The following is a 72089-nucleotide window of genomic DNA, read 5'->3' as shown; positions in this document are numbered from 1 at the left end:
TTTCCCTCTGTAATTGTCACTAATTTCTTTGCATACGTCACTATTTCTGTCGCTATGTACATCACGACGCACAAATGGTCACTATCTGCGTTGCTATTAGCGTTGCAAATAGCAACGCAGATAGTGACATAGATAGCAACAGTTTCTATGATAATTTTGTAGAGATGTTTATACCGACATGTTTTGCAATGGTGGGGGTAAATTTTTTAATGAACATTTGCATCGCTTTGAACATCGATATGAGGCTTGTATCTTATAATAAAGTATGGTAGATGAACACCATTCACTTGGTTTTTCCTAGAAGCATAACAGGTGGGAGAGGGTGCACCTTAGATGTACCCCACCAAGTACAGACACTACAAGGATATGAACCTATAGCGACGAGCGTTAGCGATGATAAATAACAGTGTCGCTATTTGGGTCGCTATTTGCATCGCAAATGCAACGCAAATAGCGACAGTACCCAGAGCAAAAAAATGTGGGCCAAAACCCGAGCACGTCATTTTTCGTGCATTCACGAAACAGAGAGCTCGAGGGAGAGTGAGATGGAGAGCGACCATCTTGGTGAGACGGAGAGAAAGAAAGCTTCTCACCACCGCCGCCGTTCGTGAAGAAAAGGAGTAGGTGTACGGAGGGCGAAGAGGAGCCGCCAAACCCTTCTTCGAGTCTTTACGGTGAGTGCATTGTCCATTCTTGCTTTGCTTTTGTATTTTCTCTCTCTCTCTCTTACTTGTTTTCTGTATATTTTGTGTATATTGAGAGAGAGAGAGAGAGAGAGAGAGAGAGAGAGAGAGAGAGAGAGAGAGAGAGAGAGAGAGAGAGAGAGAGAGAGAGAGAGAGAGAAAGAGAGAAAGAGAGAGAGGAAATGAGAGAGAAAGAGAGGAAGAGGAAGAGGGAGGGAGAGGAAATGAGAGAGGGAGAGGGAGAGGGAGAGGAAGAGGGAGAGGGAGGAAATGGGAGAGGGAGGGAGAGAGAAAGAGAGGGAGAGGGAGAGGGGGATGTCAAGATTGTGGGAGAGAAGGAAGGAGTCTCACTTGTAGCTTTCTTGCTTGCATAATGGGGGAATACACACAAGGGTGGAGGCTGAAAACAGTTTTCCTCTTCTTAGTTGTGTAAGCCACTGTAGTCTTCACATATGGGAGAATGCCCAAAGGCTTGATTCTACTCTAATCCGCCAGTCTGATGAGCCATTGGGTGGGTTGCACACCTTGTAAGCCTAGATCCTTCATTGTAACATCTGTCATAATGTTCACTGATGAACCACCATCAATCAGTGCATTTGAAATAAAGCAACCTTCTATCCATACGCCAGTCTCTGGAGTACCCGGATCTAGGAAAGCGTTAGCCACATCCACTTCTTTTACAGGCTCTGGAGTCTTGTTGGACTTTGTCACTATTGAGGGAGCAATCCTTAAACCACGTCTTTTTGTCAGTATACTTTTGAATCTTTTTCGACAACTGGGAGACAACATCAATAATTGTCGGAATGTGAGGTTTGGTTTAAAAGTATCTAGATCTCCGACTAGATCGTATTCCTTAATAGGATTGATTGGCTTCTCTAACCGATTAGGAAATGGGGCAACACCCATTTTCATTTTCCCTCTTTCTTCCAACAGAGGAATTACAGGAACTTCTTCTGCCACCTCTGGCACTTCCTCTTCTTCTGTATCCTGGACCTCTGATCCTGTCTCTGTAACTCTCTGTGGCACTGTAGGGCTCTGTACGACACTGTTAGGCTCTATTCTGTTATGTTTTTCTGGTGGAAGATTGAACTTCATTGTTCTGGCTAGAGGGTTATTTTCTTTCTGGATAGGTGGTTCCTTCTGCTTTGCACGCATGTTGGCAGCAACTTCCAATTCCACTAAATTGGAGGTAGGCTCTTGGGCCTTGGACGGACTATCAGTAGCACTGTTTTTCACTGGGGCTGGGCTTGGACAGTCCTTTGTAGTGTGGCCTTCTCCTTTGCATCGACTATATAAGGGCTTGTAATCCACTGACCTTCGAGGATTTGGACAATTTGGTGAGATATGTCCCTTTTCTCCGCATCTGTAACATTCCACTTCTGATCTCTGACCACCGCCAGACTGTCTTCCTCTGTAACTTTGGGAAGGAAATCTTCTGGGTCCGAAATTAGGACCAAACTCTCTAGGCTTGGGTCCAATATCTTGTGTTGTCATTTTGGATTCCAGCAAGTTGAATCTTGCATCTTCTTCCTTCCTTCTCCTATCATGCATCTCCTTCAGAGAGCAAATGTCCTCTGTATGGTTCTTCCGCAAACAATAGGAACAGAAGGCTCCAGGAATGGTTGGTTTTCGTGTACATTCAGTGGTTAAATGGCTTGCTTGATGACACTTACCACACCAAGTATTTGACCGCATCACATCTCTTCCTACTCCTGCAACATTGGATAGGCTAGGGGTATTCACTTTCAACGTCTGTAGTTGTTCTGTAATCACATCCATCAACTCCTTTTTGATATTTGCAACTGAGTTGGATAAGTAATCCTTCAAGCTTTCTCCTCCGGAGGTACTAGTAGGAGGGTTTTGAGGAGTCTTTGCAATCACTGCATAAAGGGTTGGGCTGGTACAAAGGGGTCTCTGTTCTGGTTCTGATTCAGAGCTCCTGTTTGAACTATTGGGTGTTGGCTCCAGTTGGTAGGATTCCACTGTTGCTGCTGATTTGGCATTGAGGAAATTGGTTGGAACCATTGTTGTTGTGGTTGAACCACCATTTGAGGCATGGATTGAGGCCACTGTGGATTTGGTGCACTGTACTGTGATATCGAGGGCATCTGTTGGTAGGGATAGGGAACAGTCCCTGGAACTGCATTGGGTGGATACATCATTCCTGGCATCAGAGGAGGTAGGACTCCTCTTCCTGAATTCATCGCTAATCTAGCTTCCACTTCATCATACAATCTTGCACCTTCTGTTGCAGCTTGTAGTGTGGCTGGTCTTTGCAGCTCCACAAACTTACGGACTTCTGGTTGTAATCCTCTGAGAAACACCCCCTTTTGAATGCCATCATCTAGATTATGGTTAGTCCATCTCTTCAGGATGGATTCCATTCGTGAGACATAAGCTTCCACTCTTTCTCTAGAGGATTGACTTAGGTTCATAAATTCCTCTCGCATCCGCTCTTCAAAACCTTCACGCCTGAATTTAGTGAGGAAGGCCAACTTCAGGTCGTCCCATGTGCCAAAAGTTCCTGCTGCTTGTTTCTCATACCACTGAAATGCCGCGCCCTTGAAAGTGGCGGGGAATATTGCTAACCAATGCTCAGGGGTTCTGGCATTGTTAGCCACACATGCTACCATAAACTCTGCTACATGAAGATCGGGGTCTTCATTGTACTCTCCCTTAAAAACTTGCAATGGGACTACATTCGCTGGCCTGTCATCAATATTTCCAGGACGGATCTGGCTTGGAAGTGGACCTCCAGCAGGAGGAGGAAGGGCTTGATGTGCCATTGGGACTTCTGTAAAGAGTTTCGCAAGGGCGTCAAAGGCGGCTTCTGCTGCGAGCTCGCTCTCGGCTCTGATTTTTTATTTCTCTCTTCTCACGTACCTCTGGACTCGTTCTAACGCTTGCCTTTTTTTTGCGTCATTCATCAGGGGGTTGGCTCCACTATGTTGTTAGTGCTCCACAGAGGGTTAACAGAAGACTTCAGTCTCTGGAGGACTCTCTTGCCAACATTTCTTCTACTTCTTTCTTTTCAATGTCCCTGAATTCTGCTTTCATGCCACTGCACAGAGGAAGATATTTGGTTCTGAAGGTGTCAAAATGCATACGTCTGAGCATTGTGGTGGTGCCATCATCATAGTAATGCCAGCTTCTGATGGTTTCAACAGTGTATGTTGTGAAAAACACTCTGTCCACCAACTTCCAGTGGGTTGCTAATTGAACAAATAGAAGATTATCAGTACACCAAGCATCCCATGTATCTTGCTGTTGAGCATCCACGAACAAATTCCAACTCTTTTCCTTCTTGTCTTTGTGAACCTCTACAGACCAAGACTCCTGAAGCCTCTTCACAATCTCCCACTTGATGTTGTCTGGAAACTTCTCAATGAATGCCAAATATTCCATGGATGGTCATTCTCTCTGTTTCTGCTCTTCAGTTTGTTCCCAAACATTTTGCTACTAAGATGCAAGTTTCTGCTGCTTCAACAGGGAGAGGAAACTGTCCACCACATAGAGCATGCATCATGATGGTGATGTGTTTCCGCCATTGTGGGATGAACTTCCTGTGGAAAGTGGCTTTGATTATGAGTAATTCCAACTCTTCAGTGGAAGAAGGAACTTTACAAACATCCACTAAATTCTTCTCTTCTTGGCAATGCCATTTCCTCCATTTTCAGCCTCTTCTGGTGCTTGTTGATGGCAAGTTTCCCCGACTGCGCACCAAAAACATGGAGCCCCAAGAGGAACACCAAGGAAAAGGAATTCTCTTGCAATAAAATCTATCTTGTAACATCAACAAGCTTGTTTATCATGTTTCATATGATCACAATGAAGAAAAGAACACCAGGCACAACAAATCTTCATACAGCATCATGTAGATCTCCCGCGGATTTGATAGAATCAACCATATTCTTCAATATCTTCACAAAATCCATCTATAGAACAAAGAAAGCAAAGGAATACACCATCTTTGAATGGAAATACATCACATAGTATTCATCTTCAATATATTCATAGTCTTCTCTCTCAATCTCTCATATACAATCACTTTGTTTCAGTAGAATTGGCTATCTCTGACTCGTTCTCTCTCTCTCCATCAATAATACATCATATCCTCACTAAAATCTCTCAAAATCACTCTCCATAATCCTTCTTAGGTCGTGGATACCCCTCCCAAGAGGTATGTCTGATATGAAAAGTCACCAGAGCCACTACAGTGTCTTTTCATAACTCACTACTGTCACTTCACTCTAGTCTTCACTTGAGTCTTCAGCAGCTACTTCTTCCACTTCTTTCAGCTCTTTTGCACTTGTATTCACCTCTTTACAAGGCTAGAAAACTTTCCCAAGCTACGCTCTCATCCATCAGAACACATACAGAAGCATACAGAACAGTCACAGAACAGTACCAGAACAGAACAGAACAGAACAGAACAGAAACAGAAGCAGAGGCTCTACAGAAGACCTACAGAAGGTTACAGAAGATCATCAAAACCACATAACTCATTCTCAAACCATTCCAAACTCTCACAAACCATTCAATAAGCTTTCTCAATATCTCAATCTTCATCAATCAATACTCCATCCCTCCTTACAGAAGACAATCAGAACAAAATAGACCAAAACAGAACAAAACAAAAGGTATACAGAACCAATCAGAACCTATCAGAACATCACAGAACCACCAATAAACATCATGAACTTCCAAAACCCAATCATTATCATCCAAAACACTCTCAAACCACTTCCAAATCAATCAATAATCTCATAAAATCAACCATTCAGCTCTCAAAAACAACAAAAATTAGCCAAAAAACAAGTCATTTCAACACTCAACAGAATGGCAGAAGCATCCAAGCTTACATGACAAAGATTAAAACCATAGTGCATCTACTTGCCACTATTAGATCACATGTATGTGAGGATGATATGATTGTTGTCACTCTGAATGGACTTGGCAATGAATATAAAGCATTTGATACATCTACTTCTCTTAGATCTCAACCCCTTGATTGGGATGAGTTGGTTGCTTTGCTGTTACATGAAGAAGTGAAGCTTGGGTTGAACACAAGTTCTAGCTCATCTCAAATCAGAGACACTATCCTTTATTCTAGCTAGCATGGCAGAAGCAGTAGAGGCCTAGGAGACACTTGAAAGACCTATGGATAGCAACAATAGAGTAATTGGCATGGCACGAATACAGAAGGTCAACATGGATGTGGCAGCTTTAGAGGTGGGGAGATCATGCTGAGGCAGAGATGGTGGATCCTAGCAGTTGAATGATCAGTCCAACAGGGACAAGGACTATCATTATTGCGGTAGATATGGGCACATTGCAAATGATTATCATAAGAAGCAAACATATATGAATGTTAAGAGTAAAAAACATGGAAACTATGCATCTTCTAGCAGTACTCATGATGAGCAGGGTGAAAGGGTGTTTGCCATGCAGTATGTGTCCAAGAATGCACCTAGACAGAATAGAGATGAGAGATGGTACATTGACTCTAGGGCTTCTAACCATATGAGACCCCATGGAGAGTGGTTTGATGAGTTGGCTGCAGGTTTACATGGTTACATTTGTACTGATGACACTCAACATGATATTCATCACACATAAGTTTTTTTGTTGATGATGCTCGACAGCAATAAAAAGAGCCTCCATGATGTATTGCATGTACCATCAATAATTAAGAATCTCTTGTTAGTGGGACAGATAGCATAACAAAATCTATAAGTTAGATTCATTAAAGATGGTTTCTTTATTGAAGAATATGGTAATGGCTGCAAATTAATTGCCAAAGGCAGAAGGGATGGCATGATGTTTACCTTGGACGCATCTATTCTAGAACTTAAGGTAGACATGTTTGCACATGATGAGGGTGCTATACAGGATGTTGAGATTTGGCATAAGAGGATTGGCCATATTAATGTTTAAATGCTGAAATCTACGCATAAGAAGGAAGTAGTACTTGGATTGCCCAAATTCAAGTATAATGACATTGGCCATGTATGCCTTGCATGTCAGTTTGGAAAGCAAGCACGATTTCCATTCATGAGACATGTGAAGAATAGCTCGACACCCTTGCAATTGATACACTCTGATGTTTGGGGTCCGTCTCATAATGCTTTGTTCGGAGATGCTCGTTATTATGTATCCTTCATTGATGATTTCAGCAGCAGGTACACTTGGCTGTACATATTGAAAGATAAAGATGAAGTGTTTAATGCATTTAGAGATTTCAAGAAGCATGTTGAATATGAGTTGGACTGCTATATCTCTTGTCTTAGGTCAAATGGAGGTGGAGAATGTCTTTAAAGAAATAGATATCTTGCAAAGTACAAGATAAGAAGACAACTTACTTGCAACTATACACCACAGCAAAACGGTGTAGTAGAGAGAAAAAATAGGGTATTGATGGAGTCAGCTAGAGCCATGATGAATGAAAAGTGTTTGCCTAATGCTTATTGGACTGAAGCAATGGTGGCTACTATATATGTGCTGAATAGAACTCCTACAGTAGGGATTCATGATATAACACCTTATGAGAGGTTGTATGGTCATAAGCCTAACATTACACACTTAAAGGTATTTGGCTGCATCGCATACATGCATATTCCGGATGAAAAGAGGAAGAAATTGGATCCTAAAGCTGTCAAGAGTGTGTTTTTGGGTTATGCACAGGAAAGAAAATCTTATTAATGCTATGTGTCATCTACTCATGAGACGTTGATAAAAGCAGAGATGCTCTCTTTGACAAACTAGCTTCTTAGTATGGAAATCCAGTTGTAGTGGCTACTGATGGATCAGCCAGCACAAGTAATGTTGAAAATACCCATGTAGTTACTACATATATGAGTGGTCTGATAGGTGATGTGTCATCTATAGTGAGTCCTTCATCAGGACCGTTTCAGAATCACACTCCTACGTCCACTAACACGAACATGTTAGTGAGAGGGAGATTGGAAAAGGGAAAAGAAAAAATGTTTGAGGATGTAATAGGTCCACTTATTGCAGGTTATGATTCATTTAGTAGTGATAGCTTAGACAGTGAGTTGGGGATTCCTTCTGCTATGATGCTTGGTGCAAGGTAGAATCGGTATGTACCACCTCATCAAAGGCAAGCTCAGAGTGAGCCATAGTTGGGGAGATCTGAGAGGGTTAGAAGAACATTTGACAGAATTACATACACTAGATATTCAACCTGTCATTATGCCTATATGACTAAGGTGACACGTTTCAAAGAACCCACTAAATTTAATGAGGCAATTGTAGATGAGAACTGGTGTGCTGCCATGGATGAAGAGTATTCAGCTTTGGTTGAACATAGAATATGGGATTTGGTTCAATTGCATGAAGGAAAAGTCCCCATTGGCTACAAATGGGTGTACAAGGTTAAATGCAAGTCAGATGGGTCATTAGAACTCTATAAGGCTAGGCTCATCGCAAAAGGGTATGCATAGTAGTATGGCCTTGACTATGAGGAGACTTTTAGCCTTGTAGCTAAAATGGCAATAGTCAGAACAATCATTGCATTGGCAATAGCTAAAGGTTGGAAGTTATGGCAAACAAAAGTAAAAAATGCATTTCTGAACGGTGACTTATAGGAAGAAGTTTATATGGAACAGCTTGAAGGCTATGTGCATCCGAATTTTTGGACACATGTATGCAAGCTGAAAAAGGCATTATATGGGCTAAAATAGGCACCCAAAGCTTGGAATGCTCAAATTAGCAGTTGTTTGCAGTAGCATGGATCTAGATTGGGTGATGTAGATCATCGTTTATTTGTGAAGAAGACAGATCATGGCTATGTGATTCTAGTTGTCTATATCGATGATTTAATCATTACTGGAGATGATGAGAGTGGGATCACTTAAATAAAGTCATTGTTGTAGGCTCATATAGTTGTACATGTGTGTGACATTGAATAAGTCTGTATAGACTTGATCTAACCATAGGTACATGATGGTTAGTGTAAAAACTATTCTAGGTCTCACTTTTAGTTAGGAGACTACGTGATGGAATACTAGAATTGTGAAGAAGAAGAAGAAGATGAGCTGATGCTCATGGGTTTTGCTCCACTCTCTGTCTCTTCTTCTCTTCCAGTAATCCATAAACATTATGAATATGGATTTGTTGGAGAGGCTAGGTTTACCAATTCAAAAGGATGTCACGATGGTTTTAAAAATGGATGATGATAGCCTAAGATAACCTAAAGCAATGGTAACACAAGTGCATGTGATGGTTGTTAATATTGAGTGTGTCCTTGATTTCCATGTCATCCAATTTGTTGGAAGCCCAAGTTATCAGTTGGTTGCTTGGATGTCCATGGATATTAGAATCTTATTTTTTGGTGAATATCCTAGCTAGTTGACTAATTTCTGGGCATGGGTTAAAGAGAATAATTCTGGATGCATACCCTGAGCGCCCATTGGATGAAAGGGCATTACCTCTCATCACTATAGAATCGGTATTACCTCTCACTATAGAATGGGACCCTCAAGTTCCAACAATTTTGAAAAGGGTTCTACAAGAATGATTGAGGAGGTTTACCAAGTGTATTTAAATGAGCCAATAGAGGCAAAGGACAAGATCCGTGATGCTAATGTGATACAACTTGATCTTGGGACTCCTAATGATCCTCACCCCATTAAACTTGGCACTATGTTGTCTGCCAATGAGAGTACAGATTATATGGGACTCCTACAGGAGTTTGGGGATATATTTGCATGTAGTTATCTCACCCTCTTTGCTAGTATACAATACTATTGAAGGAAGGTAGTAAGCCAGTCAGGCAAAAGGTTAGATGTATGCCTTTTGAGCTGAGAGAACCTCTTTTTGAGGACCTTATGTGTTTAAGGAAGGTTGGTCTGATATTTCCCATTGAACATACAGAATGGTGCTCACTTTTAGTAATAAGAAAGAGAAAGAATAAGCAAATCCTCTTGTGTGTTGATTTTATGAAATTGAACAAGCAGACGATGAAGGACTATTACCCTTCCCCCTTTATCGATCATATTTTAGATCCACCTAGAAGGGCAAGAGATGTACTCTTTTATGGACTCTTTTGTGAGTTAAAGACTATATTCATTAAAAGTTTTGGTACTTTTGCATACCATGTGATGGCTTTTGGCCTATGTAATTCTTCTAGGTCTTGGCAAAGAATGGTTGCAAGATGTTTGCCAGTATATCCAGTGAGGAGCTAAAGTTTCTCATAGATGATTTGGGGGCAGTTACCATGCCTCATCATAGACAGTTGATTGTTCTAAACACATTTTTTAAGTGATATTATGAGTATTGCATATAGGAATGAATCCTTGAAAGTGTGTATTTGGGGTGCCTCATGGTTTTCTATTAGGTCATGTTGTGAGTGCGATTGGCATTGCCACAGACCTTGAAAAGGTGATTGTTATTGTGGCCTTAAGCCTACCCACTTGCCCTAGGAAAGTTCACAATTTCATCACATCTATGGGATATTATCATCAAACCATTAATTCATTGGCTAAACATTCATTACCCTTGATGAATCCTTTATCTCATAACCTTGTTTTTAAATGGACAGAAGCATACAAAGTTGCATACAAAGATGTTAAAATAGAATTATCGAAAGCTTTGGTTTTGAAAGCTCAAAAAAGGGGTGAGGTTTTCCATATGTTCATGGCTACGACAAGGCATAGTATTAGTTGTTGTCTATCCCAAATTTGGGAGGCAAAGCTTTATCATCCTATTGCATTTGCAAGCTAGAAGTTGCGAGTTTCAGAACTTGGTTACAAGTATTTGGAGAAGGTTTGCTTGGCTATGGTATTTGCCACCAAGAAGTTGAGACATTATACTCTTTATAAGAAGGTGGTTTTTAACCAAGGTAGAGGGATCACATTTATTACTAAACAAGCTTCAACCTTGTAATCGCCTAGCTAGGTGGTTGATTTTTTTGCACGAGTTTGATTATGAGATTAGAGTATAGCCACCAAAGCTATATGGTATTTTAGAGTGTCTAGTAGATTTTAGTGAGCCTAAGGAAGAGTGGGTTAATATTAAAGACTACAAGGACTTATGCAAAATTGAGGCAGCCTCTACTACATCATGGTATACATCCATTATGCATTATATATCAATAAACAACCTAGAAAAATCTATTTCTAAATTTGAGAAGAGTAAGATTAAGCAACAAGCACTTCACTTTTCAATATCAGGTCTTTTATATAGCAAAGTGTGGATGAGATTTATCATCATTGTGTGGTACTTGATAAGATATCCTTTGTTCTAGAAGAATATAATGATTCAGCATGTGGAGGCCATTTTGTTGGATGGCTCACCACTTAGAAATATTTACGTGTTGGCTATTGGTGGTTGATGGTTTTCCAAGATGCTTTTGCATATATTCAGTATTGTGATATCTCTCAGAGACACAATGCTAGGGAAAATTGTAAGCGGCCACTTAATTCTATTGTAGTGAATTTGCCCTTTGAGAAGTAGGGCATTGATTTTGTTCAACCTGTACATTCTTCATCTACTATGTAGAAGCATTATGTAACGTGCCTGCCTAACGATTGTCCAAGCACATTTGTTAGTGGTCCATCGAGAATCAAATCTAAGCGTCGCTATCTCGTACTCCCATGGAATGTTCCAAGGTTTGTCGCCTAGGGTTTCCCAAGTCTGCCTTGCAACAAAATGTTCGCAGTTGAACCCACTAGGATTGACCTGAAATCTAGGTTCCTAGTGGCTAAGGTCTCCTAACAGCATTCCAACGTCAGATCGTGGACATCCTACTTTATATAGAGATACCCAAGCCGAAGTACATCCATATTGCACTTGGTTCAAAGAGAATGGGAAATGAGAGGGATGCACCGCTCAACCTCTCTGCCTATAGGGCATAGTCCCATTTTGGTCCCGTAAAATGGCATGAATCGGGTTCTAATCTAATATTACCTAAAGGTCCTACATCTATAGAACCTTGTGAGAAGCCTCCCAGCTCTCTGGGACCACCTTTCCGTAGGATAGACCTATCAGGGGTTCCACCCACCCACTTCCCTCAATGGGCGTTCTTTAGTTATCTAACTAGGTTCTATCGCATTTATATGTGGCATTTCAAATCAAATTCCTTCATTAATCATTTTAGGGAACACGATTCGTTCACGTAACTTATGGTACTGACATGAAACCAGATCAAACAAGTTCCTTGGAAGCAAACTTTAACATCTGAACTGAGATATAGATCTTGCCCAAATAGAAAGAATTCTGCAATCCATGAGGATGTGTCTTATTTCCTCCAAGTTTCTGCCCTTGTACTAGTAACAGGGCCTCGAGAATCTATATTGAGTCACGTAGATCGTTTGAGTAGGACCCACGGGCACGGAATTTACAGGTAGAACCCCTTGGCATCCAAGCATCCTCCTACATTCAAACTAACCCATGGAGAGACCTCTTGTGGCGGGTTTGGTTCACGTTCCCATCATGGTTATTTGGAACCCCATTGACTAAGGTTTGCTGCTACCTCAAGGGGTAGCTTGGTGTGCCCTCCATGAATTCAACCTGACTCATTATTCAAGTTTCTTTTATGAGCTTGGGTCATACATTCCTTTCACAGACATTGAATCTAGATTTACAAGCACAAACAACAATGAAAGTGAGTGCTTAGGACATTTGCTAAGGTGGAGTTCCCATCTTTAAACGCTTAGCGATACCCCTCTTGGGACTTCCTTGCCTTGGGGTCAATTTCCATTATCTTTTGAGAGATGGAGAATACCCTCTTTTCAACCTCACTCCTATGTAATAGGAGTGAGTAATTACACTATTAAATTTATATCCGATTGTAACTTTCCTAAGTTGCTAATCTTTGGTTCTTATCTTAAGGTCCAGGTCCTACATGTTTCAAACTAGGATTTCAATTGGTCAGTTAGTAACCATTTTTTCACCTTAGAACTTTATCAGGGTTCTAAATTTACCTTAGGGTTTTCTTCTCTCAGGATAGTAGTAACTTTTGTTCATTCCTCTCGCAAGTCAAGCAATAACCTAAGCCCATTTACCATCCTTAAATAGTTGCAAGCATCGAATGCAATGTGGCAAATAGTCATTCCTCTTGTGGATATGCCATTCGAGTTTTCTTGTGTTAGCTTCGAGATATATCATATTTTGGAAATGATTTTCCCAAGAACGTTTTGGACCCTTCGCAGTTGGTTATTGGGATAGAGACCAAAGAGCATGTTGACTCTAAGATAAAATATGGGCGTAAAGACAACTTGACCTATTTGCGACTAAAGTCCTAGTTGATTCAAACTAAATCTTGGCTTCACTTATCATGCAGGATTTCGTTTACCAAACAGACCCTTGAAATTAAGCTTAACATTTCACATGTGCATCTTAAATCTACCATTTTAGATGCATCCCTATTATGTGGTGCAACTGAGGCTATCCATGATGTCATGCAAATCTAGATGCAAGTCTACAATGCGGGATCCCCATTCATAAAAATTCATTTTAGTACATGAGTTTGTTGTAAATGCGAGTTAATTCGCTACAATGATCTACATGATGCAATTGACCTATATGGATTATTTATGTACACCGGCAATCTATGATTCATTTGCAAAAATTCAAACCTAGTACTTGACTTAATTACTACAACAACCTAAAGATGCTTAATCTATTCATTACAACTCATGGTTATTAAGCCCTTTCAACTACCTTTCAAGTTATTCAAGTTACGTGATGCAAGGTATGACCTCTTCCTAATGATGTCCATGCTTAAATATTCGAATTGTAGTACTAGACACAGTAGTGGTACCTAGTTTTGGAGTGTCGAATTAGTGTTTACGATAACCCATTCATGTTGGTGGTGGCATCTTTGCTTGATCCTCCTTCCGTAGTCGCAGCTTTCCCAATTACTTGAGATGAGAGTTTATGCTTTAGGGCCATTTTGGATCTTGGGATACATCCTTCCCTCCTCTCGGAGGACTCCTTGGTACCGAAATTCCCTATGCCTTGTCTTGTCTTTCACAATCTCGTTGTCAACTAGAGGAAATTGATGGAGAGGTTACGGGACACATGATGGGGAGAGATAGTACTCAAGCCTTCACCCATGAAAGGATTTTTTCTTGAGTCTCTTCTCTCTCTCTCCCTTTCTCTCTATGTTTTCCCTTCCCTCTCCCTCTCTCTCTCTCTCTCTCTCTCTCTCTCTCTCTCTCTCTCTCTCTCTCTCTCTCTCTCTCTCTCTCTCTCTCTCTCTCTCTCTCTCTCTCTCTACTACCTCTCCCTCTCCTTCTCTTCTTCACAAGATGGTAGCAAAGGGGGGGGGGGGGGGGAAGAATAATAGTGTGTTAGTGGTAAGGAAGGGGGATATTTACAAAGGAAGAAGGGGTCCCCCTCCCTCTGCCTTTGCCACCCCAGCGGCCAGACTCGCCCTCCCACCATGCGAACTATGACTCCTAGAAGGAGAAGGAGGGATAGTGGGAGTTGGAGGTGGCATACATGTGCTCCTCCCCCATCAAGATCTCTATCGCCCTTATGATCTTCAATAGTTATTTCTCCAACCACATTGACTCCTTTCCACCATCATGATCTCCTCCTCTGTTGTCGTCTTCTTCGCCTACCTGGACACTAAGTTCAACCCCCCCCCCCTTTGCTAATCAATGGCATTGACAAGGGGGGAGACGATTTTATTTTATTTTTATTTTTACTTGATTAAAAAGAGGGGAATCCTCATAATGGTGACGGGTTATTACATCCTTCCCCCCCTTAAGGAATTGAGATGTCCTCATCTCAAAAGGAATTAGGGGTGTTGTTGGTTGAGAGTACTCTCGTCAATCCATGTTGCATGCTCCTCTAGATAGTCCTTCCACTAGATGAGATTGAGGGTTCCACTCCTCAATCTCTTTTCCTGAGTGTCTAGGATTCTATCTCGCCCGAGCTCAAGGACTCCTTGGCTTGGTATTGCAACTTATTGATCATCGAGTACATGTCTAGGATCAGATACATATTTCTTTATTAGGTTAACATGGAATACATTGTGAACCTTTACATTCTCAAGGATTCGGAGTTTGTAGACACTAGGCCCTAGGCACTTGAGGATCTTGTAGAGTCCGCAATACCTTGGACTCAATTTCCTAAATTCTCCCAATGATAAGGAGCTCTTCTTGGGTCGTACCCGAATAAAAACCATATCCCCTTCTTTGAAGATTCACTCTTGTATATTTTTATCTGCATAGGCTTTCTGCCTATCCTTGGCAGGTGTAATGTCTTATCTGATGGCGTTGACCTGCTTATCCATCTCCTCAAGCATTTTCTTGGAAGCTTCTACCCTCAAGGTAGGATCTCAAGAGTTCAATGGAGTACGGAAATCATGCCCATACAATGCTTGAAAAGGTGTCATTTGAATACTTTGTTGGTAGGAAGCATTATAAGCAAACTCTACCAATGGTAGATATTGGATCCATCTCGTGGGTTCGCGACAACAATATGCCCTAACAATGTCTTCAATAACTTGGTTGACTCTCTTCGTTTGGCCATTAGTTTGAGGGTGATAGGCTGTATTGACATAGAGTTGAGTTCCAATGGCCTCGAATATCCCTCTCTAGAAATGAGATGTGAAGAGGGAATCACAATCACTAATGATCCTTCTAGGCAACCCATGGAGTCTAAATATCTCCTTGATGAATAGTTTGGAAATATCTAAAGCTTATAGTTTTTCTTGATTGGAATGAGGTGTGTCACCTTGGTGAGCATGTCTACTATAACCACAATTGAGTTGTATCCTCCTTGGACCAAAGGTAATCCAAAAATAAAGTCCATGCTGATAAATTCCCACTTCATCTGGGGAGTGTCAAGAGGTTGCAACTTCCCAAGCATCTTGACATGTTCTTCCTTAATGCACTAGCAAGACAAATATTCCGTGACATATTTGAGAATGTCTCCCTTAAGTTTTTCCCAATGGTAGCTACCATGTTGAGGGTTTTGACATATCTAGGATGGCCTGAAAAGGGGGAGTCATGTGCTTCCCAAAGTATTCTCTGTTTGAGTTTCTTGCTTGAGGGTATGCAAAAATCTTGTCCTGAAATAGGAAAGTCCCTCATTGACTAAAAACTCTTGATCCTTGACCTTAAGTTTAGGGTCTTTCTCCGTTTTCAAAATCTCATTGATCATCTTCAAGTATTCTAGGTCATGGCTAGCTTCCTCCTTTGCTAATTCAAGGACAGGGTTTCTAGGCATTGACACCATGGTTGCCAATGATTCTGCCATCAACGGTTCCTCCATAATAAGAGAGTTGAGGAACACTTTGCAACTTAAGGCATCGGTGACTACATTCTCTTTGCCATGCTGATACTTGATCTCAAAGTCACATTCTTGTAGAACCTCAATCCAATGACGTTGTCTCATATTGAGGTCAATCTGGGTGAAGATCCATTTAAGGCTCTTATGGTCCGTGACCAAAGAGAACTTGTTGCCAAGAAAATAGTGTTGCCAAAGCTTGAGAGCATGAATAACTGGCAGTAGCTCTAGGTCATGGGTAGCATAATTCCTTTCATGGGTTTTTAGCTTCCTCTAGGAATAGGTTATAGGATGACCTTCTTGCATTAGTACACAACCTAGTGCAAGTGAACTAGCATCCCTGGCAACTTCAAATTCCTTGCCCAAGTTGGGAAATTTTAAAATTAATACTATCACTAAGCTATGCTTGAGTTGATCAAAACTTGACTGTTGAGTGGGCATCCACACTATGGCAACCTGCTTTTTCAGCAAATTTGTGAGGGGTGCTCTGATTAAGGCATAGTCCTTTATGAAGATCATGTACCAACCTATTGATCCAAGAAAGCTACACACTTATTTAACAATAGTTGGTGGAGGCCACTCTTTGACATCATTGACCTTTGTAGGATCTATAGAAATTCCTTCATTTGACACAATAAATCCAAGGTATTTAATTTTCCTCTTGAGGAAGGCACACTTTTTCCTCTTAGAATAGAGCTTATGAGCCCTCATGGTCTCAAGGACGATGCAGAATTAGGATTCGTGGTCCCCCTCTTTCTTGGAATAAACCAAGATATCATCAAAGAAGACAAGCACAAAATCATCAAGATATGGGCTAAAAATGTATTGCATTTGCTTGTTAAAGGTGGGAGGGGCATTGGTCAATCCAAAAGACATTATTGTGAATTCCAAATGACCATATCTTGTGTTGAATGCCATTTTAGGAATATCCTCTTCTTTGACGCGCATCTGGTAGTATCCTGACCGCAAATCAATCTTGGAAAATATTTTTTCTCCTTGCAATCAATCAAGTAACTCGTCTATCTTTGGGATAGGATATTTATTCTTGATGGTTACTTGGTTTAGGCCTCTATAATCAATGCAAAGGTGAAGTGTACCATCTTTCTTCTTTTGGAACAAGACTGGAGGCCCCCAAGGAGAACTTGTAGGGTGTATGTACCCTTGTTCCAATAGCTATTTGAGTTGTTCATTTAACTCAATAGCTTTAGGAATGGACATCTTGTAGGGCCTTTTTGCAACTGGTCTAGCTCTTGGTATTAGCTTGATCTCATGATCCACTTCCCTAGGAGGTGGTAATTTAATCAATTCTTTTGGAAACACATTCGTATACTCTTTTAGCCATGATGGTTCTTCATTGGTGACCTCTACCTATTCTAGTTTTTTTAGCTTGATCAAGTGGATGGGGCAATCCTTTCCTTATTCCTTGAACTATTCACATTGCCTTATCTAGCTAGATCTTTGGTTTACCCGCTTTCCTTGTGTTATCACCTGCTCACCTTAAGGATTATGAAAGGAGACTTGTCCTTTCCCACAATGAATGTAAGCATCGTTGGGGACTAGCCAATCCATCCCTAGTAGGCATTCATGGATCCCTAGATTCACTATCCTAAATTTAACAGACATGGTCTTGTTTCCTAGTAGAAATTCCACCTTAGCAATTTGTTTAGTGCAAGTAATTTCTCACCCATTTGCTAGTTTGAAAAGAAAAGTATGTGCATCTAAAGTGGCTATCCCTAACCTTCTTGCACAAGCCAGTGAAATGAAAGAATGAGTATTGCCACAGTGAATCAGGGTTTTGATGGTGTTTGGATCATCAAGAATTGGCGATTCGGGCCCTTTTCATGGAGAGCAGCATGAATAGATGCCCTCTCAATCTCAACTTCCATGGATGGGTCTTCTTCTTTGTTGATTCCCTTAGTGGAGATTTAGTGGAGATTTTGGAAGTTTTCGCCCTTCCCATTGTTGCACGTTTGTGGTGTCAAGATTGTGGGAGAGAAGGAAGGAGTCTCGCTTGAAGCTTTCTTGCTTGCACAATGGGGGAAGACACACAAGGGTGGAGGCTGAAAACAGTTTTCCTCTTCTTAGTTGTGTAAGCCAAAAGAACTCTAGTACAAAGAAATAGAAGAACCCTATATATGGGTCTCAAACCAAACTCAACTAACTAAGGTGGCATACTAACTGAGCCACGAACTAGAGTAGATAAGGATAGCTATCATGTAGCTATTATTCATGGGCGGTGTACCAACCGCGTCTGCAACTGACAAGTCGGTGACATAAATATACAACGGTCACCCTGGCGTATCACGAGTGGAGCTCGATATCTCAACACTCCCCCTCGAGCTCAATCCCAATTCCTGCACACCAAGCAGGTCTCTGAACTTGCGCAGCTTCTCTGCGCCCAATGCCTTCGTGAATATGTCAGCTACCTGATCCTCTGTGCTGACATAAACTAGATCAATAAGACCTAGTAAAACCCTCTCTCGCACATAGTGATAATGCACCTCAATGTGCTTTGTTCTAGCATGATAGACTGGGTTATTTGCCAAGTGTATACTACTCATGTTGTCATAATAAATGACAACTGGCCCATCTGTAGACTGATGCATATCATAAAGTAGCTTATGCAACCAAGCTACCTCACATGCAGCCATTGCTGCACCCCTGTACTCAGCCTCTGTGCTCGACAAGGCAACTGTAGGCTGTTTCTTGCTGCTCCAAGTGACTGCAGCACTCCCAAAAGAGAATACATATCCACTGGTAGATCGTCTATCAGAAATACTACCAGCCCAATCAGCATCAGTGTATCCATGCAACTGTATCTGAACCCCAGTCTCATAAAATAGTCCATACTGCAATGTGGACTTCACATACCTAAGTATGCGTCTAGCCGCATCCAAATGTGGTTTCCTTGGAGCCTGCATAAACTGACTTACCAATCCAACAGCATAGCTCAAATCTGGCCTGGTAATAGTCATATAAATCAAACTTCCTACTATGCGTCTGTACATAGTAGGGTCTTCTAGAAGCTCACCTGCATCTGTGCTCAGCTTCACATTTTGCTCCAAAGGAACTGAAATAGGCTTACAGCCTGTCATCCCATATTTGGACAGCATGTCCAATCCATACTGCCTCTGCAAGAGCTGTATCCCACTTGGTGATCTAATCACTTCAATGCCCAAGAAATAACGCAGCTCTCCCAAATCCTTCATCTCAAACTTCTGCTTCAATAGCATTTTCACATGAAGGATATCTTCATCACTGTCACCTGTCATAATCAAATCATCAACATAAATGACAAGCAGCATAATACCTTTCTCTGTTTTTCTCACATAAAGTGAGAAATCTGCCTTGGAAATCTGAAAGCCAATAGTGACAAGATACTGTCCTATCTTGTCAGACCATGCTCTAGGTGCTTGCTTCAAGCCATACAAGGCTTTCTTCAACCTGCAAACAAACTCAGGATGAACAGCATGCACATAACCTGGTGGCTGCTCCATATAGACCTCTTCTTGCAAATCACCATGCAAGAAGACATTCTTTACATCCATCTGATGTAAAGACCATCCCTTTGATGCAGCCATAGCAATGACTGCTCTTACGGTTGCCATCCTTGCAACCGGACTAAATGTTTCTTCATAGTCAATGCCATATGTTTGTGCATACCCCTTGACTACTAATCTTGCCTTGTATCTGTTCACAGAACCATCAGCATTGTGCTTCACCTTATAAACCCACTTACAGCCAATTGCATTCTTACCTTTAGGCAAAGGTACTAACTCCCATGTAGCATTTGCTTCCAAGGCATCCATTTCTTCATCCATGGCTTTCTCCCATTTTTTTTTTCCCATGGCTTGCTCAAAAGATGTGGGTTCTGGTTCCTGTATCACTTTGACCATATATGCATAGTGAATGGCTGTAAATCCATCATATTTCAGCCTATCCACAGGATACCTAGCTCTTGTAGACCTGCGCAAAGTAGGTTCACTCCCAGGTGCTCTCAAAACATCCCTGGTCTTCCTTACTCCAGGTGTAACAATAGAAGGAGTACCCAACTCATCATCAATGCTCTGTTCTGAGCCACTGGATTCACCATCCACATAAGAGTGACCTGCATTCACATCAAACATGGGCTGATCTACCTTCTCTTTTCCTTTTCGTGATACCTGCATACCACTATCTGCATTGCTTTGAGAAGATTCTCCTGATCTCAATCTGCCTGTCCATGGCGAAGAATGTGAACCACTGCTAGAGGACGCTCCAGGTCCACTAATATTTTGTGACTGCTGCTGTGAATTCTGTGTAGCATTACCATTTTGTGCATCTTCATCATCAATCACATTTACTGGTCTATACCAGCTACTCATCTCATCAAAAACAACATCTCTGCTCACTGTAAACTTACGAGTAGAAGGGTTATAGCATCTATACCCTTTTTGCTGCAGAGAGTAACCAATAAAGATGCACTTCTCAGCTTTTGGATCCAACTTGGATCTCAGCTCATCTGGCACATGTACATAGGCAATGCAACCAAAAATTTTCAAATGAGAAATATCTGGTTTCCTACCAGTATACCTCTCCTCTGGAGTCATTCCATGTATTGCTGCAGTGGGAGTCCTGTTCATTATGTAGACTGCTGTAGCAACTGCTTCAGCCCAATAAAAATCTGGCGAGTCTTTTTCATTGAGCATGGCACGAGATACCTCTCCAATATGCCTGTTTTTCCTTTCTGCAATTCCATTTTGTTGTGGGGTATAACTGCATGAATATTGCTGCTTTATGCCATGCTCCTGCAAGAACTTTGCAAACTCATTTGAGAGGTACTCTCCCCCTCCATCTGACCTTAGGCATTTTATCTGCAAGCCTGTTTCTTTTTCAACCATAGCTTTAAGAGTTTTGAAATGCCCAAAAACTTCACTTTTCTTTTTCATAAAATACACCCAAACTTTTCTGCTATAGTCATCAATAAAACTGACAAAATAATGACAGCCTCCAAGAGATGCAGCTTTAGTTGTCCACACATCAGAGTGAATTAATTCCAATGGCTTCTCACTCTCTTGAACATGTCTAGGAAATGGTTTCCTTGCCTGTTTTCCAAACTGACAGGCTTCACATACCTTATGCATTTCTGCAACCTTGAATTTGGGCAATCCTGCAACAATATTTTGGGCCTGCATTGATTTAAGTCGCTGTACATTAACATGACCAATGCGTTTATGCCAGATATCAATATCTGCAACTACACCGGTCCCATGTGCAAACATTGCTGCACTCAATTCAGACATGTCTGCATCCAATGTAAACATTCTGCCCTTCTTCTTTCCTTTTGCTATCAAGCGACCTTTATTTTTCATATCCTCAACAAAGCATCCATGAGGATTAAATCTGACCTGCAAGCCCTGTTCAACCATTTGACCAACTGAAACCAGATTCTTGGTAATATTCGGGACATGAAATACATCGGACAGGTATTTCTTTTTCCCACCCTGCATAGACAAGGGAATTTTTCCAATCTGCACAATAAGATGTGCAGTATCATCACCAGTCTCCACAAATCCTGGTTTTTCCATTTTCCTTGCATCCTCCATCCATTCTGCATGACCTGTCATGTGGTTTGATGCACCTGAGTCAACATACCATACATCATTGCTTTCTTCTGCACTTGTCATAGAATTATTCATGTGCTGCACCATGAACAAATGCTCATTTCTGTCATCACCCTGTCTACTAGAAGATGCATAATTCCCTTGTTGCAGTTTTCCATTCATGATGTCATTCTGCTTTTTATAGCAGTCTTTAGCCATATGACCCATTTTACCACAATAGTAGCATTCAACATTACTGTTTGCATTTTGGCCTCTTTGCCATCCACCACGACCTCTTTGGCTCCCCCTGCCTCTAGAGTTACCACGTCCTCCTCCATAGGACTGGTTTTCTTGAGTTTGCTGCATATTCTGATTTCTGCCACGGCCTCCAAATCGGCCTCCTCTACCTCTGCCTCTACCTCTTCCAGCATTTGAGTAGAAGACAGCTTCTTTTGAAGTTCCTCCTGAAGAAGATGCACCACCATTTCTCTGTTCCTCAGAAATTAGAAGAGCAATCAACTCCTCAAAATCAGGAAATCTTTCACGAACTGAAATGGATGTCCGAAACTGTGCATAATCCTTTCCTAGACCATTCAAGGTCACAGAAACTAAATCATCATCTTCCACTGGTGACCCAATGGAAGCAAGTGCATCTGCAATCTTTTTCACCTTCATGTGGTAGTCGTTGATGCTCATATTTTCTCTTTGCACATTGTGCAACTCTTGCTTGAGCTGCATTTTCCTGGCTTGCGTATTTGTGCTATACATCTTTGACAGAGTATCCCATGCCTCCTTTGGCGTACTTGCATCCTGAATATGCACAATCATAGAGTCTGAAATGCTGATAGACAGCCAATACATAACTTTCCTGGCTCTCTCATGCCATGCTTTAAATGCCTGCATTTGTTGTTGATTGGGAACATCAGGAAGAACTGGTTCTTCTTCATTTCCTGCAACAAATTCCCAATATCCTTTTCCCATAAGGAAATTCGTCATTCTAAACTTCCATGCCTGGAAGTTGTTCTTGTCAAGCTTTTCAGTGACAATCTGTGAAAGAGAATCAGACGCCATTACAGAATACTGCAAGAAATTCTGTCACTGCAAAAAACACAGCTTCACCCTCACAAGGGCAAATCTGCAAAACTGGCGAAAGTTGTATTTGACCACACAGTCACTTCCTAGTGACGATTTTGCATAAACAGGAACCAAGGATGATTCTGAAACTCCCAATGTCTCTGCGCACAAGCATACGATGCAATTTCTACAGTAACTTTTCACCGACCTGTAGAACAGTGGTCGCACAGCATAAAACTGAGCCTTTTCTTGAGTGCGTGCAGAAAACTTCCGTCTGCAAAACAGGCCCCGAAATGGCCTCAAATAAAAAAAAACAAGGTCGCCGAGGGCTAAAGCCCTCACCCGCAGCATATACTGCCCTCTTGCTTCACCGCGAAGGGCGTCTCAACCTGAGACAATGCACTCCTGCAATTTCCGGCTGTGCTACCTGCAGAGATCTGCTCCCAAAACAGGAAATGAAAGCAACACTGCTCCTCTTACCAGACCACCGCGAGCTTGGCTTGCTTTCTTGAGCTCCTTACCACGAACAAGGCTCTGATACCATGTCAAGATTGTGGGAGAGAAGGAAGGAGTCTCGCTTGAAGCTTTCTTGCTTGCACAATGGGGGAAGACACACAAGGGTGGAGGCTGAAAACAGTTTTCCTCTTCTTAGTTGTGTAAGCCAAAAGAACTCTAGTACAAAGAAATAGAAGAACCCTATATATGGGTCTCAAACCAAACTCAACTAACTAAGGTGGCATACTAACTGAGCCACGAACTAGAGTAGATAAGGATAGCTATCATGTAGCTATTATTCATGGGCGGTGTACCAACCGCGTCTGCAACTGACAAGTCGGTGACATAAATATACAACGGTCACCCTGGCGTATCACGAGTGGAGCTCGATATCTCAACATGTGGCCATGGGTAACTCTTGTGGCTTCGCCACTGAATTTTCCTTGGCAACCATCTCTGCCAAGTTTGGGACATTCCCTTTTAAAGTGTCCAGGTTCATTATAGTGAAAAAATCGCAGGCTTTGATCACTTTTTTGAGTGGAGACAAACTCACTGATTGTATTTGCCCTCGACTTCTTCCATTGGCCTTGACTTTGTCCTTGTGTCCTTTTGAATTGAGCTTTTAACATTCTTGGATTGTGGTCTTTGTGAGACCAAGGTCTATTATTTGTGGGCTTTGGCTGGACTTCTTGGGAAATAGGTCCCGCTCTTATCAATGCATCTTGCAAATCCAAAGGATGCACTGATTCCGACTAAGTGCTCATTGGTGGGTTTAGCCCATCACAGAATTTTGAGAATTGTTAGGGAATTCTCATTATTGGAGCGTATTTCAACAAGGAGACAAATCTTGAGTAGTACGCCTCTAGAGACAGGCCCAGCTATTTCAACTTGAAGAACTCATTCATCTTTTGAGTTTTGTATGCAGGTGGCATGTATCTTCCCTGCACTCCTTCCTTTAGTTTATCCCAAGTTATTGTGCTTTTAGTGGAGTGCTCGGTCTTTACACCATTGCTTCCACCAAAGCCTAGCTTCACCGGTAAGCTTGATTTTTGCAATTAGAGCATGGTTTACAGGTATTATTCTTCTTGTACTAAAGTAATCCTTCATAGATTAAATCCATACTTCAACATTAGCTTCAACAGACTTCTCTTTTCTATCAAATTCTAGTGGTTTAATCTGTTTGAGAAGAAACTTCTTCTCTTGTGCCTCTGCTGGGCTTAGTGTGGAAACAAGACTCTGGTTCTGCGCTTGGGGTTGTATCTGGTTTTCAATTAAAACTTTCGTGTTAAGACTACATTTACACATATCTTCACAACCTATCTCAATGCGCACTTTATTTTTCATTAATACTATAAAACAAATCAGATGAACATAAAATTCTTATTTATCCATAAATAAGCATAAGCATCAAGTACAATTATTCCGATATAGATAGAAATTGGCTGGGATGATTTTCTTCTCAAAAGATACGTCAATGCCAGACTAATAATTCTCTATTGGATTCAGCTAGGGACAGAATAGTAATATGGATTGGGAGAATGGATTTTCAGGAAGTGGTAAGCCATGGGAAGTTCCGGAAGTCCTTGTTTTTGATAGCCATGACATTCATTTTGCCCCATTACTTTAATTATGTCTGCTGGCAAACTTTGACCAACTCCTCATAGATGTAGCAATTTTGTTCTACTTGTCGACATCTGATGTGTAGGATCAAATTTACACGAGCCTCATGAAAGAGGAATAACTTGATAATATTCAAGTCTTCCAACCATTTTAGCCTTTTCAGATTGTTTTGAAAGTAGGCAAGTCGATCGGCATCTATGTAGCAGTATCATGTGCTCCAAGTCCAATGCCTTTCCACATACAACAGTGAAGGGCTATAAAGTCCATCATGGATCCCCATCATGTCGGATCATCGTCGATAACTTGAGGAGTTCATAGTTGTCTTGAATATGATGTGAAATACGAGGAACCTTTTCCATGCCTCCTAAGTCTGGAAGTGGCAACAATCTACAAATGAGTAAGAGAAAAAATATTTTGTAGTGAAAAACATCACTTCTGTCTTCCTGATTTATTCATATCTTAGTTGTTTAATTTGTTGGTTTGCTCTGATACCAACTATAACGTGCCCACCTAATGGCTCTCCAAGCACGTTTCTTAACGGTCCATTGAGAATCGAATCTAAGCGTTGCTGCCCGCCGGCACTCCCATGGAATGTTTTGAGGTTTGTCACCTAGGGCTTCCCGAGTCCGCCTTGCAACGGAACGTTCGCGGTTGAACCCACTAAGATTGACTTGAAATCTAGGTTCCTAGTGGCCAAGGTCTCCTAACAGCATTCTAGCGTCAGATCCTAGACATCCTACTTTATATAGAGATACCCAAGCCAAAGCAAATCCATACTACACTTGGTTCAAAGAGAACAGGAAACAAGAGGGATGCACTGCTCAACCTCTCTGCCCATAGGGCATGGCCCCATTCTGGTCCCCTAAAGCGGCATGAATCGGGTTCTAATCTAATATTACCTAAAGGTCCTATGACTATAGAGCATTGTGAGAAGTCTCCCATCTCTCTAGGACCACCCTTTTATAGGGCAGACCTGTCAGGCGTTCCGCCCACCCAATTCTCTCAATTGGGGTTCTTTAGTTATTTGATTAGGTCATATCACATTTATGTGTGACATTTAAAATCAACTTCCTTAATTAAGCCTTTTAGGGAATAGGATTCATTCACGTAACTTATGGTACTGACATGAAACCAGATCGAACATGTTCCTTGGAGGCAAACTTTATATTAACATCTTAACCAAGATACAAATCTTGTTCAAAAAGGACAAATTCTGCATCAGTGAGGATGCGTCTTATTTCCTCCAAGATTCTATCCTTGTACTAGTAACAAGGCCTAGAAAATATATCTCAAGTCACATAGATCATTTGAGTAGGACTCGAAGGCAAGGAATTTATAGCTAGAGTCCCCCTGGTATCCAACCATCCTCCTACATTCAAACTAACCCATGCAGATACCTCTCATGGCGGGTTTGTTTCACGTTCCCATCATAGTTATTTGGAACCCCCTTGGCTAGGGTTGGCAGCCAACTGGGGATAGCTTGGAGCGCCCTCCATATTGATTTCAACCTGATTCATTATTCAAATTTCTTTTATGAGCTTGGGTCATACATTCCTTTCACAGACATTGTATCTAGATTTACAAGCACAAACAACAATGAAAGTGAGTGCTCAGGACATTTGCTAAGGTGGAGTTCCCATCTTTAAACGCTTAGCGAGGCCCCTCTTGGGTCTTTCTTACCTTGGCGTCAATTTCCATTATCTTCTAAGAGATAGAGAATACCCTCTTTCCAACCTCACTCCTATGTAATAGGAGCAAGCAATTATGCTATTGGATTTATATCTGATAGTTTTCAGATGGTAACTTTCCTAAGTTGCTAACCTTTGGTTCTTACCTTAAGGTCCACCAAGTCTTACATGTTTCAAACTAGGATTTCAATTGGTCAATTAGTAACCATTTTCCCACCTTAGAATTTTATCGGGATTCTAAGTTTACCTTAAGGTTTCCTTCCCTTAGGACAGTAGTAACTTTTGTTCATTCCTTTTGCAAGTCAAGCAATAACCTAAGCCCATTTACCATCCTTAAATAGTTGCAGCATTGAATGTAATGTGCCGAATGTCATTCTTCTTGTGGATATGGCATTATAGTTTTCTTTTGTTAGCTTTGAGATATATCATATTTTGAAAATGATATTCCCAAGAGTTTTTGGACCCTTCTTAGGGATATAGACCAAAGAGCATGTTGACTCTAAGTCTAAATATGGTCGTAAAGACAACTTGACCTATTTGTGACTAAAGTCCTAATTGAGTTGAACTAAATCTTGGCTTCACTTATCATGCAAGATTTCATTTACTAAACCGACCCTTGCAATTAAGCTTAACATTTCACATGTGCATCTTAAATATACCTTTTTAGATGCATCCCTACTATGTGGTGCAACTGAGGCTATCCATGATATCATGCAAATCTAGATGCAAGTCTACGATGCAGGATCCCCATTCATGAAAATTTCTTTTAGAGCATTTATGCAATTCATAAGGTGTGACCTGAGTATTTAAATGCGAGTGTACCTGGGTTTGTTGTAAATGCGAGTTAATTTGCTCCAATGATCTATAGGATGCAATTGATCTATATGGAATATTTTTATACACCAGCAATCTATGATGCATTTGTGAATGTTCAAACCTAATACTTGACTTAATTACTACGACAACCTATAGATGCTTAATCTATTCATTACAATTCATGGTTATTAAGCCCTTTCAACTACCTTTCAAGTTATTCAAGTTATGCATTCTCTCTCTCTCTCTCTCTATCCTTTACTACCTCTCCCTCTCCTTCTCTTCTTCACAAGATGGTAGCAAGGGGGGGGGGGGGGGAGGAAGAATACCATGTTTGTGGTGGTAAGGAAGGGGGAGATTTACAAAAGAAGAAGGGTGATAGTCAGGGAGAAAAGGAAGAGAAGAATGGTCATCCCTCTTAAGGAGGATGGGGTTTTTATAAGGGGAGGAAAGAAGGGCATTATGGGGATATTGACATGGGGTCCCCTCCCTCTGCCCTCCTGACATGCAAACTATGACTTCTAGGAGAAGGAGGGATAGTGGGGGTTGGAGGTGGCACACATGTTCCCCTCCCCCATCAAAACCTTCGTCACCTTGATGATCTTCAGTAGTTCTTTTTCCATCCATGTTGACTCCTTTCGGCCGTCATGATCTCCTCCTTCGTCGTCGTCTTCTTCACCTACATGGACACTAAATTCAACTCTCCCTCCCTCCTCCAACCAACCATGTTGACGGGGGGAGACGTAATTAAATTTTTTTCATTTCTACTTGATTAAAAAGAGGGGGGTCCTCATAATGGCGATGGGTTATTACACATTATATCATTGTGGTGAGTGACTATTTTACAAAATGGTGTGAAGCTTGAGCTATGATGAAGGACAAGGCCAAGGAAACAACTAGTTTCATTATGGAAGAAATAGATTGTTGTTTCGGTCTACCTATCTAGAGAGTTGGTGTTTGATTGTGGGACATATTTTTTGAACAAGGTTATTGAAGATTTAAATGAAGCCCCTAAAGATTAAACATAATAAAACCACCCTATATAGTCCATAAGCAAATGGTTAAGTAAAGAGTACTAGCTTGTGGGGATTTTATCTAAAACTATATCTAAGGGAAAGTGTAATTGGGACAAGAAAATTTATGTAGTTGTTTGGGCTTATAATATGATATTCAAGAGAGTAACATGAAAAACCCCATTTAAGTTGGTATATGGGGAAATCTGTGTCTTATCCTTGGAAATTGAGTTACATATACTATGTGATTTGCATTGAACCATTCTTTGGGTGAGCAGGAATCATTGCAGGAAAGGTTGACCTCCCTAGCACATCTTGATGAGATCAAATTGCAAGCTTTGTAACATCAAGAAGTAGGGAAGAAGAGGATAAAAACACTTCATGACCTTCATGCTAAAAGATATAAATTTGTGAAGGGTCGATTGGTTGTATATTATGATGCACATCACAAGCTATTTCCTAGCAAGTTAGAACCCAAATGGAATGGCCCTTATAAGATCATTTGTATAGGAAAGAATAGATCTATAGTCCTTTTAGCAGATTTACAAGGGGTAGAGTCCTACTATGTATAGGGATTGACATTGGACTTGATACCTTTATAGGTCTTCTAGGATCCAATTTGTACTTGTAGTAGGTGCCAAGGAATTTAGACGGGCAGAATCATTTCTTATCTTGAACATCTATATTTAGACCAACATTACCACAAAGGTTGAGTGATCGGGTTGAGTAAGGGTTATTATATTATTGAGCGGAAAGATGAATCTTTCACTTGGGATATTAGGGTCTACTGCCATCATTGTCCCAGGGTTCTTACTAGTGTCCTATTGAGTTTAGTAAGGAAGGAGTGATTCTACCTATCATAGATCCTCTTTGTCAACTCAACTTTGAATATCATAAGTACGAGTACAATAATCAATATGATGTGGCGTATCAATAAATCGTAGGTCTATACTTTGTATTGTCACGGAGTTTCACAAGGACTTGCTAAGAATGCAAGTTTTGATATGGTTATTCAAGACCCCCGATGTAGAGTCATTATGAAAATAGGGGTTTATTTGGGCACTACAATTACAAAGAATATGTTGATGAACTTCATGATTAAGCCCATCAATGAGTTTACACTTTTGTGTAAGCTCGATTCATCTTTCGAATAATTGTCTCCATATGTTCAATGTAATGTTTAACACTTTTGATTGTTCCTTGGGAAGAATAATCCAATTGAAGGGCTAGTCTATCTTGGAAACCTTGCCATTGAAATTTTATCAAGAACGCTCTTGATAAGGCCGCATAAGTCACTTTATGTTGGGCATCTAAGTTCCCGTACCACCTTGCTTCTTCATCTTTTAATGTTGCATGGAAGATGTGAAGCTTTTGGTGGTGCGCAGATCGGACGCAGGTAGCTCACGTAGTGAATTCCCAAAGGTCCCCAAGAACAAAGCACTCTACTTTTTAGCACAAAAACCAATGAGAAAGCAAGCACGACATGAGACAAGAGACAAATTGGGTTGAATCTCCCCCATGCCTTGTGTGAGCGCTTCACAAAGCATGTATTTAATATATATTTTCAATCTTTTTGCTCAAAAATAGCCCAATTACAAAAATATACAAGCTTTTAGCTTTTGAGTTTGCTTTCTACCAAAAATAGGAAAATAAAGCTAATGGACGGTGCCCAAAGAGTCTGGCACGCCCAATCTCAATGTCCAAATAAAAATAACATATCCAGGCGCATAAGCGCATACAAAATAATAATAAATAGTCGATGTCTCTATAGACATAATCAAAATATAGGCGTGGCGCCTATCAAAATATATCCAAAGGTCGGAAACCCGCTAGACTCCAATGCTTTCCTCCGCCACTCCTGCTATCTCTACACATCAACTGAAGCATTCACAATCGTTAGTAAAATAACACAATTAAACCGACAAAAGTGAATACCTAGCAGTCTTCAGCTACATAAATAAATCAACTGGTTAGAAATAAATCCTAACCTTAATTTATTACGAGTGCGCACTCTAAACTCATAAACGTTTATTAATTTAATATGCATTTTGCGGAATCACCCGCTATGGAATCACCCATGTACACACTAAATTAATGAAACGCCCGAAAAGGACAGGCGTCCCCATCAACTTCTCGCACAAAGAATCCTCTTTGCGTATGAGCCCCGGTCATCTAAGTTTACGGAATCCACCGTAAAACCTCACGGAATCCACCGTGGAATATGCCTCCTGGCATCATACCCCCGGGGTGGGATAGCAATTGACCTCAATTGCTATTAGCTCAATGTGGAGCTAACAGAGTGGGGAAAGCATTTAAGTCTCTAGTGTGCATCCATTGTGCTTCTTCTACAGGATGGTTCTTAAATTTTACTAGATATCTAGAGTACCTTCGGCCAGTTCGAGTGGTCATGTAATCAGTGTCTATAATGGCTTCTGATTCAAGAATTTCAGTGTCTTCTTCTAGTAAAGGTGGGTTTTCATAGACAGGGTGGATAGGTAATTGTCATCTAAATGGTCTCAATAAACTAATATGAAATGTATTATGAATTTTCCAATGTGATGGCAGTTCTAACTTGAATGCATTGTCATTAATCTTATGAATGATTCTAAATGGTCCGTAGAATCTAGGGGCTAATTTAACAATTGGATGTCTATCTACACTTTGCAGTCTACGCTTTTCTATTCTAAGCCAAACATAATCATCTACTTTGAAATTCATGGCTTGTCTTTTCTTGTTGGCTTGTTTGGTATATGATTGTTGGGCTTTAGCAATCATATCCTTTACCTCATCAAAAATAGTGTTATGCATAACAGCAATATCATCGGCACTTTGTATTCTATTAGACAAAGATGCAACAGGTGTAGATAATCTATGTCCATAAATAACTTCAAAAGGTGCTTTCTTTGTAGATGTGTGCGGTGTATTATTGTAAGCAAACTGTAATAAATGCAAATGAGTATCCCATGTCTGAGGTTTAGAGATAGTGTATGCACGTAAAAGATCTAAAATAGTGCTATTTGTGGCTTCTGTTTGTCCATTTGTTTCTGGATGAAATGCAGATGAGAAATCAATCTTTGTGCCTAAATTTGCAAACAGTGTAATCCAGAAATTATTACAAAATCTAGAATCTCTATCTGAAATAATCACTTTCGGCAATCCATGGTTAGTAAAAACAGTTTTCAAAAATAACTGTGCTGCTTGAGATGCTGTTAAAGTTTTCTTACATGCAATGAAATATGCTTGCTTACTAAATCTATCTACAATTGTCCAAATCATGTCATGGTTAGATTTAGTATTTGGTAAGCCAGTAATGAAATCCATAGATATATGTTCCCAAGGTTTAGATGGAATAGATAAAGGCATTAATAACCCATACTGTTTACCATGATGTCTTTTTATTCTTTGACAAATCAGACATTCAGAAACAAAATTAGACACATCTGCATCCATATGCGGCCAATAAAAATCTTCAGTTAACATGCGTAATGTAGAAATGATACCTCTATGACCTTGATATGGGGGACAATGAATTTCATTTAAAACAAAAGATCGGAATGGAATAGTAACACACAGTCTCTTTTCAAAGAACATGAATCCATCATTATATGACAATGAATCAACAGGAATGAAATTATTTTGAACTAATTTTTGCCAATCAGAATGAAAAGTAATATCCTGGTGATATGTATCTTTCATAGCAATCAAAGAATCAAAAGATATGATAGAAATGTTATGAATTGCAGGTCTTCTACTTAATGCATCGGCAACTACATTTTCTTTTCCAGGTTGGTATTGAATGATAGGATGGAAACTTTGAATGAATGAAGCCCATTTGATATGGCGGTCAGAAATTTGGGGTTGGCTAAGTAGATGTCTAATGCTTTGCTGGTCGGTCTTTATCATGAATTCTGAACCCATTAAATAATGCTTCCATTGTTTCAATGCTTGAACAACTGCTAAGAGTTCCTTGTCATAAGTGGAATATTTGAGCTCAGAGGGTTTCAGCTTAGAACTAGAATACGCTATTGGATGGTTGTCTTGCATTAGCACGGCTCCTATTCCTGATCCGCTAGCATCGGTCACAACTAAAAAGAATGGTCGGTTAAAGTCAGGCAATTGTAGAACAGGGGCATTGGTCAATGCACGTTTAAGTAAATCAAAGGATTTCTGCTGGTTTTCAGTCCATTGATAAACAATGCCTTTCTTAAGAAGTTTGGTCAGTGGTAAAGCAAGTAATGAGAAATTACGTACAAACTTCCTATAGAAACTAGCAAGACCAAGGAATGAACGTAATTCATGAACATTTTTAGGAATAGGCCAATGCAATATTGCGTCAATTTTCTTAGGATCAACTTTTATTCCTTCTTTTGATACAATATGACCTAGATATTCTATTTCTGTCTTAAAGAATTCACTCTTGTCAGGATTTGCAAACAATTGATTTTCTTTCAGTAATTGAAAAACTAATGATAAATGCTCATAATGCTCTTTTTCACTTTGACTGAACACTAAAATATCATCGAAGAAAACAATCACACAATATTGATATTTTAGAAAAATACGATTCATCATTCTACTGAAAGTAGCAGGTGCATTAGTTAATCCGAATGGCATAACTAAGAATTCATAATGGCCAAACTGTGTCCTGAATGCAGTCTTAAATATGTCGGATCTATCTAACCTCACCTGATGATATCCAGATTTAAGGTCAATTTTACTAAATATAGAAGATCCTTGCAGTTTGTCCATAAGGTCATCAACTCTAGGTATAGGATACCTATTCTTGACAGTGATCTTGTTTAATGCTCGGTAGTCAATACACATCCGATAAGTATTATTCTTTTTCTTGACTAAGAGCACAGGTGCACCGAATGGAGAACTGCTAGGTCGAATTAAACCTCTATTTAGTAATTCTTCTACTTGACTCTGGATTTCTTTTTGCTCTATTTGATTGTGCCTATATGGGGCTTTGCAAGGTGGTTGTGTGCCAGGTATTAGGTCAATCTTATGGTCTTCTGGACGTGATGGAGGTAAACCTGGTGGTAGGTCTTCTGTGAAACAGTCTTTAAAATATGCGAGAAATTCCTTATGTCTAGGGTGCATATGAGTTTCTTTTGCGTGCAATTCATTCACCCAAATGAGATATGATTTAGTATTCTTGCGCAGTGCACGTTTTGCTTGAGTATGCGAAAGCAGTGGAAACATATGAGATGCATGCATACCAAATAATGTAATAGATTTTCCTTGAAAATTAATATTCATTGTGTGTGTGGAATAATCTATATTGGGATTATGCTGGTGTCTCCATGGCATTCCTAGAATAATGTCGCTAGATTGTAATGGGACAACTAAAAAATTTCTTCTTTCAATATATGGACCAATTTGAATTTCTAAATTTTGAACTTCTTGTGTGCCATTGTACCTAGTACCTAAAAATGCAGCTTTTATGCGATAGTGCGTAGGTACAGTATGCAATTTCAATTCCTTTACCAATTTTGCTGAAATAAAATCATGCGTACTACCGTCATCATGCAATACAGTTCTTTCTTTTCCATGCACCATACATTTCATAGTCAACAATGAATGTAAAGTAGGCATACCTGGTAAAGTGTCGGAAGTAGTAGTAGGATCATCTTCTTCTTCAGTGAAATCCGGCATATCCTCATGCTCGTCTTCGTCCATAGCTCCAAGGTAGTTGATATGTGCTGATGGCTTCTTTGAATGACAATTTGCTGCGAGATGGCCTGGCTGGTGACACTTATAACATACGATGGGCTTGGCTTTGGTCACATTATTTGCAATGGCTGGGAGTCTGGGTATATTTGGATTTGCTTGTTGGATAGGCTTAGGATTTGGATTGACAGTGGATGGTAATGCAGGTGGTTTAGGCCAATTCTTGCGAAAAGATGGTGATGAAAAACGACCTGGATTAAACCTTCTGAAATTTGAATTGAATTGTTTAGATCCATAATTACCGTTTGCTTGGAATGGCTGTGGTCGTCGATCTCTTCCACGTAACTTATCTTCAGTGTCGTGAGCTAAGGAGATAGCGTCTTCAAGGGTAGCAGGCTTGAACATGTTCACCTCAGCGTAGTAATGTCCAAGAAGTCCAGACATGTACTTCCGCTTATGTGTCGTCTCTGGTACGTCTTCAAGCATGCGTAGCTGTAGAAGTGCATTCCAAAAACGCTCTGTATACTGTGGAATAGGCTCACGGTCGCGTTGTTGAAGTAGATCCCATTGCTTAATAGCCTTCTCATGAAATTGCGGTGGAAGGAAATTTTGCATGAACTTCTTCTTGAAATCTTCCCATGTAGCAGGACATTCTATGCTTTTGCGGACGACAGTCCACCAAAGTGATGCTCTATCTATCAGATGATTAGTAACACACTTGATTTTATCTTTCTCAGGATAAGTTTCCTCATGGAAATAGTCATCAAACTGGCTAATGAATGATAAAACAGTCTTTCCCTCTCTTATGCCATTGAAAGTGCGAAACTTGAAACTTCGTTTACTTATCTTGGATTCCTTGCGAATGGTTTGTGCTTCAAGAGTGGCGTCGATGGTACGGCGAATCAGATCTTCAGCTTGAGGTTCTTCTTTATCAGTGGACGCTCCTTGTAGCTTTGTCAATTGCGCTTGCAAGGCTTGCCTAGCTCTTCGCTCTTCGTCCAATTGCAGCATGATAAGATCCAGCTTTTGTTCCATGGTAGGCTCGGGTAGGTCGTCTTCAGCCATAGGATCATCCATATGTGGGGAAGTCATCCTGTAAAACTCAACAAACCTTTCTCACTCAAAATCAGTTAGCGGGATGAGCGTAGCTCAAATTTGGGGTTACAAGGCTATGTATTTTTTGGGTATTTTCTTCTTCAATTTTCAGAAATTCTGAAATATTTCTGTCTCTGTTTGCTGAAAGTACTTCAACGAAGTTGCAGATAGGTAAAACAGCTTGCTGCGAACAACTTTCCAGTTCTGAGTTTTTGCAAACGAACAAGTCTTCTAGGAGTTTCGAGCGTTAGTCAGTTCTGATTTAGTCTGACTTGCAGAGTTGCAGACTTAACAGACTTGCAGGGTTGTTGACTTGCTGAACTTAGCCGACTTGCAGAACTTGCAGGACTTGATTAGTGTCGACTTGCGAAACTTGTCTTCTGATGCGCGTGACCCGGAGTATGTCGACTTTGTTGCTCTGTGTGACTTGCAGAAAGCTTAGAAGCTTTAATTGGCTTAATGGATTAAGAAGCTTAAGCTTCTTAATCCGTCGTGGATTTTGAGGACAAGAATATGTCCTTGACGGATTTGCGCCGCCCAGAACAGCCTCACGCCGCCGATAATCGATTCGTTGATTTTCAAGCTTTCTTAAGCTTATACTAAGCTTAGTAAGTGATAACTTTAAGCTTTAAAGCTTAATGAAGAGAAAGAATTACTCTTTTTGTCTGTTAACCACGATTTGATGAAGAGAATTGATGAGTGGTCCTCCGCCGACTGAGAGTGGTCCTTCGCGATCTGAGAGTGGAATCAGGGGTTCTTGATCGCCAGAAGTCTGCCTGTATCGACGGTTCGCGACGAGATTGACTGTAGAGGTCGTTTGTTCCTGGAGCTCCGCCTTCGCCCGAGATTGGTAGCGATTGGAAGCCCTTGATCTCTGCTCCGCTCTGATACCACTGGTGCGCAGATCGGACGCAGGTAGCTCACGTAGTGAATTCCCAAAGGTCCCCAAGAACAAAGCACTCTACTTTTTAGCACAAAAACCAATGAGAAAGCAAGCACGACATGAGACAAGAGACAAATTGGGTTGAATCTCCCCCATGCCTTGTGTGAGCGCTTCACAAAGCATGTATTTAATATATATTTTCAATCTTTTTGCTCAAAAATAGCCCAATTACAAAAATATACAAGCTTTTAGCTTTTGAGTTTGCTTTCTACCAAAAATAGGAAAATAAAGCTAATGGACGGTGCCCAAAGAGTCTGGCACGCCCAATCTCAATGTCCAAATAAAAATAACATATCCAGGCGCATAAGCGCATACAAAATAATAATAAATAGTCGATGTCTCTATAGACATAATCAAAATATAGGCGTGGCGCCTATCAAAATATATCCAAAGGTCGGAAACCCGCTAGACTCCAATGCTTTCCTCCGCCACTCCTGCTATCTCTACACATCAACTGAAGCATTCACAATCGTTAGTAAAATAACACAATTAAACCGACAAAAGTGAATACCTAGCAGTCTTCAGCTACATAAATAAATCAACTGGTTAGAAATAAATCCTAACCTTAATTTATTACGAGTGCGCACTCTAAACTCATAAACGTTTATTAATTTAATATGCATTTTGCGGAATCACCCGCTATGGAATCACCCATGTACACACTAAATTAATGAAACGCCCGAAAAGGACAGGCGTCCCCATCAACTTCTCGCACAAAGAATCCTCTTTGCGTATGAGCCCCGGTCATCTAAGTTTACGGAATCCACCGTAAAACCTCACGGAATCCACCGTGGAATATGCCTCCTGGCATCATTTGGTCATCGTCTACTATCTCATTGGTGACACAGATCACCTCAAATCTCTGCAAATGCACATCGAGATCCTCGTCCTGTAGTCCCCTAAATTGTGTGAAGTCAGCTAATTTGACTGGGTTGTGAGCCATTGTTTCTCTAAATAATATCTCTAACCCTAAATCTTGGGTAATATCCAACCACATGGGTTCCTTAGGCTCCTTAAATAGTTGGCACAATGCAAAATTTACCTCTAAATCCCAATCAAAGGGTGGTTCAATACTCCCTATTGTAGCATTAGCTTCATTCACCCTACTTCCACTATTTTGTCTACTTCTTTTCCAAGTGGCACTACTAGTGCTTGAGGCAACTTGATCCCATTGATATGATTCTACTACACTTTCCTTCAATGGTGTTCTATCGAATGATATACTAGGCCTAAAAGGTTCTACGGTTAAGTTAGACATAGCACCTATCCCTAGATTCAATAATGCATTCACCCTCTCAAGCTATTCTAATAGCGAAGCCTCCTGTCGCACTTCGCACGTTCTCTAGCTCATTGATCTTGAGCTTCATTTTGATGTCTCCGTCTCTCCTCTGAATTTGTCCGTTATTAATGAAATAGCTATTATTGTCATACTCCAAAATTTCACACGTTTTGTTTGAAGCTATAAAGTTAGGTTTTTGCTTGCATGCTCACTTAGAAGGTTTAGAATGGTTGGTAACTCTGGGTCTATCTCTCCATAAGGCAACTTTTCTTCTTGCTCACGGATTAGGCCTATAATTCCAATGACCTCTCTAACGTCTTTTGTGTCAAAAATAACTTTTAAACTTCTAGATACACGTATCCAAGGCAGCACATCATCCCATACCACTCTTCTAAAAGTTCAATAAGCGTTACGATAATACCAATCGAAATAGTAGAATACATTGATTGTATTTGTTTCTACTACATCTATTAGCCCAAAGTGCGTTACTAATAAAACTTTTGTTTGTGCACAATCCTTATAGCCCCAACTCCAAGAACATAATTTTTCTACGTCTACAATGAATTGCGGGCCAAAATATTTGCCCCCCTCTACTAAGTCGGTGTCTCTTGCCCAATCCAATATCCTCCTTTTGGAATCTTGGGGCAAATTAGGAAAATGGTCCCTTGGAAAAGAGACCTCATGTTCACTCATAAATACCTAGGATTTAAATATCCTAGTGAGATCAATCACCCATTTGAGTGTACTTGGATCCCGGCAAATGCACCAAAACATGACTGGCCAAATATCGAGAGCCACTTTTAACCGAGTTGCAAGCCAACTCTTACGAGTTGTTGCACTGAATAGGTGATATTGGTAACTAATTCTTATGATTTATCTAGCCTTCCTCTATATTTACGACACTCATTCATAGTAGTTCAACTAATCTAACGTCTAGGACATCAATAAGCTTGCTTAATCTTGCACTTTGTCTCTTAACTCTTCACGGCTAGATCTCTATATTGGACACTAAAATACTAGACCTATGATGTTTTTCCCTTAGGGAATTAATTTCAGGGCAGCATAGATCCAATGGATCTATCTACACATCCCCATTTAAATTCTTTTTAAATGATCTCTTCTTTGCCTTTATATAATAAATTTCTTTCATTATTTATTAATCAGTAAACATTCGTCTTTCCTCTTCATTACTAAACATCGATCATGATAAAAACAAGTTATTTTTGCACTCTTATGTGTACACATGCATTGTTTATTTTAAAATCCTATGTCTCCCCTTAATTATCAATTATCCTAATGGCCCTCCACTCTTTATCTTAAAGATCATCTAAACATTTCTTTTAAATGAATAACTTGTAAAAGCTTAATATAGACACTGAGACATCCCCTCAGGCCATCATATAAATAAATTGTTGATTTTATGTTGTTTATAATTCAATTAAGGATTGTTGTTCTTTTCTAACTTAGAGACTATCATAAAATACCCTTATATTTCTTCTCCATGTCGTAGATTAACACACCACGTATACTCTCAATTATGTCAAATAAAAAACACCATGTTTATACGGATCTTTTCTTTAACAAGCATAACATTAAACTTTTTTTAATATTTTAAAGAAATTTAATAAAGCATCAAAAAGTTGACTTTCAACTTTTCCATGGAAAGATCATAATTTTTATTGATGCAAAACATAATTTTTTAAATAAAATTTGAAAATTTTACTAAAAAATAATGATTTTAAACATTTTCAACATGTTAGATTGTCTCCAAATATTATAAAAAAATTCTGTAAATTTTTAACATTATAAACTTCATTAAAAAATAGTATACTCATAATATGCAACCAAAAATCTCATAAAAATTCATATATGCCATTTTATAGCTTTTTTGTTGTTTTTTACTTTTAAAATATAAAATCAAACATACATAAATACAAACAACCATTTAAATTTGAAAATAAGATTCAAAGTCATTTTATAAAAAAATAGAAATTGAGAAAATATTTATGTCACACAATTTATTTTTGTTAAATGAGATAAGACGCTTACTTGATAATACGAGTCGAAATTGCGCTTTTGAAGGTTGTGTCTCCGTAGTAGTCCAGCAAAGGAAATCAATCAATCAGCTCTTCCCATCCTAGTACACATTCATGCTCTATAAGTCAATTTCCATATTGCTTTTAAGGCCACTTGCTTCGAAGATGTTGTAATATCCTAACTTCAATAAGGGCTTGTTGATGTTTTTTTTTTTGGAACAAATTTTATCACTATGATTACCTTGAATTTATGATTGTGACACTTGACCACTTGCCTAAAACTTCATTTTCCCAACAATTTAAGATTTTCAAATTGATAAGCAATGTAATCATGGTCAACAATGCTATAACCTTGCCAACCTCCTCTTGCTCCTTTTTCTTCTCTTCTATTTCCTCTATCTCTGTCTTCTTCATGCGTGCATGACACAGGCATTAAGGATGGTGAGGCAAGGAAAGACACACGTGGAGGCCCCTTCATTTGATTTTAACGATACGCTCCTGCAGGGAAGTCATTGCAAGTTGCTATATTATGCGTGTGATGACAAGGAAAGTGACGGAAAGACTTTAATCTCTCTCTCTCTCTCTCTCTCTCTCTCTCTCTCTCTCTCTCAACACCACACTATTTGAGAAATGCTTGGTCCCTTGAAAAAATAATACAGTCAACGCCTTGTTGGATCATGAATGATCACAATGCTATAACAAACTTTCGGGGCGAGCCTTGACACTGTCCTATGCTCTCTCTCTCTCTCTCTCTCTCTCTCTCTCTCTCTCTCTCAAGTGCTTGCGTACTTATCGACGAAGAAGAGTTGCTTGGTCAAAGAGAGCATCCAAGGAGCCACCATGGCATTCATCATGAGCAACTCTGTCGGCATAGTCATCCACATCTTTGAAGGGGATGTTAGTCCGCCATGCCTTCTTCCCTTTCCTGGATGACTTCTTTGCCATCTCCTCTCTAGTGGAATACATCAATGCGTTGTAGTGCATGGATGGGAACATGTAGAAGATGGCGCCCCCCTTCTCTTCACGACCCCTCCTATCTCCAATAGCTTCCGACCATTTTTTTTCTTCTCTAATTTTCATTTTTTTCTTTTAATTCATTTCCTTCCCTTCCAAGTCCTTAATGTTAGTTGGACTATTATCTCTACCAATCATGTTTCTTATACCTCATTTTTCCTACAATCTCCATGTTTACTTCAAACATATAACGAATGATGCTTGCAAACTTAGGTCAACACTTCAGTGAGTTGCCAAAGTGAGTATCATACTAATATCCCCAGGTCATGTTTCTAGTGACCCTTTGATTCCTTGAGAGCCTCTTGGTCAGCCTCTTCCACATGCTTGTGGAACAAGTTCCACTCATACTGACATCTTTCCCTGACCCCTTCCCTTGGAGCCTTTCCATTGATTGATTCTCCTTGGAAACCCAAAGATGGGAGAAGCTTGTGGACTATCCATTGAGTATCCACAACTCCCAATTTCTCATACGCAGGCTTCACACACCTTCCTAATGCGAATTCAAGACCCCATCCATGAATCAAATCATTCTAGATCAAATGCCAAACACATTTCCATGCATTTCTTGAAAGCACAAGAGCCATTATCTCGACAAACCCCCTGCATGGAGGCTTTTTTGGATCTTTGCATCGGCCATAGCTTTCTATAGTCACTCTATGAATTTTGGAATTCTTTTAAGCGCATTCTCATTCTCCAGGTCACCTTATGACTTGGCTCTGAAGTAGGTTGAGATATCTCAAGGCCATATTTTTTTAACAAGTTCTATTTATGTTTCACCATCAAAGTTGTTGACATCAAGGTCTTAATTCCATATAAAACTATACTCATATGCGGCCATGACATCAAGATGTAGAAACCATCTTGCAAACCACTATTTTGACTATTTTCTTGCATACTAAATTTCTTGGGCACTTAAGTCCTCTATTTGAGAAATGTGAACAATATATTATAGGGTAGGACATTTGGCCATCTATCTGCCTTATACACCTATATGCAAGATCTGACCCAAAGAAGTGAAGTCCAATCAATAAATAGAAAAATAGCATAACAAGTGCAAGTAACATCACATCTTCAAGTGGCTACATACTTCTTTGGAAAGCTTCAAAGATTGCTAGCACATTGCTGAAGAACTCGACGTCATGCAACCAATCTACTGACATTGAAACTACCCCCAAATGAACTATGCTTTGCATTGTGGGTTATGAGGGGCATGGAATTGTTACTTAAGTGATGTGTCGAACCACCACAAAGCTCCAAGACCTACCTCTTTTCACTAAAGCAAAATCAAATTTGGTGTTGGAAACATGGCAGTCACATGGGAGAGAAGACAAAATCTTATCTTCTCTAGATGATAATAATTCCTATGGGAAAATTTTAGATTGGTCATGGTTGAGATTCACTAAGGAAATCTATCAGATTTTATCTATAGCACCACCTTCTTCTCATACAAGAATTTCCTTGTATCGGCATCTCTGGCCAACAGACTGCAGAGACAAATCCTCCAAAAATAGCAATAACGAACACCGCATCCTCAGGTAAGTTACTCATGAATATATGTGTGCATTATGTGGGTTCAAAATAAGATATTTTCAAAATATCATTTTTATACATTTTTTACATACAAAAGGGTGTAATATAAAGGGGTTATTTACAGATTGAATAGAAAAGGGTTATATTTTATTCCCAAAAAATTCACAAATAAGGATATTTATAAATAGGCCTTGAACACGTGATGTAGATGACATACATATAGTAACTTACCCGAGACTTCATTTGCATTAAATTAATGTAAAAAGTTGGTAATAATGCGCCAATTGTGTACAATTTGCTAATTTTTTTTGCAATATTAGGCATTGGTTCTAGGTATTGTCATTGACCTATGAAGTACTTAGGCTAGCTCTCACCTAGCCACTCACACGATAAATGAGCTCGAAAGTTCTCTTTGACCTATGACATACTTAGGCTAGCTCTCACCTAGCCACTTAGATTCTCAACCCTCTATGGCCTCGACACGCAAACATAGTTGCAAACCTTTTCGATAAGTTGCAAGTTTCTCCTAAGGATATTCCTAAAAGAAACTTTAAAAAATCTATTTTTTAAAAACTAGCAAAAAATTAATCTATAATCATAAAATTTAGACATTTTTAGAATATTAATATTAAAAAAGTAAGCATATTTTTGAAAATGTTTCTTTTCTAACACTTAAATTAATTTTACATGAATGTATGTCAATATCAAAAATTTTATACTCACAAATGTTTGCATATTTTAATATAAAAGAACAAACAATGAAACACCATGGATGTTGTTTACTTGAGGCTAAAATGGTTTTGACAATAAAAGATTATTACACTATTGATGAGGTAGATAATCATATATTTACACAAAGAACTCATGTTTGTCTTTATGACTAGATCCTTATCCAATGTAGGTTTTTGAAATCTTTATATTTTGCTAGTTATGAGTAGTCTATATAGAAAATAACATACTCTATGTATAAAATAACATAAGACCAATGTAGCATAAATATTCCAAATTCTAACATCTTTGTATACGATAAACATATTGGACACTATCCATGACTTTAAGATATGCCATGAGTCTTATAGTGTTCCATAGCTCTAGTAGTCATGATCATGCTACATTTACAAACTTTATACAACTTCTTTGTATAAGTTGAAGATACTAGATGTTATCCATCACTGTAAGATGTACAAACTTTCTAATAAAGTTTGTACAAGAGATAAAATCAAAGAGCACCATAGAGACTGAATTTATAAGAATGACCAAGATAGCAAGTAGCTTCATTAGACATATTTGGCTCATAATAACTAATAAAATACTTCAATTATAGCACATGAAGAATATGAACCAAGTTACATAAAATGTGATTAACTCCACAAGAAAGTACACTTACACAACTATAACAATTAGCATGCTAAGTAAAAGAATAAATTCAACGAGTGATGTAAGTTAATCAAATATACAAAGCCCACAGATAAAGTATTTGATCGAACATATATTTCCACTTTTGTATTTTTTCCCTACTCTTAGTTTGCTCCTCTATCTTCAAAAGTTTCTTAATGAACATATGCATCTTTGTGCATGCTAGCTCAACTAGATCCCTTGGCTCATCCAATAATGGACATAGCTCTTTAGGTACTAGTAGAATACTTTAAAAATTTATTGTCTATCATCTTGGACCAAATTATCTTTTGTCTCATCTTTGCACCAAATTATTGGTCCTCATTGAGTAATCTCAAAATAGCTTAGCAGGTTACATCTTATAGACAATAGTTGGAGATCATGTTTTTTTATATCAGTACACTTTCTTCCTTTCTTAATTTTATGTGATTATTGTATGACCTCTCCCTGCCATTTTGTGTAGAGTTGTTATCAATTGCACCAATCTATATCACAAAATGGCAGGGAGAGGTGACCCCATGTATTGCAAATCTATATCCTTACGATCTATTCTTTGGTCTTGAAAAATCCATGCATGGGGTCACCTTTTCACCACAGCTAAATGACTTCATGTATTAATTTTGCTAAAAGGTGACCCCATGTATTGCAAATCTATATCCTTACGATCTATTCTTTGGTCTTGAAAAATCCATGCATTGAAAGAGTTGCTTCATCACCCACTACTAGATAAGACACAAATGGAAGAGAAACTCCATGTTGCTAGTTGCTTAAATCAACCCTTGCTACTCATGACATTACATCTTAGATGTATGTCTTAATGGTTGAACTTATAGACTTGTATACCTTTGCTCAGCTTTAGCCTTCCAAAATTTTGTGATTGCTGGATTCACCAATAACCCATTGCATATAAATAAGTAAAACCACCCTATTGTAAATATCAATAAAATTTTCATTATTCATTTACCAAAACCTTTTAATTCTTCCAACTTAGTGATCTTGATTTATTTAACCTCCATATGAAAAAAGTCATAATCATGTAGACCATAACAATCAATTGAAGTAGCAATTATTTATGGTAAATGTCAAAAGAGGTAGGTAAAATAAAGGTTTGATTTTTTCTTGATAAATGAGCCTAATGGATTTTCCCTTTTTTCCAAATGGCAATTGTATAGGCCCTGGTCCTCTCATCTGCATTGCAAGCAGTATGGACACAAGAAATGAATATGGAAGTAAGCATGTGGAGAGTGGGCCGCCTATGGTTGTGTATTCTAATAAACCTGGAGAGCTTGGTGGAGAAATACCAAACTACTAGAGAACTCGTTGCCAACTATGGCTTTGCTGAGCTAATTAGAGCCATGCCAATCTACATCCACTTCCTTATCCTACACAATAGGACAAAAAAGTTTTGGACACATTTCAACATTAGCTTACTTTGGTTGAGAACTAGTCTAGGTATAGGTTGAAATGCCTAAGGTTAGATAATAGGGGTGAGTATGTCTCTAATGCCTTTGAGTCTTGGTGAGATAAATATGCATATGCGTGGCTACCTGTGTATTAGTTACACTGACAATACCATCATATCCACATACCTGTAAACTATAGGTAGTAGGCACCCATCATTATCACTTCATTCTTTATTCTTTTAGTGACATATGAATAAAGGGAAGGTCAGTCACACATTATGAGTGTTGGAGTTTCCACTTCTTGTGTTTGTCTCTCTCTTGCTCTTGCTCCTTCCACTATAGGTGTTGCTTCCACTCCGTGCATCCAATTTAGGGCTCCATCCCTTCAATTCGTACCAGAACCATTACAGTAAATTGAGGAGCTCAACTTGACATTGCTTCAACTTGTGGAAAAGCTTTAGCTCTCACAATTTCAATGGCAACAACTTAATGTGGTATGTATCGGGTCCTTTTCCTTTCCAAGTTCATCAGACCTTATTGAGACCTCTTCCTTGAGCTCAGTAAGGATTATTTGGAGCTTTACAAATACCTTATCATAGGCCACATCATCAACATACTTAGAAACAACTAGCATGCTATTTGTGCTTGCATTTCCAAGGCTTACATATAATTCATTTTGATCTCTAGCAACTACTCATCACTTTAGTATTGGACTTGGTCATTGCCTCTTGCTATTAGCAACCCTCTTGGGCATTACTCACTCAGTTGTGAGCACTTGTTTTGGTGTAATCTACCTTAAATTGTTGATGGCATCATGCTAAAATATATAGTGCAACACCTATCTTGAGTATCTATTAATCACTTGGGCATGCTCATTTGATACCTATCCATGCTTATATGTGAGGATACCACATTGATACATGATATGCCTTTGATGTGAGATGACTTTATGCTGATTAGAATACTCCCATTACTTAGTTTGGAAAGAAATTTTTATGTTGTTTATAATAGGATTGAAGTTTATTTTATCAGTGAAAGCATATGCCTATTTCTCCCAAGTACTTACCAATTATTGAGGGTGATGTAGCGATACTTAAGGTTCATGTTACATGGTTGGTTATGCTTCTGGATTGCCTTTGAGCTGAGATTGGAGCTTTGTATCTTGACATTGATTTTCACTCACTGTTATTTATGGTTATTTGATGCTCCAATAAGAGCTTTGCAAGTTACTTGGGGGGTCGAATGCTCCTGGATATATGCTACTTGGATCTTGGATGTATGAATGCCTTCCACATGATATTTTGAGTTGTATTTGCTTGTCTCACATTTGAATTTTGTTCTCCAATGGAAGCCACTTCTTGACATATTACATTGAGTATTTGGTTATGCAATTGAGCATGAGGGTCTTACACTAAGATCGTGGGACTTGATGATAGATACATGCTCTTATCATGCTTTATGTACTTAGTTGATGCCTAGTGGGCTGATCTCACATTACTTTTCGGTGGACACCTATATCTGTTGTGATGTTATCAATAATCTATATATTATGGTTGGTTATGTACTGAGCTTCCATTACATTGCTCAATCCATTATGCCTCTAATTAGTCTCTTCTGTTACTTGTGAGACCCGCTTTATGCATGGTGGTTATACCTATGGGATGTATCTCAGTCTAACACACAAATCCTTTGATAGCTCTCGATGCTCATCACATCTTCACTCACTACTAGTCGGAGCTATTCCTCCTTCTTAGTAGTTGCAGTTTCTCTTATATTAGGTGATTATCCTTCTTTCATATTGATTTCTTAATTTTTTACCTCATATTTAGCATATTGTTCTTGTAGTTTATTGTATTATTTATGCAAGTAGTCACCTTCATTTTACAATTCTTTGTAATGAGTTTGTGGGCAGTTCATTACTTGGTTAGTACCCATTGTTTTTAGCTTGGTCTAGTAGTGTTTTAGGGTTGTTTGCAATAATTACAATAGCCTATTTTAATAGTTTGTGTACTTGTTTGCCTTCATTATGATGTTTGATGGCTCGATTGATAGTGCTATCTTTAATATTGACAAGTTGGATGGCGCCAATTACAACTACTAGAAGGCCCAAATTTGGTAAGTTTTAGTGTAGAGAATGCAAGTTAAGCCTTTGAAACATAAGGGTGTTAAACACGAACTTATTGGTGCTGATGATTAGGCTAAATTAGATGAGCTATGTAAGTCTACCATCATATTGTCCCTCTCTAAGCATATGTTCTATAAGGTTGTCTTTGATGGGCAATCCATATGGGAATTATGGGAAAAGATTTGTAATGTCTATGATACCACTTCTCAAATGTATTGGTTGAATCAACTCATGGACCTTCACATGAAGGAGGACACTTTTATGTCAACTCACTTAAATTTTAAATTCCATTATCAATCATTTTTCTAGATTGAATTCAATGGCACTCTTCTTCCCTTGTTCCTCTTAGTTACACTGCATGAATCGTGGGATACATTTTTTACTGCTTTGTGTGCAAATAGAACTATTGATGGGTTATAGTTGCAGGATGTAGAGGATGAACTCTTGACTGAAGAGGTTAACAAAAAGAACATCAATGCTTTCCACACCTCCCATGCTTTATTGTAGTTAGAGGCAATAATGGTAGGGGTGGTAATGACCACCATGGGAGAGAGTCTTAGCAGTCTCACTCTCAGTCATATAGATAGTCTCATAGTAAGTATAATGGCCATAAGTCCTCACATTGAGTTGTCATTACTGTGAAAAGTAGGGCATATTTGGCCATAGTCCCATAAGATGCACAAGGACAAGCGCAAAGAAAAGAGAAAGCATAAAGCACATGAAAAAAATGATGATCGTAGCATTGTCCCTAGCAAGTCCATTATTAAGATTGAAGAGATTAATATTGTGCAAACTAATTTTGATGATGATTTCATACTTTTAATTTCTTCTCTTGATACTTCATAGTTCACTGATGATGTCTCAGGGTATACTCAGTGTTGGTTGATAGATTTAGGAGCTTTTTTTATGTGAACCCTCATAGAGAGTGATTTTACTCCTACTGTAGTGTATGGCTACATTTTTTCATTTGGGTGATGACCTAGTACTCAAGATAGTTGGTATTGGTGATATCCATTCAGGTTGCATATTTACTCTTCATGTTATACATCATATATGGGCTCTCACGAAGAGTCTTACATTTGTTGGCACTTTGGATGATGCTAGTTATGTAGTTTCTTTTGATGATTCCTTATGGAATATTACCCATGGAAATCTTGTCGTTCCATGTGGTGCTATCAGAAGATTCAGCATGAGGGGAACAAGATGCAATTTTTTTGCGCCCCCTCAAATCCATCGATTCATGAATCTTCTGATTGGGGGAATGAAGAGGAATGATCTCGAGGTTGAAAATAAGATTTTCTTCACTCTATGTCGCCACAAACTACACACAAAATGGTGGAATAAATCAAAATCTCTGATTTTAGCCTTTCTCTCTCATCTCTACACCTTGTTCCCATGGCTTAATCTATGTGAGAGGGGGTGGACTGAAGTGATAGATTTTGAATGTGTGATGATGATGAAGTATTAGGGAGCATAAGTTGAAGGTTGGGGATGCATTAGTGGTCATGGAAGAGTGTCAGTGGGGCAGGCGGGCTTCTCGACTTTGAAATGCATGCCGATACATATTAAATTAATTACATAAGTGCTCATTTTTTATATTTCGCACATAGTATGATGAATCTTTGGCACATCATATAGAAAACGGTTTTAAATGTTTCCATGTCATTTCTAGTTCTTGAAAAATCAAAATTCTTAGTTGGTTCTTGCTATTCCTATAATAAAAATGGAAATTGAGAAAATCCGCAATGCAAAAATTGTGAGATTTTGGAAAAATTGAGAGTATTATGAGTTTTCATGGTTTCTTTTGGCACTCATATGGGATCATATGGAGTACACTGTTGTTTATTGGTTCATGCAAGCTCTACATGTCTAAAAATTAGAAAATCCAATAATAAATAATAAGATAAATCAAGAAAAAATCAAGAAAAATAGGTTTTACACATGGAAAATTTACATAAAATTATGAATATGTTTGTGAACGTATGGTGGGGCTAAGGAATGAGGTTTAGCCTCAATTTTTTTCCATTCTTTATGTTATAGTACATACTTATTGATTTCCGTATATGAAAAACACATTAAAAATACTATTTACACCTACTAAGGATTAATGCAAAATCATGAACGATAGGGGGGTGTCCATACGCTCCTGCTCGTGAGGTTGTGGGTTTGTTTTGATGAGTTTAGCATACTAAGTTAGAGCCCTAGAGCTAGTGTCAAATCCATTTTTTGTCTTGACATGTGGTGTGTTTTTCGAGAGCTGCCAATAAGTGGCAATTTTTGAATCTTGGTTGAATAGGGACTACTTAGTTAGTTTATGCCAAAGAGCACTAATATTGACCCATTATTTCCTAATAAATAGTGTCAAGTTGAGATCCAAAAATAAGAAAGAAATGAAAGGGCTAGACGATGAGCAGAAATAATTAGGAGGTATTTTGCTCAACTTGGCAGCTCGATACCCTTAGAGAGGTCTTAGTGACCCTACTGGCACAAAAAATTTACTATAGGAGGAGGAAGATCGGGTGCTTCCCTTCTCCCAGTAAGTTAGTACACTTTAAGTGGAGTTATAATCACATCATCAAAACCTTCCACAACAAATACGATCATCATTATGGTGCAACCTATTGCCATTCTTGTAGGAACACTAGATTTGCTAGCTTTAGGATACTCTCTACTCATTTTCAATGGGTTAGCGGAGGACATGGATCTTTGTATTAGTGAGTTCCAAAACTCATGTTTAACTATCAAATTTAGGAAAAGAGATATCTAATGATGTTTTTTAATATGACTCTGAAAGGGAGTGGTATCAAGGCTTAGAAGTAGGTACCATAACCACGATCAATATATTCTTTGCAGCCGTTTGAAGGGATTTTTCCCTGGAAAGAGGTGGTTAGTGTTGGCTACATGTTCTAAGTGTAACATGCCAAGAGCCCCATGATAATGCCCGAGCATATGCCAAGAAGATAAAAGAGAAATTTTTAGAAGTTGCAAGCCTTTATTTCTATTCTGACTACTGCTTATTTGCAATATTTCTTGCATGGGATTGGACTTCAATATCCACGTGTAGTTGAGTGGTGTCCCTTTAGTAGATGTAGATACTATTATAACTTGAGTAGAGGAAATAGAGTCCTGCTTACAAGTGGCCTACGTATTGAGGCAAAATTTAAACTCAAGCCTTAGTCCTAGAAATAATTTGGAATTGGTAAGTGGAGATCAAGGTGTGATTAGTACTTCTATGACCAACTTCAATGGTAGAGAAGCATGATGTAAAATGTGCCTTTGTTTCTAACTCCTCCAAATGTCATTAAGCTAGTTGTAAGCCAAAGGGGCCCTTATAACCATTCGCATATGTATAAATCCCATATCCCCTTTTTTTTAAACCAACTTTTCAAGATCCATCATATGAGCTATTTTCTTTTGTACTCCAAGACCTCTCTTAAGATTGCTACTATATTGTCCATCATGAATCGCCCCACTTGCAAACTTGTAGACACCATACCCTTGCTTCTTTCCCATGTCATATGTACCTCCAAATGTGTCCCCATTTGTATAGTTAGAAACTCCATGCCCATGTGGTATGTGATCAACGAACTCACCACTCCAAATCTATTGTAACAATCATGCATTGGCTTTAGCAAAATAATCTAGATAGATCATTGCTTGAAAACTTTTCCTCTAAAGAATATTGTCTTAAAAACCATGACATGTTCCCATTCTTGCTCTTGACATCATGCGACAGCCTCATTCTTTCCTAATTTCCAAATTTTCCTCCAATTCATTTCCTTTCCCCCTCCCTCTAAATCTTAGAATGGACGTCTTTAAGGGCTTTGACATCTAATGGTACAATCCCACATTGTTGACCATCAAATCACATAGAGTCATTAGATTTATATATAGTTGTGAGTAGACTAGGTGCGAGGTATCTGTAGAGGGTTCATGCATCAAATCCTTAAAAGAATAAGGGTGTGTCAAATGATCCTCACAATGAGCTCATAGCTTATAACACTTTGGCTTGGTGGCTCGGACAAGGATACTATGGATTAGATTTTATCCACAACACCACCTTTCTCCTATACAAAAGCTTCCTTGTATCGACATCTCTTGCGAGACTGCAAAGACAGTCTCCCAAAACAGCAACAACAAGCACCGCGTCTACATTAAATTAATGGAAAAAGTTGGTAACAATGTGCCAATTGTGTACAATTTTACTCTTTTTTTTTTGCAATAGTAGCATTGGTTGTATGTGTTGTCATTATCTCACAGCCATGTTTTTGAATGGATAGAAGCATGCAAAGTGTCATTCAAAGATGTTAAAATGGAATTATCCAAAGCATTAGCTTTGAAAGCTCCAAAAAGGGGTGAGGTTTTCTATATAGTCACAGTTGTGACAAGGTCTAGTACTAGTTATTATCCATTGGGAGGTACAGCTTTATCATCCTATTGCATTTGCAAGCCAAAAGTTGGGAATTTCGAAACTTCATTACAAATATTTGGAGAAGGTTTTCTTGGCTATGGTATTCGCCACGAAGAAGTTGAGACATTATATTCTTCATGAGAAGGTGGTGTTTCTCACTAAGGTAGAGGGATTGCACTTATTACTAAATAAGCTTCAACCCGTTGATTGCCTAGCCAAGTGGTTGATTTTTTTGCAAGAGTTCAATTATGACATTAGGAGTAAGCCACCAAAGCTACATGGTATTCTAGAGTGTCTAGTAGATTTTGGTGAGCCTAAGTAAGATTTGGTTTATACTAATGAGTGCGAGAACTTATGCAAAATTAATAGAGCCTCTATTCCATCATGGTATACATCCATTATGCATTATCTATCAATAGGTAACCTGGTAAAAACTCTTTCTAAATCTAAGAAGAGGAAGATTAAGCAGCAAGTATTTCAGTTTTCAATAATAGCAATTCTTTTATATAAGAAAGGTGTGGATGAGATTTATCATTGTTGTGTGGTTCTTGATGAGGTACCCTTTATTATAGGGGAGGTTACCGTATAGAATCCGTCTATATCAAATGTGTTCAAATGATGGTTTAAAAACCCCTTTTTAAAATTTCTACACCATCTTATATACCCCTTCTTTGAATTTCGGAGGCAATAGCTATATCCCTTCTATAAATCTAAAATTCAAAGAGAGTGCATTTTTATGGACCCTTCTATATAATTCAAATTAAAGCATGATGCTGCAATACTTTAGCCATGGAATTTTCACTATGATCTAAGATGGATATTCCCTCCCTCTAACAGATCATGTATGTGATAACGATTGACCAAGAAGGAGGAGCCTGAATATAAAGGACAAAAATATGCCATAAATGGCAGTAGATCAACTTGCATAAAATGCTCAAATAAATATCATAATGGTCACAATAAAATGTCCAAAATACCTAGAAATATCAAGTATGAACTAGACTCATACGAGCTAACCAGACTGCTAACACCCTCTCTCAAGTCATGGGTGATCTGATACAATAGAATGATACAATGATAATGACTCATCATAGTCCATACAACAAAGACCACCAAAATAAGACCATGGAGACCCAAGTATTGGGTGATGAATCCACCACCAAGGTGCCTCAAAGAGAACCTAAGTATCGATGTCAAGTGTCTAATAAAAGACCATCCTATCAAAAACTTCTCTTAACATATGTGACCATGATTTTCTTGCCTTTGGTCAAGACTGCCAAAGTGTCACCTCATATGAGCTCGAAATAGGAGCCAATACCGCTCTCTATCAAATAACAGCCCATCATGAACCTAGACATCAACCCTAACTCCAAGATTTCAAAACCTGTTAGACTTTAGTTTATGTGTCAGGGACGTCCCTTTCTGGAACCTTCACACCTATATACCTATATAAATGAGGCGTATTGTTGGGGGTAAAGGCACCTTCGTCTAGCCGCTCCTGTATTACTACATTGACAGTACCCACCACTACTCACTACAGGTCGCAGGCACATGTCACAATCACTTATTCTTTATTCTTTTAGTGAAAGTTTGAATAAAGAAAGGCTCGGACACACATCGTGGTTGTTGGAGTTCCCACTTCTCTCTCTCTCTCTCTCTCTCTCTCTCTCTCTCTCTCTCTCTCTCTCTCTCTCTCTCTCTCTCTCTCTCTCTCTCTCTCACTCACTCTCTCTCTTGCTCTTGCTCTCCATCTGCCATAGCTCTCACTGCCAAGCTTCTTCCTCCTGGGTTCTACTTCCCTTTCAACTGGTATCAGAGCGAAGGCGTTGGAGCTTGCTTGGCATTCTCTTCAGTCTGGATTTGAAGTGCTTCAACCCGAGCTTCAATGGCAGCCATTGCATCTTCATTTGCAAGTATGTTTTGATCTTCCACCTCCTCTCCAAGCTTTCGAACCTTCAACAGCTTCTTCCCGGGCTGCATCGGAGCCACCTCCTCATTGCCAAGTGCCCCCAAGGGCTGTAGGAGATCCCCCAACCCCCAAGAGCAGCCAGCACAAAATGCGATGGATTTTTAGGGGGTTGAGCTAATCCACTCCTGGAAGTTCCAGCTCCTTCCCCGGCTTCCTGGCATTGTTTGCAACCTTCCAGATATTCTTCAAACTCCTCGACATTGGATCTTGGCTCTCGGTGATCGATTCAAGTGCTTCCCCCTTCAGCCCTTTGCTATATACATAGTTCCAGGACTGTCAAAATAGGGCAACACTTGACATTTACTGGTGCGCAGATCGGTCACAGATAGCTCACGTGGTGAATCCCGGAAGGTCCCCAAGAACAAAGTACTCTACCTTTTTGCACAAAAACCCATGTAAAAGCATGCACGACAAGAGGCAAGAGACAAATTGGGTTCAATCTCCCCCATGCCTTGTGTGAGCGCTTCACAAAGCATGTATTTTATGTATATTCCAATCTTTATGCTCAATAATAGCCCAATTACAAAAATATGTCAAGATTTTTAGCTTTTGAGTTTGCTTTCTACAAAAATAGGAAAATAAAGCTAATGGACGGTGCCCATAGAGTCTGGCACGCCCAATCTCAATATCCAAATAGAAATAACATATCCGGGCGCATAAGCGCATACAAAATAATAATCAATAATCGATGTCTCAATAGACATAACAAAATATAGGCGTGGCGCCTATCAAAATATAGTCCAAATGTCGAATACCCGCTAGACTCCAATGCTTTCCTCCGCCACTGCTGCTCTCTCTACACATCAACTGAAGCATTCACAATCATTAGTAAAATAATACAATTAAACCGACAAAAGTGAATACCTAGCAGTCTTCAGCTACATAAATAAATCAAATGGTTAGAAATAAATCCTAACCTTAATTTATTACGAGTGCGCACTCTAAACCCATAAACGTTTATTAATTTAATATGCATTTTGCGGAATCACCCGCTATGGAATCACCCATGTACACACTAAATTAATGAAACGCCCGAAAAGGACAGGCGTCCCCATCAACTTCTCGCACAAAGAATCCTCTTTCTGTATGAGCCCCGATCATCTAAGTTTACCGAATCCACCGTAAAACCTCATGAAATCCACCGTGGAATATGCCTCCTGGCATCATACCCCCGGGGGTGGGATAGCAATTGACCTCAATTGCTATTAGCTCAATGTGGAGCTAACAGAGTGGGGAAAGCATTTAAGTCTCTAGCGTGCATCCATTGTACTTCCTCTACAGGATGGTTCTAAAATTTCACTAGATATCTAGAATAGCTTCGGCCAGTTCTAGTGGTCATGTAGTCAGTGTCTATGATGGCTTCTGGTTCAAGTATTTCAGTCTCTTCCTCTAATAAAGGTGGGTTTTCATAGACAGGGTGGATAGGTAATTGGCCTCTAAATGGTCTCAATAAACTAATATGAAATGTATTATGAATTTTCCAATGAGATGGCAATTCTAACTTGAATGCATTATCATTAATCTTATGAATGATTCTAAATGGTCCATAGAATCTAGGAGCTAATTTGACAACTGGATGTCTATCTACACTTTGCAGTCTACGCTTTTCTATTCTAAGCCAAACATAATCATCAACTTTGAAATTCATAGCTTGTCTTTTCTTGTTGGCTTGTTTGGTATATGATTGTTGGGCTTTAGCAATCATATCCTTTACCTCATCAAAAATACTATTATGCATAACAGCAATATCATCAGCACTCTGTATTCTATTAGACAAAGATGCAATAGGTGTAGATAATCTATATCCATAAATAACTTCAAAAGGTGCTTTCTTTGTAGATGTGTGCGGTGTATTATTGTAAGAAAACTGTAATAAATGTAAATGAGTATCCCAAGTCTGAGGTTTAGAGATAGTGTATGCATGTAAAAGATCTAAAATGGTGCTATTTGTGGCTTTTGTTTGTCCATTTGTTTCTGGATGAAATGTAGATGAGAAATCAATCTTTGTGCCTAGATTTGCAAATGGTGTAATCCAAAAATTATTACAAAATCTAGAATCTCGATCTGAAATAATCACTTTTGGCAATCCATGGTTAGTAAAAACAGTTTTCAAAAATAACTGTGCTGCTTGTGATGCTGTTAAAGTTTTCTTACATGCAATGAAATATGCTTGCTTACTAAATCTATCTACAATTGTCAAAATCATGTCATGGTTAGATTTAGTATTTGGTAAACCAGTAATGAAATATATAGATATATGTTCCCAAGGTTTAGATGGAATAGACAAAGGCATTAATAATCCATACTGTTTACCATGATGTCTCTTTATTCTTTGACAAATCAAACATTCAGAAACGAAGTTAGATACATCTGCATCCATATGCGGCCAATAAAAATCTTCAGTTAACATGCGTAATGTAGAAATGATACCTCTATGACCTTGATATGGGGGACAATGAATTTCATTCAAAACAAAAGATCGGAATGGAATAGTAACACACAGTCTCTTTTCAAAGAACATAAATCCATCATTATATGACAATGAATCAACAGGAATGAAATTATTTTGAACTAATTTTTGCCAATCAGAATGAAAAGTAATATCCTGGTGATATGTGTCTTTCATAGCAATAAAAGAATCAAAAGATATGATAGATATATTATGAATTGCAGGTCTTCTACTCAATGCATCAGCAACTACATTTTCTTTTCCAGGTTGGTATTGAATGATAGGATGGAAACTTTGAATGAAGGAAGCCCATTTGATATGACGGTCAGAAATTTGGGGTTAGCTAAGTAGATGTCTAATGCTTTGCTGGTCAGTCTTTATCATGAATTCTGAACCCATTAAATAATGCTTCCATTGTTTTAATGCTTGTACAACTGCTAATAGTTCTTTGTCATAAGTGGAATATTTCAGCTCAGAGGGTTTCAGCTTAGAACTAGAATATGCTATTGGATGGTTGTCTTGCATTAATACGGCTCCTATTCCTGATCCGCTAGCATCGGTCACAACTAGAAAGAACGGTCTATTAAAGTCAGGCAATTGTAAAACAGGGGCATTGGTTAATGCACGTTTCAGTAAGTCAAAGGATTTCTGCTGGTTTTCAGTCCATTGATAAACAATTCCTTTCTTAAGAAGTTTTGTTAATGATAAAGCAAGTAATGAGAAATTACGTACAAACTTCCTATAGAAACTAGCAAGACCAAGGAATGAGCATAGTTCATGTACATTTTTAGGAACAAGCCAATGCAATATTGCATCAATTTTCTTAGGATCAACTTTAATTCCTTCTTTTGATACAATATGACCTAGATATTCTATTTCTGTCTTAAAGAATTCACTCTTTTCAGGATTTACAAACAATTGATTTTCTTTCAGTAATTGAAAAACTAATGATAAATGCTCATAATGCTCTTTTTCACTTTGACTGAACACTAGAATATCATCAAAGAAAACAATCACACAATACTGATATTTCAGAAAAATACGATTCATCATTCTACTGAAAGTAGCAGGTGCATTGGTCAATCCGAATGGCATGACTAAAAATTCGTAATGGCCAAACTGTGTCCTGAATGCAGTCTTAAATATGTCGGATCTATCTAACCTCACCTGATGATATCCAGACTTAAGGTCAATTTTACTAAATATAGAAGATCCTTGCAGTTTGTCCATAAGGTCATCAACTCTAGGTATAGGATACCTATTCTTAACAGTGATCTTATTTAATGCTCGGTAGTCAATACACATATGATAAGTATTATTCTTTTTCTTGACTAAGAGCACAGGTGCACCGAATGGAGAACTGCTAGGTCGAATTAGGCCTCTATTTAGTAATTCTTCAACTTGACTCTGGATTTCTTTTTGCTCTATTTGATTGTGCCTATATGGTGCTTTGCAAGGTGGTTGTGTGCCAGGAATTAGATCAATCTTATGGTCTTCTGGACGTGATGGAGGTAAACCTGGTGGTAGGTCTTCTGCAAAACAATCCTTAAAATATACAAGAAATTCCTTATGCCTAGGGTGCATATGATTTTCCTTTGCGTGCAATTCATTCACCCAAATGAGATATGATTTAGTATTCTTGCGTAGTGCACGTTTTTCTTGAGTATGCAAAAGCAGTGGAAAAATATGAGATGCATGCATACCAAATAATGTAATAGATTTTCCTTGAAAATTAATATTCATTGTGTGCGTGGAATAATCTATATTGGGATTATGTTGGTGTCTCCATGGCATTCCTAGAATAATGTCGCTTGACTGTAATGGGACAACTAAGAAATTTCTTCTTTCAATGTATGGACCAATTTGAATTTCTAAATCTTGTACTTCTTGTGTGCCATTGTACCTAGTGCCTAAAAATGCAGCTTTTATGCAATAATGCATAGGTATAGTATGCAATTTCAATTCCTTTACCAATTTTGTTGAAATAAAGTCATGGGTACTACCGTCATCATGCAATATAGTTCTTTCTTTTCCATGCACCATACATTTCATAGTCAACAATGAATGTGAAGTAGGCATACCTGGTAAAGTGTCGGAAGTAGTAGTAGGATCATCTTCTTCTTCAATGAAATCTGACATATCCTCATGCTCGTCTTCATCCATAGCTACAAGATAGTTGATATGTGCTGGTGGCTTCTTTGAATGACAATTTGCTGCGAGATGCCCTGGCTGGTGACACTTGTAGCATACTATTGGCTTGGCTTTGGTTACATTATTTGCAATGGCTGGGAGTCTGGGTATATTTGGATTTGCTTGTGGAATAGGCTTAGGATTGAGAGTGGATGGTAATGCAGGTGGTTTAGGCCAATTCTTGCGGAAAGATGGTGATGAGAAACGACCTGAATTAAACCTTCTGAAATTGGAATTGAATTGTTTAGATCCATAATTACCGTTGGCTTGGAATGGCTGTGGTCGTCGATCTCTTCCGCGTAATTTATCTTCAGTGTCGTGAGCTAAGGAGATGGCGTCTTCAAGGGTAGCAGGCTTGAACATGTTCACTTCAGCGTAGTAATGTCCAAGAAGTCCAGACATATACTTCCGCTTATGTGTCGTCTCTGGTACGTCTTCAAGCATGCGTAACTGTAAGAGTGCATTCCAAAAATGCTCTATATACTGTGGAATAGGCTCACGATCTCGCTGTTGTAGTCAATCCCATTGCTTGATAGCCTTCTCATGAAATTGCGGTGGAAGGAAATTTTGCATGAACTTCTTCTTGAAATCTTCCCATGTAGCAGGACATTCTATGCTCTTGCGGACTACAGTCCACCAAAGTGATGCTCTGTCTATCAGATGATTAGTAACACACTTGATTTTATCTTTTTCGGGATAAGTTTCCTCATGGAAATAGTCATCAAACTGGCTAATGAATGATAAAATAGTCTTTCCTTCTCTTATGCCATTGAAAGTGCGAAACTTGAAACTTCGTTTACTTATCTTGGATTCCTTGCGAATGGTTTGTGCTTCAAGAGTGGCGTCGATGGTACGTCGAATCAAATCTTCAGTTTGAGGTTCTTCTTTATCGGTGGACACTCTTTGTAGCTTTGTCAATTGCGCTTGCAAGGCTTGCCTAGCTCTTCGCTCTTCTTCCAATTGTAGCATGATTAGATCCAGCTTTTGTTCCATGGTAGGCTCGGGTAGATCATCTTCAGCCATAGGATCATCCATATGTGGAGTAGTCATCCTGTAAAACTCAACAAACCTTTCTCACTCAAAATCAGTTAGCGGGATGAGCGTAGCTCAAATTTGGGGTTACAAGGCTATATATTTTTGGGTATTTCTTCTTCAATTTTCAGAAATTCTGCAATATTTCTGTCTCCGTTTGTTGAAAGTACTTCAACGAACTTGTAGATAGGTAGAACAGCTTGCTGCGAACAACTTTCCAGTTCAGAGTTTTTGCATACGAACAAGTCTTCTATGAGTTTTAAGCACTAGTCAGTTCTGATTTAGTCTGACTTGCAGAGTTGCAAACTTAGCAGACTTGCAGAGTTGTTGACTTGATGAACTTAGGCCGACTTGCAGAACTTGCAGAACTTGATTTCAATTGACTTGCTGAACTTGACTTCAGAAGTGCGAGACCTGGAGTTTATGGGCTTGTCTGCCCTGTGTGGCTGCAGTAATTTAGCTTTGACTTAAGGGATTAAGCTTGGAGAGCTTAATCTGACTGTCGCCTGATTTTCGTGGGGGGGGGGGGCCGTTTTTTGGCCGCGCGGAAAAATCGGAGGTCCTCAGAGACCTCACGATTAGAAATTTGAGGTACTAAGCCTCTTCTTAAGCTTATAAGCTTAACAATTAAGCTTTGATAAAGATAGTTTAAGAGTTTGCTCACTGGATAACCACGACTTATTGATGGAGATGTAGGAGTGGTCCTCTGCCTACAGAGCCTGGTCCTTCGCGATCTGACAGTGGAAACAGAGGTTCTTGATCGCCAGAAGTCTGCCTGTATCGACGGTTCGCGACGAGATTGACTGTAGAGCCCGTTTGTTCCTGGAGCTCCGCCTTCGCCCGAGATTGGTAGCGATTGGAAGCCCTTGATCTCTGCTCCGCTCTGATACCACTGGTGCGCAGATCGGTCGCAGATAGCTCACGTGGTGAATCCCGGAAGGTCCCCAAGAACAAAGTACTCTACCTTTTTGCACAAAAACCCATGTAAAAGCATGCACGACAAGAGGCAAGAGACAAATTGGGTTCAATCTCCCCCATGCCTTGTGTGAGCGCTTCACAAAGCATGTATTTTATGTATATTTCCAATCTTCATGCTCAATAATAGCCCAATTACAAAAATATGACAAGATTTTTAGCTTTTGAGTTTGCTTTCTACAAAAATAGGAAAATAAAGCTAATGGACGGTGCCCATAGAGTCTGGCACGCCCAATCTCAATATCCAAATAGAAATAACATATCCGGGCGCATAAGCGCATACAAAATAATAATCAATAATCGATGTCTCAATAGACATAACAAAATATAGGCGTGGCGCCTATCAAAATATAGTCCAAATGTCGAATACTCGCTAGACTCCAATGCTTTCCTCCGCCACTGCTGCTATCTCTACACATCAACTGAAGCATTCACAATCGTTAGTAAAATAATACAATTAAACCGACAAAAGTGAATACCTAGCAGTCTTCAGCTACATAAATAAATCAAATGGTTAGAAATAAATCCTAACCTTAATTTATTACGAGTGCGCACTCTAAACTCATAAACGTTTATTAATTTAATATGCATTTTGCGGAATCACCCGCTATGGAATCACCCATGTACACACTAAATTAATGAAACGCTCGAAAAGGACAGGCGTCCCCATCAACTTCTCGCACAAAGAATCCTCTTTGTGTATGAGCCTCGATCATCTAAGTTTATGGAATCCACCGTAAAACCTCACGGAATCCACCGTGGAATATGCCTCCTGGCATCATTTACAGTCTAATGCTTCTTGGCATTGCTCGTTTGATGCCTATTGATGCCCGGTGATGCCCGAATGTTATGGGATGCTATGTCTATGCTTTAGAACTGATTTGGAGAAAATTTGAGCATTTTTTGAGCTTCATATAGTACTAAATTGCTTGGTGTAATACGATGGGCTGAAGCTCATTTACTTGGTGTATGCATTGGTCCATGGATACGAACTGCTCACTAGAGGTTTGAATGATCATACCGATGTATTTGGAGGTTGTCAAATGCTTCTTCTTAGTTTTGGAATGCTTTTGAGCTTGTATTAAGCTCTGACTTGGTTGTTCTTCACTAGCATTTGGCTTCAATTGGCATGCTTTGGACCAGTCTATGCCTATTTTCACAGCTTGACATTTAGGCTTCCTACATTTATGCTTTGGTCAGATATGGATGCCACTTGGTTTGCCCATGCTTGAAGTTACTTGGAGCTTCATCTTCCAATGTATTTGAGCATTTTGGATCTACTAGGCATTACATTTGGTTGTTAGTTACATGCTCTTTGAATGCTTTCAGGCTTATGCTTTATGGGTCTGAGATAGCTTGGAATTTATGCTCCGGATGTACCCTACTAGGATTTGGCATGTCTAATGCTATGTATTTGATATATTAGAGAGTTGCTTGCTCTCTTTGCATCTGATTTCACTTCCAGTGGGAGCCTCTTGGTATATTTGGATGTACACTGAGTCTTATTTACAGATGAGCTTGAGCTTGTGGGACAATTACATGCATTTTCTCTCTTGAGAGCTTTATGTCTGTAGTCTGCCTATAGTGGGCTGATTTGATTTGACTATTGGGGCAAGAACCTATCTCTGTCACAGGTTTGTTAGTTTTGTATGCATCTTGGATGGTTATGTATTAAGCTTCTTGCTCTATCAATTGTGCTTGTGCTCAGTCTCTTCTCTTACCCCGAGACCCATTACATACATAACTTCTGGACCTATGAGATGTCTCTTGCTTGACAAGTTATTGGTTTGATAGTTCTTGGTACCTTCTTGCCCCTGGAAACTCACTGTTGGAGGTATCTTGTTAGTTGTAGTGACATATGTATCAGTGATTGCTTCATTTCGGGACAATTTTACATACTACTATCATTTATTACAGCAAGCTAAAATCTGTAGATTTTGAGCACTTCTATGAGGGTAATGCTTTCTATTTGATGTTATCTTGGTCATATTTGGTGGACAAGTGCTTCTCTTGGTGAAATCCACTCTTTCAACCATTTTTACCAGTGGTTTTAGTGCATTTTTTGCTAATTACATCAACATGTAATTTTACTATTTTGCATTGATTTGGGACAGTATGGTTGGTCATTTGAAAGATACAACTCTCTTTAATATTGCTAAGTTGGATGGTACCAACTATGGTTATTGGAAGTCCCAAATATGGCAGGTTTTGGTGCAAAAATTGCATATTAAACCCTTGCGTTTTGAGGGTATCAAACCTAAGGATATGGACGATGATGTTTCGATCAAAGTTGATGAGCTATGCAAGTCTACCATTATTTTTTCACTCTCAGAAGAGGTCCAACCATCATAATGTTGTTGAAGATGAGAGTCAGAGTGCATGGGACATATGGGAGAAAATTCCGGAGCTTTATGCGCAGTAGAGTCCTACGTCACAGATGTATTGGCTGAAGTAGTTAATGGACCTTCACATGAAGGAGGGGTCATCCCTATCATCTCATTTTAGTCAATTTCATGCTATCATAAAGAATATGTTGTGAGAGGGTATTGATTTCAACGATAACTTGCACCCGTTATTTTTGCTTGGCACCCTTACTAAATCATGGGATGTATTCCGTACTGTCATATGCACGAATAAGCTTGATGGGTTGAAAATCAAAGATGTTGAGAGTGTTTTATTGACTGAGGAAATCAACAGGAGAAACAATGATTCTTCCTGCTCTTCATATGCATTGACCATTAGAGGTGGCAGAAATGGTAGGTATGATAATGATCATAAGGGCACGGACTCTCAGAAGTCCAGGTCCATGGTTGCACTAAGTCCCGTGGATGGAAGTTTGATCTTACATGTCATTATTGTGGGAAAGCATGACATATTAGACCGTAGTGCCAAAAAATGCGCGATGATAAGCACAAGGAAAAGGAAAAAGATAAAGTGTAGAAAAAGTCTTCTGAGTGCAGCATAGTACCTGCAAAGTCTAGTGTGAATATAGAAGAGGTTAATGTCATGTAGGCCACTGATTTAGATGACATACATACTTGCAGCTTCTTCATGTGATGCCTTACAGACTTCTGAGATACACTCTATTTATGTGCAGTGCTAACTCTTGGATTTGGGTGCGTCATTTTATGTGACACCATGTAGAGATTGGTTTCATACCTATCATACTATGTTTGGTTCTATGCGCCTTGGTGATGACTGGTCTCTTGACATTGTGGGCATTGGAGATGCTAGGCTACAGTTTCCTTGTGGTAGCTTTTTTTTTTTGCATGATGTACGCAATGTACCTGCGTTGATTTGCAGCCTTATATCAATTAGAAAGCTTGATGATGCAGGGTATTTTGTGTCTTTTGGAGACTCTACATGGAAGATTACTCATGGCAGGCTTGTGCTTGCAAGAGGTGCCAAGTCTAGCAGCCTCTATCTCTTACTTGTATTTGGAGCTACATTGGATCATGTTTTGTCTGTGGGTTCTATTCCCCATGTATCCCTTTGGCATGCTCATTTGGGGCATATGTCTTTTAAAGGAATGAAAATGCTCCATGCTTTACAGTATCTTCCGCCTTTTGACTCTTCACATTTTGATTCATGTGATCATTGTTTGTATGGTAGGCAGACAAGAAATACGCATAAAAAGTCTGGTAAGAAACGCATGGGTGAGCCCTTAGCTCTTGTGAACCTAGATGTATGTGGGCCCATACCCTGTTAGTCACTTGGTGGGGCAAAGTACTTTGTTACTTTCATAGAGGATTACTCACGTAAGGTTTGGGCTTATCCCATAAAGAGAAAATCCAATGTCTTAGACAAATTTCAGCATTGGCTTGCATTGGCAGAGAACTAGTTTGGGAAAAGGCTCAAATGCCTAAGTTTAGATAGTGGGGGTTAGTATGTATCACGTGTTTTTGAGAAGTTTTGTAATGCAGGGTATTAAGCATCAATTGACCGCCCCTTACACCCATCCCGAGAATGGTATGGTTGAGCGCATGAAAATGACCATTTAGAAAAGGGTCCGTAGCATGCTTAGCTAGGCTGACCTATGGCAACACTTTTGGACTGAGGCAGTTACTACTGCAGTGCATCTCATTAACTGGTCGCCTAGAGTGGCATTGACTTTCAGGTTGCAGAGAAGGTATGGGCAAGAAAGCCCCCCTCTTATGATCATTTCTGTGTCTTTGGATGTGAGGCATTCTGCCATGTGCCCAAGGACAAACGCAATAAGCTGGATCTTAAAAGTGTCAAATGTATTTTCATTGGCTATGGAGATGCAAAAGAGATGGGTTACCATCTATGGGATGATCCACAAGCGTGGAAAGTAATCTACAGCCATGATGTCATCTTTCATGAGGAAAAAATGCATATACAGCCTGAGAAAGTGGTTGAGGTACACAGAGTTATCTTTCAAGAGGAGCCACCTGCTCCCGTTCAGCCCGGCTCCACGGCCAGCTAGACACCGCGCAGCATCACTTGATGCTCATGGCCTAGATGTTAGACATGTTGATGTTAGACAGGATGTTGGTCAGGCAACATAGCCTAGATTGAGGCATTCTACTAGAGATAGATGACCTCTTAACCGTTTTGCATCCACTATGGATTATGTCCTCGTTATAGATGCATGAGAGTCTCTCACTTATGATGAGGCTATGCATAGGGGTGATTTTCACTCTTGGGAGAGGGCTATGCAGTCTGAGCTTGACTCATTGCATAAGAATCACACTTGAGATTTGGTCTCCTTGCCTCAAGGTAAGAAGTCTTTGCCATGCAAGTGGATATACAAGCTGAAAAGTACCCCTGGATACCCCAAGCCGGTATACAAGGCTTGATTGGTTGCTAAGGGTTTTAAGCAGGAGCATGGTGTTGACTTTGATGAAGTCTTTTCTCCTATGGTCAAGATCCACCCTATGTTTAGTCTTGGCGTTGGTTACACAGCTTGACCTAGACTTGTACTAGATGGATGTCAAGACGGCTTTTTTACATGGGGACTTGCATGATGAGATTTACATGGAGCATCCTAAGGGCTTTGCAGACCTTGGCAAGGAACACCTAGTGTACAAACTAAAGAAGAGTCTATATGGCTTGAAGCAAACACCTAGGGAATGGTACCATAAGTTTGATGCAGTCACAGGGCTACAGCTGTAGTGCTATGGATCCGTGCTTATATACGTAGAAAGCCCATAACGGTTCTTTACTGATTTTGGTACTCTATGTGGATGACATGCTTCTAACAGGGATAGCTCATGAGGAGCTAGATGCTCTTAAGGCTCAGCTCAAGAAGAGCTTTGAGATGCAAAGATTTGGGACAAGCCTCTCAAATACTTGGCATTCTGCATGATAGATCTCAAGGACTACTCTATTTGTCACATGGAAAGTACATTCATAAAGTCCTTCAGTGCTTCTGCATGCAGGATGTTAAGCCTATTGGCTGTCCATTACCTTCTCATGTGAAGGTTTAACAGGCCGATTGTCCATAGACCGATGAGCAAAGGGCCGAAATGGCCAAGATTCCTTGTGCATCAGCCATGCGCTATGTATGCCATGATAGCCACCCGTTTAGATATTGCTTTTGTAGTTGGGGTTGTGGCACGTTATATGGCTACACTTGGCAAGAAACATTGGGATGTCGTGAAGGGTATCATGAAGTACCTGAAGGGCACAATAGATATGTGTCTTTGTTATGGCAGCCATGATACAGGAGTCGTGGGGTACACTGACTCTGATTATGCAAGACATGCAAATAGTAGGAAGTCCACTTCTCGCTATGTGTTTACTTATGCTGGAGGGGCTATCTCTTGGATGTCTAGGGCACAGAAGTGTACGTCTCTTTCCACTATAGAGGCCGAGTATATTGTAGCCACAGAGGCTTGCAAGGAGGCTATCTGGCTAGACCATTTGATTTTAGACCTTGGTATGACAGATGCTATGCCTACATTGCATTCGGATTCTATAAGTGCCATTCAGTTGGCCAAGAATATGGTCTTTCATGTGAAGATGAAACATATTGAGGTGAGGTATCACTTCATTCGCAAGGTCGTTGAGGACAGGTTTGTTGACCTTGTCAAGATTTCGACTGCGCATAATCCTATAGACTTGCTTACAAAAAGCCTTACTACCGAGTGCTTTGCCTTCCTTAAGACATTGATGGGCATTGGATGCGATGAAGTTTTTTTCCTCATCCTATTGTACATGTGTACATGTTGTACTGTCTTTTCTTTTTTCTCTCTCACTAGGGCAGATTCGCCTTTAACTGGGAGGTTGTTGGGGGTAAAGGCACCTCCGCCTAGCCACCCGTGTATTACTATACTAGCCACTGCTCACTGCAAGTAGCGGGCGCCCGTCACAGTCACTTATTCTTTATTCTTTTAGTGATAGTTTGAATAAAGGAAATCCCGGCCACATATTGTGGTTGTTGGAGTTTCCACTTTTTTCTCTCTCTCTCTTTTGGCTCTTACTCTCCATCTGCCATAGCTCTCACTACCAAGCTTCTTCCTCCTGGGTTCTACTTCCCTTTCACATACTTGCCCCATCTCACCACCCGCTCACACTCCCTCTCTTACACTAGAGAGTCATGAGGAATGACCGCATCACCGGTACTAGAAAGCAGGAAGCGCTACCAAGCCCTTTCTGTGGTCTGAACAAGATGATCATGTCTACCCCTTGGCCTTGGCCTTGGCCAAGATCAGAGTTAGAGTCAGGGAAAGAGGATGACTGAGCAGAGGAGTTAAGATCCTACTTCATCTTCATCTCTGCCTTCCTTGAAGCCGCTAACTCTTTTCAATCCTTGCACAAATGTCCCTTCTTACCAGAATGATATCACTAGGCTAGGCCTTCAACTTCTTCTTCCTATCACTCCTCTCTGAAGCTATAAAGGCCTCACTAGATCCACCAGACAAGGAGGGAAGCCTCTCCTATAACCGCAAAGACGTCTCATGCTCAAGTAGCATTGAGGACATATATAGAAATCTGACAAGTGTCAATGTTGTTTGAGCCCACAAAGCATTGGACACTCCATTAAATTCTAGAGGGAGCTTATAGAGCACATTTCCCACAAGATGATCCTCTCAAAGGGCGGATTGCATATGTTGAAGCTAGTCCAATAGCAATGTGACATGAAGTAAGAAAGACCAAATCATATCCTTCGTCTGTCTGAGTTGTCCATAAAGAGTAATGTCATGCATAGGTAAGGTAGCCTCATACAATATTTGAAGCTTTGCCCAAATTACAGGAGAATTCATGTAGGTGGTGACTGCTAGAAGAACGTATTTGGAAATGCAGCAAAGAATGGTCGAATATGCACAAGCATCATTAGTATCCCATGTGAGCACAACTTTTTCATAAATTTCCTAGTCAAAATCAGCTCGAAGAGGAGTAGGACACTCACAAGCTCTAGATACAACGCAACATAACTGCTTTTTCACAAACCAAGCTTTCATAATAGCACTCCATGTGTGATAATCATGGCCATGTAATTTTTCATCAGTGGAACAACAGGGGGGGAGCCATCTAGAGACAATAGGAATAGAAAAGAACAAAAAGAAGAGGAGGAGAAAGAGAGTATAGGAAAACCAAGAGCACAGACTATATGACAGAGTTCACACGCAATGGGTAAGGTAAAAATGCGTATTAAGCATAGCAAAAATCAACCTGAAATACTTTCGCCCAACCTTGCACAAGCAATGAAAATACAAAGGCTAGAGTCAAAACACAGTTAATAACTGCAATAAATGTAGTCATCCAGCATAAAAGCAGGTCGCCTCAGCCTATTGTCCCTAAAACACAAATGGTGGACTACAAAACACTAAGAAAAGAGCAGAAACCAGGCCAAAAATGAGCAAAAGATGGTCACCTAGGCTGAAAATTAGTTGCAACAATCAAGAACAGGTCCAATCAGCTACAAAAAAGCCAAAATGCATACCTGAAATAGTAGAAAACAACAATACAAACTTGGATCCTAAAATCTGATACCCTGTCAAAAGTGGATGTAGCAATGGAAGGATTAAAAAATGTTGTGATAAATTGCTGAACACAAGGACAAAAGAGAAAAAAACACAAAAGAACACTGCAAAGAAGAGAACTTAGAAGAATGTTCAAAAAATGGAATCCATACACCAAACACGAGACAATTGCATACAATAATGAGTCACTAGCTGCATAGGCAATGGCATTGGCCCCCTCTCTCCAACATAACCTGTAGGTGATGATGATTGACTGAGGAGGAGCTTGAATATAAAGAACAAAAATATGCCTTAAATGGAGTAGCTTAGTCAGCATAAAATATCCAAATAAACATCATAATGGCCATAGTAAAATACCTAGAAATGTTAAGTATGAACTAGAATTAGAAATGCCATATGCAAAGTTTGTGGATATGGATACTATAGAATGTGAGGATGCAGATGAAAAGCTAGCACAAGGATTACAAGATACTCATGTCTTATCAGATGTTATAGCAATCATTTTGTGATCATTTGTTCTCTTCACTACGTATGAACTCGTGCCAAGTGTAGTCTGTGATGTGTTTTGGTTATACTCTCTCTCTCTCTCTCTCTCTCTCTCTCTCTCTCTACCTCTTCTTTTCTTCACCTTCACATCTTATCCTCTCCAATGGCACTTCCGTGTTGCTCAACTTATGATAAGCTTTATGATCCTAATTATCTAACCTAGAGTTCCATCATGACAACTTGGTTTGTACAGAAATGCATGTGGTACATGGTTTGAGGAGCTATTGTCCATCCCTAGATTCTAACTCCTCTTCCAAATGATTGGGACTACAACAACTATGAGGAAGTAGTTCTTACTTGGGATACACATGATGTCTATGCTTATTCTATGCTTCTTTGGTGCATTTCTAAAGAGGTCTTTCCAACAATTGCCTCCTACAATATAGCTTTGAAGGTGTGAGAGAAGTTATAGTTATTGTACAAGGCTCCATCGATCATTTGAGCTATGACTCTCTATGATCAACTCTAGAAAATGAACTTTGAGGTGAAGGATACTATTAAGTCTTTTATACTTCATATTACATCAGTATAGGATAATCTTCAACACATACAGTCGCGCCTCTATTGGGGACTACACTCTATAAGCTCTTTTTGAAATTTGATAGAGTAGCCAACGCTCTACATACCCAAACATCATGGACACCAATTAATTTTACATATATATCTTCCATGCTGCTTGAGCATAAGGCATCTTTGAGGTTACAATAGAGGCTTTGTTTCAATCATGGTCATACATTTTATGTTTTTATTTGCAAACCCCAGCGTATCTTCACACGGATGTGCCAAGGAAGGTCTTCTATATGGAAAAGCCTCGCTATTGAAAGTGAACCAGGTAAACACCACAAAGCCAAAGAATGACGAAGAAGAATCAAGTAATAAATCATGCTCAATCAAGTATGCTAAATGCTTACAAGACCATGATGATCCACACATAATAAGTACTCTTTTATCTCGTTACAGGGTGACATGGGATGCTATTAGCGAGAGGGGCATGCATGGGGTGTGAAGAAATGATATGCCATATCTCAGATTGTGTCTAAGAGGTAAGAAGAATAGAAGTAAGAGCTGTAGAAGACTTCATTTGTAAATGCCGTTCTCCTCATACCCTGAGAGAGAACCTTCCTTAATCAATGATCAAGGACTCAGATAGCATCACTTTCAAACTTCACCAAAAGGTGAAGCGAACAAATCTTATGTATCGAAAGTAAATGATACCCTAAACTTGGTACATGCAACACCTGGAAAGTATGGGTTGTCAAAAGATGACATACCAGCGAGATAGTAGGGTTTGTGGGGAGGAACACAAAGTGAACTTGATAAACATGGAGAAGAGAAGGGAAGAGAGAAGAAACTGTGATGAATGGAATGAAGAGAGAAGAAACTTTGATGAATGGAATGATGAAGACCTGAATCATGAAGTGAATGTGATAAAAGGAAACAAGGGTGCCGTAGCACAAGGAAGATGATGAAGACAGCCACAAACCACGAACTTCAATGTCCTCTTAAAGGGGTGGAGGCTAGTGGAGAGGCTAGAGAGAAGAGGTAACGAATTGAATGAATCGGCTGTAAGGAATGAATGAGAGAGTGGCCTATAAATAAGCATAGTCAGTCTAGGATGGCACTCCTTTTTGGAGCTGCAAACCCTAAATTTAAAATGCAGAAATGCAAAAATACAAATTGCAGGTGAAGGGTTTCTCAATACCCCCTCTTAGGCCCAGAAAGGAAATAAGAGAAGAGTGAGGTGGAGATACAATGCTACATGCTAAAGAATTCTCATGCAACAAGTGCCATTTAGTGTCCCTGGTGGGGAAATTGCTCACTTTCCCAAGTGCCCTAGTACAAAGATGATGAAAACATGTAATGCATAGGAGGAATGTCAGACTTTATGTGGTGCTGAGAACCATAAGGATATGCCCAGACTTGTTCCTGGGAGATGGCTCCATGTTGACCAAGGGACAAAGAAGATCCTACATGTAATCAAAGAATACCACGTGAAAGGAGACCTTTGAAGATAGTCAGGAGACTAGATGAGCTGTAGAACCCAAAAATCAATCTCGAGAGAGAAGCCACTAGCTCCATGACTCCATGCTAGAAGGAATACGAAATCCTAGCCACCAAGTTGTTGCCGAAGACCCAAGGGCCCCCATCCAAATAGATCCTCTAGATCCTGGGTACGAGTAGAGGAAACGACTACTCAAAGGAGAGCCACTCCTCGAAAAGTGAAAGGTGGTGGTATGTGAAGAAGTTCATGGCACATAGGGTGCCTCTCTGAATTTGAAGGAAGAGAAGTAGGAGCCTCCTCTAAAGCCAAAGAACAACTAGAAGTCCCCCTCTAAGGGTGAAGTAAGAAAATCCCCCTCTAAGGGTGAAGTAAGAAAATCCCCCTCTAAGTCCCAGTCTGAGAGAGAAAGGGAGCCCAACCACTCATGGCTCATGGACTGAAAAGCATTTGATGACGAAGGAAGTGCTACCCGTTGTGCCGAAGAAGGTATATGGGGCTTGAAAGAAGAAGCCGCAAAGCACCTAGAAGAGGGTGGAGAAGGAGGAGGCACAGGATGAGCCAAGGGTGGGGAACAGTTGCGGGCTCTAAGGAAAGTGGACTGTGGAGGAGATGTGGGCCATGGAAGCCATCGTACCTAGAAGTGGGTGGGGGAAACCTCTGCACAAAGGAGTGGTCTCTATGAGGGCTTATTGCCTTGTAAGGTCTTAGAGCCTCCGTGTGCTCAAAAGGACTTAATGCACGTTGGGTGCAGCTTATTGCCTTGAGCATAATACTCTACTAGCCGATGCAGAACGATCTCCGTGGCCCAGAAAGGAGACATGGCACAAGGACTGCGTGGTGGAAAACGCATATGCTCCATAAGGGGGGGAGCAAAGGTTGATGTCGACGGTCTTTAGTGGGATGATCGTTCATGCCGCAGTAGTAGGAACACTCAGTAGAAGAGCAATCTATCGGGGGAGACGCCATAGTACCGGTGTGGTAAACTGGATAAGGGAGGGTGGTAGGGAAAACAATGATATCTCCCAATGCACAGTGGAAATGATCAAATGTTGATGTCGAACCCACCACTAGTCTTTGCCTTCTCTGATGAGAAGGAGAGAGAAACACAAAAAATGCAAGTGAGGAGAGAGAAAGACTAAAAACATAGGCTGTAGGAGAGAGAAAGACTAAAAACGTAGGAAAAACTAGCAGTAGCAATGAGTATGTTGCAATCAGCTCCGAACAGTGTGTGGTAGGCTAGAAATAGGTGCCAGACTATTGTAGACAGTAATGGCCAGCTTGGACCGCGATGTCCTTTGCGTTCAAGGTGTGGGCAGCAAGCTAAAATACCTAAAATCTAGAAAAACGAGATTTTTTTTTGAATGGAGAGTGATCAACAACAATCATTTTGCTATAAAAAGTTGCAAAATGTGGACGGAAGGCTAGAAATAGGCGCTAGACTATAGATGACATCAAGGGACAACTAAAACTCTGATGTCCTCTGTGACGAAAGGGGTGTCAGCATCAAGCTGAAAACACTTGAAACCTACAAAAATGAGATGTTGATGTGTAGAAGAAGAAGAGAAGGGGATGCCAAACCCACCACTGGTCTTTGCCTTGACTGGAGTGGAGGATCTTTGTTTTGCTAGGTGAGTAGATCCTACTCTGATACCATGTCAAAAGATGATGTACCAATGAGATAGTAGGGTTTGCGGGGAGGAACATAGAGTGAACTCGGTAAATGTGGAGAAGAGAACGGAAGAGAGAAGAAACTATGATGAATGGAATGATGAAGACCTAAATCATGGAGTGAATGTGATACAAGGAAATAAGGGCGCTGTAGCACAAGGAAGATGATGAAG

The 72089-nt window shown here is 39.6% G+C and overlaps 1 pseudogene; it reads right to left on the bottom strand.

Annotated features, from left to right (window-relative positions):
• Positions 1-40510: 40510 nt before the first annotated feature.
• Positions 40511-53306, bottom strand: LOC148017991 (uncharacterized; annotated as a pseudogene).
• Between the last annotated feature and the right edge of the window lie 18783 nt (positions 53307-72089).

Source organism: Lygodium microphyllum, chromosome 21, assembly GCF_053477565.2.
Source record: "Lygodium microphyllum isolate KBCC chromosome 21, Lygodium_microphyllum_v1.1.10, whole genome shotgun sequence".
Taxonomy (NCBI): domain Eukaryota; kingdom Viridiplantae; phylum Streptophyta; class Polypodiopsida; order Schizaeales; family Lygodiaceae; genus Lygodium; species Lygodium microphyllum.
Note: the sequence above shows the minus strand (reverse complement) of the source record. Positions and strands in the feature narration are given on the sequence as shown.